The sequence below is a fragment of the Lolium rigidum genome, chromosome 1 (assembly GCF_022539505.1).
Source record: "Lolium rigidum isolate FL_2022 chromosome 1, APGP_CSIRO_Lrig_0.1, whole genome shotgun sequence".
NCBI lineage: Eukaryota > Viridiplantae > Streptophyta > Magnoliopsida > Poales > Poaceae > Lolium > Lolium rigidum.
In genome coordinates, this window is record NC_061508.1 from 20,306,825 (window position 1) to 20,376,277 (window position 69,453).

A 69,453-nucleotide genomic window follows, 5' to 3' on the forward strand; every position below is an offset into this window, starting at 1 on the left:
GGTATAACACTTACTTTTTCAAGGTATCCATGTCACTTGTAAATAATCGAAGAGACCATCTGGGTTTCATGAGTTTCCTCTTTGCATTTAACAAAATAAAAAGTAAAATGTCAATTAATAAACTAACGGAGAAAATTAAGCAATGTTGCAAGTATGACAGAGAAGGATTGGGTTCATGGACCCGCTTGATCTCTCTTCAATAAACATGATGTAAAACATAAATGCAAGTCATAATCTATCAAAAATGCAAACATCATGACTACATTGACATGATCTAGTCGGCATCAAAGCCTAATCTCCCATACTAAGAATCCACGGTAGCATGAGCTATAACTCTCTTTGACACTTGCAATCCACATTGCATTAGAAAACTAGATAATATCCCGCGCGTTGCTGCAGGAATTTATATCATATAAATTAGCAACATTTTTATTATAAAAAAGATTATGTATATTTAGAGTTTTGGACTACTCTAATATGGAACGTAAGTACATTTTGTTTTTGTCTGATAAGCAGGATTCACTTGGGGAAAGGTACATGAGTGATAAAATGTATCGCCGCAAAATTTCCCTTAAAGTCTGCAATTAGAAGAGTATTACTTGCATAAACCAAATAAGCAACAATAAAATTAATCATGCTACCTTGAGCAATTTAGCAGACAACAGAAAGAAGAGATAAGGTAACCGACTTAATTATATTTCTTTCTCGCATAACTGGAATGCAAAGCTTATTGTTTACAAAGAAATAAGGAAGCATTTTGAACTGAATATTGTGCCCAGTGTAGTGTTTACATAGATGTCCAAACATGTGGCAAATGTCTAACTATGTCCGAGTATCAAGCACTAACTACGTCTGTACCCGAGTATTGTGTTTTGAGAGAACCGTGATGATAGCAGTAGCCTACAGAAAAGGAAAATGCCTCAGCTTGTATAAAAGAATGATGGACAGACTGATATGCCTCTGAGCTCACTGGTAGTCCTGTTCAGCTTTTTTATAAGGTGAAACTGATGATGTACTCGCATACACCCTATGAAAAAGATATTAAATTTCAAATATGAACCATCCGAACAACAATAATGATATTTTAAATGAAGAAACAGCCAGCACAAAGGTACATTAAGATAAATAAAAAGGAGTAGAGATTCTTACCTTCTGAAATCTCTGTCATGCTTTAAGATGGTTGGCACATTTCAGCAATCAAGTGGCTTTCCATCTTGAATCAGAAAAAAAAATGTACATCATAGTTGCTAAATTCGATGAAAATTTGTGTTGTCCTTTCTCCTAATTCCCTAAGAGGAGAAGCACATCCATCTGTATGTACCATGATCAAAAGCAAATTGTCAGTTCCTTTCTCCTAATTCCACTAATTAGTTGAGAATAAATTGAAAATGTGAATTGGCCCATGTGTTGTTGACACCACGTGCTGGTGTTTTTCTTTCTTACCAAGTGGAGCACGACCAATTGAACCGATTGGACATTTAGTTATGCCAAACACACTGAAAAATAATGCACTTTATGTAGATCTATACCAAGGAAATAAAACCACCATTACTACTGGATTCAGCTAATTCAGCAAATAGCGCTGTTGACAGCTAAAAGGTGGAAAATGCTTACCAAAGGTTGACACTGTGCCATGAAAAATAATGCAAGCATAATCAACATCCCAATTGCATGATAATCTTACAGCAAGGAATAGAGGAAGATTGGGGGTGGTGGAATAAGAACCTGGGTCGAGGGTGACGGCGAGGGCTCCAGATTCACTCCGTCCAACACATGCAGCACCAGCAGGCTGTATCTCGTCAACGCGAGCGCTTAAAATTCGCCTCTCAGGCATGTTGACTTTCCGACAGAGAACCTGGCAAAACTGAAACAGAGACGTGCACATCCGGTACTGAAGACGAAGAGGAAGTGAGAATCGATGGAGATGGGGCAATGGAGACCATGATTAGCACTTTGTATAATCAGTTCTGCCTTCTGAGGACAAACACCACAAATCGGAGAGAGGATGACGGACTGGTGCTTAGCGTACACAATGAGTCGATTCATATCATGGATTAAGAAAGTGGCGATCAATAAATTGAACATAAAGGAGAGGGAAAGTGGAGCGAGGGAGATCACGAGATATGTTCTTGGTACATTCTCTGAGCGACGGATGGGAAGAATTTAAATGGGGGGATCTGCGTGAAATCATCGTATTCCATCAGTTTCCTCCGCATTTAATTTCTCGTGGAGATCATGGGGATATAAAGATAGTGCGCCACCGCAGGATTGGTAGTGAAGAGGAAGCGTGAAGCGTCGTTTTTCTTTTTGACATGAATCGTCGTCGAGTGCAGTCAATGGCGAGATTTGCTCCATTGGAGATGTTTCGCGGAGAAGATGAAGTGATGCCATGGTTCCATCCCATGAATATCAAGGAATAAGGGAATAAGGGTGTATGGGCTATGGGCTACATGTGGGCCGAAACAATGGGATGGGCTGCACTGGTGGTTCCATGGGCCCCCGTGGTTCCATCCCTTGAGTAAGGTGTGTGATTCGTTCAGGACCAGGAAAGACCAAACAAAAAAGTTAAGTGCTGCTGACGTGAAAAAACGGAAGGTGACGTGGATGGACACCTAATCAGAAACTGAAGGAAGTGACGTGGCAGGGTTGCATGTTGAGAGAAATCACTTAGTGGGTTGCTCCTATTTAGATATTATAGATTATAGATTACGCTACTTGGTACGGGGCTATGCCTAAAGTATAATAATAACATGAAGTTGGACACCGGTTCCTAGTGGCATGGTTCGAGAAAGTCCAACAGGCACAAGTGGTTTTATTCTTTATGTCATTTGCACAACATTGTGCCATTTGTTCCATCTACAAAACAAAGGCTCGTATAGAAGATTTACATAAAAATTAGTATTTATTTGATGAAGCCATAATAATTGAGGTTCAGCCGCGTACATGTGGTGCACATGTTTTTTGAGATGTACTCCCTCCGTTCTAAAATAATCTACATTCTAGTCCCAAAATTTATCATGCTGCATTCTAGCTTTTAGTCAAAGTGGTTTTGCTCTTTTTATTAGATGTTGTTATATTCAATGTAGCTTGGATTGGTTAATCACATATCTAAGTAGTCACGGTGGGCATTCGGGTAACCCGAATTTTTGGGGTCGGGTTTATAGAGTATTATGAAATTTGAGGTTTTCAATATCAACACCCGAAAATTTCCCGGAAAAATAGAAACCCGATAAATCGGGTTCAGGCTTTGGGTTTTCCCGAATTCCCCAAATTACAGAGTTGAACAGGATGGAGGGGTCCCATCGAGGTTGAATCTAGGAGCGCTTGCCGTCGAGGTTCTGTCTTCAAAGTCGCCACAAGGGCTTGGAAGGTGAGCTCGCCGTCCACCTGGGAGTGGCCTCGGCATGCTATTGAAGATGTTCTCCGCCGACAAAGAGAGTTGCAAGGGATTTGAGAGAGAAGGCGACGGGAGATAGCAGGGGGGTGCTCACTGCTGACATTGGAGGCATGGAGGCGGGAGACAACAGGGCGGCGGCGACGCTCGCTATCGATTTTGTAGCTCTGCAGGATCTGAGGGAGAATGCAATGACGACACTAGAGGCTAACATGAGTGCAATCGTGCGGGAGTTAGGGTTGAGATGTGGTGTTGTTTGACCGGGTATTTGGTCTGAGATGGGTGTTAGGTGGAGTGGGCTGGCGAGCTGGGGCGCGGTAGTGGGGGAGTGGGAGGTTAGTTGGGCTAGGATTAGGCCCAAGTTTGGGTTAAACGGGTTGTTTGAGTTCTTGAGGCCTACACCCGAAATTCTCGAATTTAATTCAGGTTTCTAATGTTGCCACCCGATTTAACAACCGTTTTATTGGGTTTCGAGTAATCCGGGTCCAGGTAACTCGGGTTTCGGGTTTTATGCCCACCATAACTAAATAGTACCAATAAATGCAATACTATTTTATCTTATTTTTTCTAGAATGTAGATTAAATCAAAGCGAAAAGTGTATAATTTTAACAAGAAGTGAACCATATATTATTGGTTAAATTAGCGATCAAGATTAAAACACTCAAAACGAGGGCGCCACATGCATTGGGAGGGAGAACATGCGATCGTGTCAATCTCATATTTGCCAACCTTTGGATCAGTATATTTTCACAACTTTTCCAATTGTAGATAATATTTAAAAAAATTCTGAAATACAGGAATTAATTTTTCTTGGAAAAAGTTGCACACACGGCCCATTCAGTTCTGGAATTCCATTACCATTATTGTTTGCGTTTCATGGGCAGCCCGTACTACCCATCGCCGTAGCGAGCTTCTAGCGTTTCTTCCTCGCCCACTCCACCACTTCTTCTTACCGGAGCCGAGGGAGGTCAGCGCTCTTCGCGGCGGCCGCCGAGACCACCTGAGCGGAGGCGGCCGACTACCAGTCACTCCCTCACTCCCGTCGCGTTCCTCGTCCAAGTGAGTAGTCTCCTCCTGCTACTTCCCACGCTTTCTGCTGTGCCCACGATCTCAGATCCACCGAGTCCGATTCCCCGGCACGATCGAGCCAAATCGGGAGCCGCGAATCCCTCTGTCAGCGCCACCGCCGAACCACCAGGCCGCCAACCACCTCCCTACTGGCCGAGCTCCCCTGCTGCGATCCCACGGCACCCGAGGCGCACCCGGCCCTTGCCGGATCCAAGAAGCGCCGATGATGAGCGGGAGGAAGAATGCCGGCAAGGCCTCTTCTTTCTTGCTCGTCCTGATCTCGGTCGGGTGCTTCTTCGCGACCTACAACTTCCTGACAATGGTGGGCCACGGCCGGGGCCGGGACGGGCCACGCAAGATGCTCGACCACGACGGCGCTCTGTCCTTCGCCTCCGGCTCCGACCCGTCCAAGAGGTTCCACGTCGCGCTCACGGCGACGGACGCGCTGTACAGCCAGTGGCAGTCGCGGATCATGCACTACTGGTACAAGGAGATGAGGGGCCGGCCTGGCTCCGACATGGGCGGCTTCACCCGGATCCTCCACTCCGGGAAGCCGGACGGGTTGATGGACGAGATACCCACCCTGGTGGTCGACCCGCTCCCCGAAGGCGCCGATAAGGTGAGGCTTTCAAAATCTTCAATTTTCTTACCAGTCGTGGTGGAGCGAGATCACCGTTTGCTGACCCGCTGCTCTGCTCAGGGCTACATCGTCCTCAACAGGCCTTGGGCGTTCGTCCAGTGGTTGCAAAAGGCGGACATCGAGGAGGAGTAAGCAGATTTTCTGGTGTTCTTTGTTTGGTCTCCTCCATTGTCTAGTAGGATTCCTAATGAAATGATTCGCAGGTATATACTTATGGCCGAGCCAGATCACATCTTTGTCAAGCCATTGCCGAACTTAGCTCGTGGTGACCAACCTGCCGCGTTTCCCTTCTTTTATATCAAACCTACTGACAATGAGAAGGTACTGAGGAAGTTCTTTCCGAAAGAAAAAGGCCCTGTCTCGAATATTGATCCCATTGGTAACTCGCCAGTGATTATCCAGAAGGTATGTATCTCTTTGCCTGTCAGAAGATTAATAGAATACTTCGATGGTTGAGCTATATAGTTTTTTTTACACGGATATGTGTATATGCCATGATGGAGATATGTGCCCAATACTTCATTCTCATAACTGTATACAACAAATATTTATGAATTTTGTGTTAATGATATAGTTCGGTACCATTTCAATACATTCACCTGCCACAGCCATCTAACCCATCATGGATGTCTTCAAAACTTTTTTAGGCCCAGCTTGAGAAAATTGCTCCAACCTGGATGAATATTTCGTTAAAAATGAAAGAGGATGCAGAGACAGACAAAGCTTTTGGATGGGTCTTGGAAATGTCAGTACAATTATATTTTTAAAAATTGTTACTTTATTGACTTCACATGTGTGGAACTAACACATTTCTGCTTTCCTGTGCATATTTACAGGTATGCATATGCTGTCGCAAGTGCATTGCATGGTGTGCGTCACAACCTCCGTAAAGATTTTATGATTCAGGTGCTTCATAATTCTCTCACTTGAGAAGTCATTTCATAGTTTTTTTTATGATAGTTTCCTCAAATATATGTGTTTAATGCTCATTGCAGCCTCCCTGGGATGCGAAAACTGATAACACGTTCATCATCCATTATACCTACGGATGTGATTACTCATTAAAGGTGGGTGTTGTTTAGCCTTAAACATCTGATCTTGATGATGCCTGTTCTGTAAAATCTATTTTTCTGTCAGCACAAAGAATTAGATTTTTATTTTTCCTGTGATAGCTTGTTTATGATTGTCTTATGCAAATATAGGGTGAGCTGACATATGGAAAAATTGGTGAATGGCGGTTTGACAAAAGATCATATCTTCGTTCACCGCCACCAAGAAATCTCTCATTACCCCCTCCAGGAGTTCCTGAAAGTGTGGTATGTGCACAGCATTCAGCATTATTTTAGCATGACTTATGTCATTTCTTCTAAAAGGGTTTTGACTAATTCACATTTATGGAATTTCTGAACTGCCTTTCTGAAAGCGCAAAATCTTATGTCACTCAATTCGCAATAGTTTGTTCACTTTCAGCCTACTTTTTTTTAACCGCCAAATTTCATTGTGTTGGCCAAGTTGGTTGTATGTTAAATGTCACAAAAGGAACTGAATACGAGGGATTCCTAGCTACCATCTTTGGTGTAAAGATTGATATTTTGTAATGGACACGGGGCCAGTGGGAGTGCTAGCCACAGGGAGGCAGTTACTGTAGCACGCCTTGAGTCTTAGTCAGTAGATTATCTCTTGAGCTGGTTGGCTGTATGCACATCTCACAGTTCAGCAGTGAAACTTTTTGTTAGGACTTGATTCAGTTGAAGCTTATAATTTGGGTTGGTCTATGCAAAAGTTGATCAGATTTGCATATTAACTTTTGCATCTACATTGATGGCTCACTCGCTGCTTTCTTGAGTTCGAAACTCCCATGAACTCAACTTTGTAAGTGGAAGTTGTCAGTCTGCTGCTTAGCCATTCTGGGGTCAGTACTATATTCGTAGAAGTGGATAATTTGGCAATGCAGAGCCAAATCGGCATGCCTAGGAAATGACAGCCCACGTTGAAGTAACTGCCGTATGATACTTTTGATTAAATGGTCTGCAGAAAGTACCTTGCTGATTAAAACTCCCTAGACAATTTAATCAAAGTACCATATTGCATGCCTAGGAACTGACATTGATGCCGTCCCGAGTCGATACCATACATGTCCCTTAGTTGAATGCGCAGCTATAATCTTTCAGTTCATAGGAGACATGGCGCAGCTGTGCATCCAGTAATTTAGCTAGGAGAGGTTAGTTTGTTTAGGAGAGATAAGATCCCCTTAAGGCACTTGTAATGCTTTTTGGTTTTATCAATGTCTTCCATGTCACCTATCTATAGATGGGCCCAACAATTAACAACCAACTTTCTCTTCTCTTTGCTCTCCCTTCACCCCACAAATTGTTCAAGGTTTTGTCCAAAGCTATATCTTGCATGAGATAGAACACAACTTTCTTCTGCCTCCTCTGTAACACATGTCGACCTTAGCTATAGTTGTATGTAGCACCTACAGATAAAGCTGATGTCACACCTAGTGCCCTTAATTTAGACTTTAGAGATGTATGGTTAGCTGTTTGTGCTTTTTTACAACTATTTGGTCAGCTGTTTAGTTGATCTTAGAAGGATGTGGGCTCAAACAAGGAAGATACAAAAAGTTCCCAATCTTCCCTTTCTTCATTCCTGCCGTGCTTCGGAGCCTTGTTTAGGTGCCTTTACCGGTCAATCTAGGATGAGTGACCTACCTTTGGACTCATACCCAGCCAGGCCCATAACTTCATCTCATTCGCATAGACATAACATCTTCTCCAGATATTTTGTGGGATAGTGGGAGTACCACCCAATATTTCAGTCATGCGGTCATATGCGTATTTATTTGGCAATGGAACATGATCAACATTGCCTAGGACACATGCACTACATGCAACTAGTTGAAAGATACATGGTTCTTTTTTCCAGTTTGACACGCTCTAGAGCTTAGCTCAATTGAATAAGTGAAATTTGAAAATTAGTAATAGTATGCTTCTTAATTCCTATCGTTGCATGCTGACCACAGTTTTTTTTTCTAGGTCACCCTTGTAAAGATGGTGAATGAGGCTACTACAGGCATTATAGGGTGGGATGAAGAAAGATGATTGCTGATTTTTTGCTGGAGACGAGCTTAACTCAGCTGATCCTGGAGTAGAATCAGAGAATCTGAGTAGTCAATAATACGATAGTATTCAATTGATATTCTCTCGAGCGGAGGATGGATGGTGGCTAATTTCTACATATTGACATAGATTTAGTGGTTGGCAGAGAGGATACGTACTCGTTTCATCAGACAGAGGTGTCAACATTTTTTGCATTGTAAAGCAGAAACATAAGTTCTCTTTCTCACACTCTTGCATTCTCCTGGTTCATTCAGTTGTAAAGCCGAAATGAAGGGTCTTGAATATATGCTCCTATACTTATCGTGATTCGTGAGTAGTATGATTACAACTTGAAATACATTCTGGGCCAGATCAGTGGCCGAGCCACCTTCCTGCCTGGGCTCGATCGGCGAGACTCCATTGAAAAGCAAGATGAGCAGAGCTTGGTAATTTGATGTTTTACTGTGCATTTCCCTTCGATCTGTCAGCGAGAAAAGATTTGCACCTTGGCTGGCAGCCTGTGCAATGTCCTGGCCAATTAGTTTTAGCCTAGCTTGGACTCGTCTACATGCCCAGTTTAAGGGCATGTTTGGTTACTAACCACAATTTGCCTAGCCAAAATGCGGCAGCCATAGTTTAACTGGGCATGTTTGGTTACTAACCACAATTTGCCTAGCCAAAATTCGGCAGCCATAGTTTATTTGGTATGTGTTTGGGTTTTGCCATACTTTATCTTGCCACACTTTATTGTTTGTATAGTTCATTTATCATATACTCAACTTTTTTACCAGGTTTTGCCAAAATTTGGCTTCAATATTTTAAGCCATATTTTTGTGGCTAACACAAACAGACCCTAAATGTTGGGGTGTTAGTATGTGATTTCCTCATACTTAATCGATACAATATGAACGTACCTTTTTCTTCCAAGATGAACGTACCTTTTTCTTCCAGGACTGTAATAGGTTTAGAGCAGAGCTTGCAGAAGTAGAAATCAACACACCGTCAAATCTGGAATGGTGATGCATACTAATCAAGATCACTGCAGTTATTCTCCCAGCTAGCCGCTGGTTGCAGTTCATGTTTTCTTAACCAACCTGTTGCAGTAGGTGGTACTGGAGATTGAGGAGATGCATTAGAGGGGAGTTCTCTGACACTAATATCGCTCAGATATCTCTCAATTTTACCAAGCACAATTGACTTCAAATTTACATTCTGGAAATGAAGGACCTATGTCCCATAATATAAGGTAAACACTCAGTATCGCAGGCCGATGGCAAACAAATGGTCGGACCAATGCGTTGCCGTCCATCTGGTTTCCATCACACGGCCGGTGATTCATTTTGCTTTCCACTGGGGAAAAAGGCTCATTAAATCTGTACCTTCCCCACATAAATAGCAAAAATGGCGCATCGTGTGGCTGCCCAAATCGATCCCCAGCTCGACACCATCTCCTATCGCCGCCGCCACGGTGATTCTTCTCTTCCCACCCTGCCTCAACTCCCTCGGCAGCGCCGCACCATCCTATCCGACGCCGCGCTGTTACCCGCGCCTCCACTTGCATCGATCTGTGGGCTGTGGCGCCGACTCCATGATGTTCCGCCAGGGGGAATTGTCTTGGGGATCCCTGATCGCCGGTGGCGGCTTTGCCAGTTCCAAGGAGTGCATGAATCATGACAGGGTCAGAGGCGTTTTAGCCTTGGGCGCTGGTCGTGAACGACATCGTCGCTGGATCTCCGATATTATGGCAAGCTATGAGCGCTGAGGTGATCACGTAATTGACATGCATCTTGCTTTCTCGTGTATGCTATCCATTATTTTTGCCACTTGTTTCTCTCCAGAAAATCATTGGAAGAGAAGAGGATCTGATGCACATGCAGATTATGATGGTGGTGCATGTGTTGCAGAGATCTGTCTCGTAGCACCTCTCCTAGCCTGGCAACCTCCGATGGCCATGACATCAGGCTCGTCTGCCTCGAGGCGCAAAAGTTCTCGATTTGTGAAATCATTTCAGTGCATCGACAATTAGCTAGGAGCTACCTAATGGTTGTGTTGTCTAGGACTCCAGGCTGCATGGAAGCAAGAAGGAAGTGATCGTCGGAAGCAATTGCGGCAAAACGTGATTAGTAAAGGAAGCATATCAGCATCCGAGGAAGCAAATAGTTTGTTAGACGAGAGCAAATTTTCTTTTAGTTGGAAGCTCTATATTCTCCATTTCCTTGGAAGCATTAAAATGTAATTAATTTTAAGGAAGCAGTTATTTTGTTGGAAGCACTAAAATGTAAATATTCTTGATGGAAGGAATATATTATTTGTTGGCTGCATTTGTCTAACCAATGTAGGCCTTGAAGCCATTCTCTTGGTGATGGAAACAAATCCGTATATAGTTGGAAGCATTTCTCTAGTATGTGGAAACAATATTGTGTAACAATTGAACCCAATTATACAAGTATTTTTCTTTTTTATACATGGTAGCAAATTTCATTCACGGTGGAAGCAAATTCTTTGGTGAACGAGAACACATTTTTCTACAAAAAACGTAATTTCACATTACAAATATATTTCTTATCCAGGGAGGCAATTATTATCCCCCGAATCAAATTTGTACAGCAATGGAAACAAAATTTGTTTTAAGGGAAGCAAACTATTATAAAATTAGTATCCACAAAATACGGAATAATTGCGTTCGTGAAAATTAGGAATGAATAATTCGGAACGCAAACAATTTGGAAACTACCTAAAGGATGCATGTCCCACAAGCCATTCAACGGACTCCGGAAATCGTGGGATTACGCGTGATGCTTCCAGTGATTAAGGAGGTAAACTAAGGAAACTATTAACTAATACCAGGCTGTTCCCGTTAAATCGATCGGACGCTGCACATAGTCTCCATCGTATGGCAGAATAGGAGTCCGATGGAACACTAAAGATCGGGATCCGATCCCTAGCGGTGCCCTATAATATAATGTACTATTACAACTAAAATATGAGTACATTGGTTGTAATAACATCTAGTACTTATTATGGTACGGATGGAATATTAGAGAAGTGAAAAGGATCCTATACATTAACCTCGTGAACGCACCAGAGTTATACTTAGCGCAGCTCCAGTCGTCGAGTTTGTTAAGGTGGTTAGTTTGATCAGCCGAATCTGGAGAAGTCATAAAGTAAATGAGATCTAGAATCTAGTGAGACATATCCTTGTTTGAAGTTGGATCACGACAAATTCTTGATGTATATGCCTGCGAGTAACCTCGATCGATTTACTTACCTGTAGTCCTGTACATCTCATGCCTCGTCAATTTCTCCTCACTCTAACCAATTCGGTCTAACTAGAAACGAATACTAAAATCATTGAAAAGGAGAGAGGGATACAAAATTGTTCAGTAGTTTCTCATTTGATCTGTCTGAACTTGTTGCTAATCTATCAACGATTTCTCCAAGTTCATAATACAATTATTACTTTATTAGCAATTTCAGAATAATTCTTTTGTATCTGACTCAAAGATTTCTTCTCGCTCTAATCAAATCGATCGATCTGATTAGTAACGAATAAACAAGAAGAACTCCGTAAAACTATTCGAGCCACAAAATTGTCCGCTACCAGTCCTATCGTTTCACCTACCTGAGATATTGTTGCTTTTTTTTTTTTTGAGAACTGAGATATTGTTGCTAAGCAGAGTAACCAGTAACCAATTTCTACTGACTAACCCAAAGAAAAAATAATGACAGACGATACACTAATAATCATAAAATTTTGCTAGCAAGATCTAGTTGGTGTCTGTTGGCAGGTAGTATCTGTTGGTGAACCAGGCCTTGTCAGCGACGACCTTGACGCCATCCTGGTTCCGGTGCCACTCGTAGTAGGCGTGCGTCCGGTTCTTGATCTCCAGCGTCGCATGCCCATAGCTTGCCTCCCTGAACGCCGAGTAGTCCGGCTGCGGCGACCGGAAGCTGTTGGCCAGCCCCTCGGTGTTCCCGCCATCGCCGATGTTCACGTACACGGGCGCCGACGCGTTGAACTGCGGCGCGGCCTTCCCGTTGTCGATGTCGTAGACGACGTTCGACACCCGGTGGCTACGCTCGTACGAGTGGACGTGGCCGGCGAGGACGAGGTCGACCTTAGCGTCGACGAGCCACCGCTCGAACTGCACCCGCATCGTCTCCCCCTCCATGTAGTGGTAGTCGTTGGTGTTGTACCACGGCGAGTGCACGCAGACGATGAGCCACGGCGTGGTGGTGCGGTCGACGCGCTTCAGCTCGTCCTGCAGCCATGTCCACTGCGGCGTGTACTTGCCGTAGGAGGAGTAGGAGGAGAGCATGATGATGTGCGCCGAGGCCATCTTCACCGAGTACCAGAGGGGCTCCGTGCTGTTGGACGCCCTGAACGGCGTCGGGTACCGGTTCGTGAAGGGCTTGAAGGGGATCGTCTCCCCGATCTCCGGCGCGTAGTCGATCTCGTGGTTGCCGGCGGTCCAGATCCACGGCTGGTACGCCACGCTGCGCTCCACGAAGCGCGCCCACGAGTCCCACCGGTTGTTGTCGTGGCCTGGGTGGTCGTCGGCGTACGAGAGGTCGCCGATGAAGAGCACGGCGTCGCCGCCGTTAGACTCGTAGTGTGTCACCGTGTCGTTGGAGTGGAACGTCTGCCCCAGGTCACCTGCACGTACATACAAACATTAGTTTCATAAATACTTGCTTGCATTGCACCAATATATAGATCGATCCAGATTGATTAACAAGAAGAAAGTAGATAGGCAGGTACCGATGAGGCCGAACTTGAAGGGCACGTCGGGCCCGGGTTTCGGCGGCGTCTTGAAGGAGAAGGACCGGACGGTGTAGTCGTGGCCGACGGCGTAGTGGTAGACGGTGGAGTGCTCGAGGTCGGTGAGGGTGGCGTGGTGGATGTATGGCGACTGGTACGTCCCGCCCCAGGTGTAGCGCCGGACGGTGCCCTCGGCGGTGAGGTTGAGGTTGTCGGCGGCGAGGCCGTAGCGGACGACGTTGCTGCCGGCGTGCTTGGGCGTGAGCCAGGACACCGTCATGGCGCGGCCCGTCAGGTCGCCCTGCGTGATGTGCACCTGCTCCGGCGCGTTGTAGCCTGCCGGCGGCCGGAAGACGTCGGCGTCGAGCGGCATGTCGGGAAGCATCTGCAGGCTACGCCGGTACGGGCTCGTCACGCCCGCCGACGCGGAGGCGGCGGCGTGCGCCGCGAGGAGGAGGAGCACGGCGAGCATGCGCGCCATGTTTTGCCTACGTACGTTGCGATGGGATATCGATTCGCTGCTGTTAGCTTTATATATGGATCGGGCGGGCATGATCGACTCATGGAATATGCTTTCTAAGCTCACCAAAATATTCCACGCAATTAGCGATCGCAACAAACTCTGCTAACAAACTCAAGATCCTAACGGGATATATCTCGGCGTGGCGCTGTTTCAAATCGTATGTATAGTGATCCGCATCGGCGCCACAGTTTGCCGGCTCATATACGGGAGGCACTCCGTATTACGGTATGGGCATGGCCAACTCTAGCTACTCACACACATGTCTCCTAATATTTTACTCCTCCGATCCATAATTATTATCACTGAGGGCATCTTTGAAGGACACACATTTTTTTAGGGCATTTATATTGGATCGTTCAGACTTCAGAGTCACAACATCTCTAACCGATAAATTTGGAGAAAGAAACGGTCGACAAAAATAGATCATAAAATGAATTGGCACGCAACGAATATTAGTGTTTGCGTATACGGGATGTCCTGCATAAGGAACAAACCCACTCTCCATGTGTCTTTCACTAGTACAAAGAGGCTTTTGCACATGGTTGAAATGACCCGTTGCACACAATAAACTTTACCGTTAGCATGCATGGTGGTCAATGCTTCTTTACAACGCACACAGTTTATTTAATCTTATCGCACACTTTTTTTTTTGTCAAGAAACCATTTGCGATAGGGCAGAAAAAAGTGTGAGATCCGCAGAAATAATACCTGTAGGATTGATGCGCCACCTCCACCCCGCCTATGTTGCCACCTTCTACTTCTTGTGCCTCTAGCATATGTGGTAAGAATAAGATTATGTTTCGGGAAAATCTGTGTCACCAAAATATTATCCCTATTATAAGAAGATAACTCGACTTAAATACGTGAAACATACAAAAAAAAAAGTACTCCAGTATCTTATACATCTACCTAGATTACACAATAGGACATATAAATCAAACATAAAGATCTACCTAGCTCACACAATAAAACGAACATAAAAATCTACGTAGCTTACATAGTAGTAGAATATATAGATCGAATATAAGGATCTACCTAGCTTACACAATAGGACATATCGAATGGGTAGATCCGTGATATAAACATCTGTGCTCTGTGGTATAAGCTAAAGTTCATTATTACAGTCGAACAAAAGTAATTGTGCTTATAATTGATAGATAGATCCGTTTATTCTAGTAGATTTATGCTACAAATAGAAGGTAAACATGTAAAAGCTAAGAACGTAGACCATAGAGTACATGAGCCACCTTGACCATAGCTGTTGACGGCACGTCCGGCCGAGGTGAAGCGCGAGGAAGGGTACAGGGTGTGCACGAGCCGGCTTGAGTGGTTTTGTCACCGACAGGTTCGGCCTACAAGCGCGTGGATCGGTGTGACTCCACATCCAACATGCCGCCAGCAAGTCATTGGCACTCCAGCGAGGAATATCTCCAGCTAAAAGCTACCTCTTCCGCCGCACCGACTAGGTGAGTTTTCCGAGGACCGGTCGTGATCGTATAGGGGGCAGCTGTGAAGTGGAATGAGACCGGATAAGGTCACCACCGCTCCTTATTTATACAAGAAAGTTGGTATGATTTTGGTTTGTTGGGCCACGACCGGATGGCACACACGAGACACGATTCAAGTAGATAGAACTGTTTGCATTGTCTATACCGCACAAACGGTTTTGCTTCTTTTAGCCATGTGAGATACTGTTTTCACAATTTAATTCCAATTTTGTATCTATTATGTTATAATTATTTTAAGTTTTCACCAGCATGGCCAAGGCATGTTATAATTATTCCAATTTTGCTTCCTTCAGCATGGCCAAGGCAGACCAAATACATCGAGGCGCTTGGGTCTCCCCCTCCCGCCGACACGTACACATGTGGTTGGACGACCATTTTTCGTGTCAACGACCTGACCAAACAGATCAAAATGTAGACACATTTGGTGTTTAAAATGTGGTCCGGCTGCTGGAAACACCCTTACGAGAGAGAATTTTGTACTAGGAGTGCACGCTGCTTCTTTTCTTAAATACAAGAATATGTGTGTGGATATTAGGAGACATGCTAGCAAGATCTTGCCAAAAAAAAAATTGGTTTACAATTTTTTGGCTGAAAAAACAATAGTTGGGAGCACTTCCTCTTTGTGCATCAATATAAGATGTTATAGATACTCTCTCCGCTCCATACTACTTGATGCTAATATCGATATATATCCAGATACATTTTAGTAGTAGATACATCTATTTTAGCATCAATTAATATGAATCGGAGGAGCACTTTTTAATAAGTAAATTAGATACAAACCAAAGTGAGTGAACCTACACATAAAAATAGATTAGATACAAACTAAAGTAGATGAATCAATTAACATCTTACATTTTTAAACGGAGGGAGTAGAATATTGTTCCCAATTGAAAAAGTGGATTGCAATTAATTAACTTAATTAACATTCTACAGCTACTGGGTGGGAACGAGCAAACGCTATAAACAAAACCAACGAAATTGATCATGTATCTCTTAACATCTTGTACACTTGGCAAGATCTGGAAATTTGATTTCCCCTATAAGCCGTAAATCCGCAAGACTTTGTAAGCCATGCTTATTCCTCTGCGTCACCAGACTACTACATATCACCCATAAAAAATCACTTTGTATTTTTCTCTTCACCCAATTCCTTCATTATTCGCTGTGATTCATCTAGCAGATCCTGCATCCCAGGCGCATTCAAGATGTCTGGATCGAGCTGAATAATGTGCACGAGGCTGTTCAAGCATCTCTCGTACTGCTGCCTGAGGTATTTAGACACCACATTTCGTGTATAAGGCTGCAACAGTAAATATAGCGTTTATTTAAAATGGCTATGTTAGTTGCTGTTGAGCACACATCCAATTGAGCGGAACGGCTGATGCCTCGAGTGCTTTTGTACAAATACAGAAAGGATGGGGAAGATCTGACACATACCTCGTTGTAAAGTGAAATACACTTGCGCAGAGCTTGTTCAGCATGTTCATAATCAGACTGAAATGAAGAGATCAGTCAGCTAAGATACCAGAGGGAAATTAGATGTGAATAACACAATACAGGGGTAAGTTGATCAAGTATGTCAAAAGCAATACTATCCATGTCTATTTGACAGTTTAAAGTCCTGAATTTGTAACATCCAACCATGATGCAAATGTTTGTCATACATATGCAGTAGAGAAATAACCTCACTGTTGTTAAGTTTAATGTCAATCAGTAAAACCAAAAGTCGAAATTGATGGGAAAAAAAAGTGGGATTTCCACATATAGTGTAATACCACCTCTCACGTGTGAATCAATGAGGCCTACACGTGAATAGAATCTCACGTGTGAATCAATGAGGCCTACACATGGACAAAAACAAGGCAAGAGCAATTTCTGTTAATTTGCGAAAGCCGAGACTTGAACCCAAGACCTCGGCCAGAACCAAAAGTCCAAACCGGTGGAAAGGTGGTGCCAATCCACATACAGTGTAAGTGTGTAACACCCCATCTCACATGTGACTCCATGAGGCCTAGACGTGAACAGAATCTCACATATGGCTCGTAAGGCAATAAGGCCTATCCGTGGACACAAAGAGGACAAGCACAATTTTATTAAATTGCAAAATGCGAGACTTGAACCCAAGACCTCTGTTCTAATGCCATGTTAAGTTTCATACACCAATCAGTATAACCAAAAGTCCGAACTGGCAGAAAGAAGGTGGGCAATCCACATAGGCCATAACAACTGGATTCATTACAATTAGTGCCTAATTTAAAAAGAAAAGTTAATCAATATATAAGACTCAATAGCATTTCCCTACTGAAAAAAACAGAGCAATGAGTCTCATCCCACCCCTTGCAAATAAATTCTAGATAATCATTTGTTTTGATCCATCAAGGATGAGTAATAAATGAAGACATTCATAATATTTGAGTCAACATGCATTACTAAAATAAATGCTACATGAAGCAAGTGTACATAAGTGGTCAAGTTGATAAAATGTAATTCATGATTTAGTAAACTCAAATATGCATCAGTGTTGCATCGGACCTTTTCAAAATTATTTTTAAGATGGATGCGCAATGTGGTATTTCGAACACCTATGAGATGTTTATCTGGCCATATGAATAGCCGACATGTGTGCGATACGCGTACAGCATCAATTTTGAAGTATCCATGCTTCAAATGTTCCAGAGGAAGCCTTAGCAAGAGTACCAACTTCTAGAGCAGAATTGTTGCATTAGAAGCAAACAAATAAATTGTGTAAGATATTATCAGATCACTGCCAGATGCGTAAATGAAGTATTGGAAAAATACCCCTGGCTCTTGCTTTCTCTTTCTTGTAGCTTCAAGAAGTCCGACAACTTCAAGTGCTTGCAACTGCAATAACAGTATTATCGATTAAAAAAAAGCATGGTATTCATGCATCTACCTGGTTAAGAAGATGAGCCCACAAGGTAAAGGCAAGCTGATGATAAAATGGAAATTTTATGGTAGTAACTTTGATCAACTTGAAAATTTAAAGCACAAATGGGTTAATTAAAATGCAATCCATGCAACCCTGAGAGTTGTGAATAGAACTAATTCTAAGTCAATGAAGTGAAAACTAAATAAACACAAAAGCAGGAGTAAATAGTGTAAGAATGGCAATAGGAAGGGTTCACAACCATGAACAGGATAGCAAATAATAAGGGGGCGAGTAATAAGTAGAAACATACAAGTACAGCTGTTGCCCCAATCTTCTCTCTTTCAATCCCAATTGTGCTTTTCAGTTTTTCCTGATTCTCCTTCAAAGGATTCAATATTCCTTCTGTTATCCTATCATGATGAAATAAGACTTCAGTAAGATTCAAGCATTCGATATGTTAAGTAGTATTACAGCATCATAGAAGGGGTAACTCAAGTATATAACAGCAATGAAGGCGAGCCCAAACAAACACGCGAAATTAGATACCACTGTTTTCCTATTTAAAAAATTTAGTTGAAATTTCACCAATGTAACTGTTCATATAATCACATTTTATGGGTAACTTATAAAATGTGACAACAGCAAGTTTAGTGGTGAAATCATAGATAACGATATAAGAAGAATACATTTCAAAGGATCATCTTCAAATATGAGAAAATCCTTCGAGAATTCACTACATTATGAGTCTATGACATAATGAAAAAAAATCACCTTTTGGCATGCTGACTGGGTTTATGGATAAAAAAAGTGTAAGAAAATGGAGCTAGAAGACAATACCTTATTGAATCACTGACAAGTTGTTTTGCCTTGACAAGGTGAGATCTAGACAGGTCATCGCTCACCTTGATGTCACTAATAATTTTAAGCAAAGTTAGCCTTGCCAAGTGTACCAATATACCTGCTACCTGTAGCAACGAGACCAACATACAATAGGTAAACAAACACTGACAAAATGCGACTGTTTCGAAAAAAAAAAGATCTTCAAAACACTATATGGGGGTATCAGTTCCAGGGTTCTAGCCCACGGTAGGGTTCTAGCCCACACGAGCCAAGTCATCATAGAAAGGCTATATTGGTCAAAGCAGGCATCCTATATACATATATATCTCACTCAATAAAGGGATCTTAAGATGCATATGATTTTAAGAGTTTCCTTGTAAGAAAGCTTGTGATATACTACCAAGGGTGATCACTTAAGATAACTGGTCACGATGCTTTTATTTGGTAGCACAATATGTCTTATTATAATTGAAAATCATCAAAAGCCAAATATAAGGTGATGGCAAACCTCAAAATGATTTTCAGAGAGAATCTTTCTTCTGACTGCGAGGCATCTAAACATCATAACCATTGAAACCTGTGAGTAAGAAAACTTTAAAAATGACCAAGGAACCTATTGAATAAGCTTTTTACCTTTCCAATAGTTCTTCCGATTCCTTCAACTCTCCGATGGTTTGAAGAGTAACACTTAAGGTTTCAGCTGCCATTATAGTATCCAACGAATCCCATCCCTATCAAACAGTTCCACAGATATATTTCAGTAGATTTCGTAGGGGTGGGCTTTGGTCACGAGTGTGTGTTACTGTCAGCTTTTCCTTTTCTTGCTCATTAATAAGCTTTTATTTTGTTTCATATATGTTCTATCAGAAATATTATGGGCTGCTAGTTGGACAAGAAACTCACGGAATGTGATGGCGACAATATTTCATAGAATTTGTACTATCTGAAATGTTAGTGAGTTGGTTCGTTATCATTTCTATGGTATATTGTGGTAGAATTTCTACTAGTCGAAATGTCAATGATCACCAAAATTTGCACATTAAGAATTCTATTCAACTAAATTTCCCTCTAGCTGACCGGTTGAACTTTTCTTCTAGCTTATGTTAATACCATCGAGTATACGAGCTGAAATGAGGCATCGCTGCACCCGTGCATTCAACATGTAATATGGTGACATGTGCTTCACTATAGTCATTTATTGAAGTAGTTTACTTGCTTGCTAAGTTCTATACAGTGGAACTTATGGAATGAGTGACACATTGTCCCTACAACTTGTACTCCACACAACCTTGAATTAACAAACGAGTAAACAAGAGTTGTGCTTAGGACAAAGATAATACAGAACTCAGCCCCGGTTTGATCAATTTCATATGACGGACACTGAAGAAAGAGCATAGGAATAAAGCTATAGGTCATACCTTCGAAAGCTCCAGATTATGTAATATCTTCCTTTGCAAATTTTCAGCTTCAACCAGTCGCTTTGACCTCACCAAGTCCTAGAGAAAAAAGGCATATTAAACATGACCAAAAAAAATGCATGCAAGGATAAAAGTAAAATCGCAAACTAGGATCACAGAATAGAACTGGACACTAAACTCATGTTTGGACATAAACCCAACAAAGCTGACCCCCTCCTTCCTGCGCCTCCTCTCCAAGGTGAAGACTACAGTGTGGTTTTGCTCGCCATGTTACATTGTTGTCGCATTGTATTTTTTATTTTTAATATGGAACTTTGTGCAACATGTCATGTGTTGGAATACCAAACGGCGACATATTTCTTTTATAAACATCCGCACAGTAGAAACTCATATGCATGAGTTTGGAAAGCCTACTGGTTTATTGAGAGCTGGGATATCTCTGACAGTAGGTGCTTACCAAAGAGAGAAACCTCATCCTGTGTATGCATTTGGGTGATTCGCCAAGTCCAGCTTCCTAAGTTAATACTCATTAAACCTTTTCATACACACAAAAAACACAGATTAAAATCTACTCTGAAATGGTAACATACCTCCAGTATCCTAATTGATTCTCGGATAAGAGCTTCTGCATCATTTCCTTTTCTTTGTTGACGTAATACCTACGAATAGGAAAAGAAAGGTTTAGCCTTTTCTGACTGATCACAATTTACAGAGCTGGAAAAAAACATTTCTGTATAACTAGTTGCAATTTGCAAATGATTCCATCTATTTAGGAAAAGGCGAACCAGCAAAATGAATGAAATCATCAAGAAAACACAATTTGGAGTGAGCTCAAGAAGGGTATTATATGAAAGAGGTTCATGCAAAGATGTAATACAGTTACATGCAGCAGAACATGCACAATAGTATGAGCTTCGTGGCGATATAAAATTTTGCTTCACAGAGATAGCCTTTGCTGTCAGAGAGCTTGAAAAGACATTTCACGGATAAATAATTGCAATTGATTCCACTTATTTAGGAGAAGGGAACCGCCAAAATGAGGGAAATGCTCAAGAAAACACAGTTTAGAATGAGCTCAAGGAGAGTATAAGTGCTCAATGCAAGGATGAAATGAAGCTCTATGCAACAAGCCTTGCATGAAATCTATAAATCATGAACTATGGTACATGCAGCATACAGGTAAAGCCATTGAGTTGATTCCATAGTTGATCAACATCATCAAAGCCAGGTTTTCTCCAGTACTAAGAAGGCATTATATTCTCATGTTTCTCAAGACAAGTTTTTATTTCACAAGTTCAACTAGCAAAATAATATTTGGAGAAGGAAAGACCTGGATGGGGGGAGTGCACACCAACAAAGGGAGAAAATGGTGAAATAACTGTTCCTGCTATTCTCTCATAGAGTAGAATGCTCTGAGTTAGGCTACACTGCTACTCCGTCCGTACCAAGGCATAAGGCGTAAAAATATTGGCTCGTTGATTAAGGGCGATCGGGAGAGGCAAAAGCTTCCAATTTTGCCCCTGCATGCACACACTTAATCCCTCCTTAACTCTCTCTCGTACATTGTGCAGTCTCCTCGTATCGCGCTCCCACGAGTCTCTCTTACCGATGGTGCTCTCTCTGCATGCATGTGCCCTCCTCTTGTTCATGCATGTGCTCTCCATCTAGGAAAGGCAGGCCGGGCGTGTTCTCATCTTGTTCCTGCATGTGCTCTCTTCATCCATGCCGGGAAGGACAAGTAGGCCTCCGCGTTCGCCCAGCACTAGGAGGACGCCAAGCTCGCCAAGGACTGTGGTAAAAGCCGCCGCACTCGCCACTGATGCCGACGCCCGCCACACCCTCCACCATTCTCCGCGCGCACGACATGAGTAGCCATGAGCGCCGCCGCAAAAGCCATGAACGCAGCCGCTAACGCCAGGGCCGCCGCCGCAGTCCGAACGAACTCTCCCTCGCGTTCCATCCTCCTCTGTGCGCCCTTCTCTTTACCCTTCGGTGCGAGGACGTTGCATGCCACATCCTGATCCAGCGAAACAACATGGCTGACGATCAAACCTTGATTGGGTACCATGGCTTCATCAAGAGAAAGAAAAGGGCGGACGGGGGAGAAAATATTTGAGATCGATCGCTGCGGCAGTCCATGGTCTCGCACCGCATCGAGGATTTGAGATCAATCGCTGTGGCAGAATTAACTTCCTGCCTGGAAGACGAAGCAAAACGCCGTCCCAATGCCGCGCTATTTTCTAGGACGAACGAAACGAGAGGGAGGGGTATTATTGGGAAGTTAGCGATACTTAGCCATCTGCGCCTTATGCTTTGGTGAAAAGTTGAAAAAAAATTACGCCTTAAGCCTCGGGACGGAGGGAGTAATTTCCATTGCATGGAGCGGAGTAGAATTTTCATTGTCTCTTGCCGCATGAAACATAATAATTGAGGTGCAGAAGCATTGGGACACAGTGGTGCCAAATGGAGACATCTGATAAAACTTTTCTGGGGCCGGACAGTTGTCGGTAATGGTGGAGGCAGCTGCAAGCTGTAGCAACTGGGACTATGTGGAACGAATAACTGTATGAGGTAATAGAGTTTCTGATTGGCTTATACCTGAAGTTCGATGGCTTGTAAGGCGTGTTTGGACTTTGAAATCTAATCGAACTTCTGTATATGGCTCATTAAAGTAATTCCAAACTGTATTGCACAACTTCTTGGTAGCGATGCAGGTGGACAGTCCAGTGGGCCTGACGGACAGTCCGCCAGGTTAGGTGTAAGGAACAACTTGATTAATTACGTGAAAGGTGATTAATAACAAACTGACGAGGCGGACAGTTTTTTTGATGCTGGCGGGCGTCCGCCTGCATCCCTACTTCTTGGTAATGGCCTATCGGCTGACATATCGGGCGACTCTCTTGTGACACATTTACTCAAATCAAACACTGTACTGCAAGATCACTGAAGACTATAATGAGTCGTGACTGCCTTTTGGATGTTGATTAATATCCTGGAGTTTACATAATACTAGTTTGAAACAGTGTCAGGATGTCAAAATATGCTTAGAGAACACACATTCCCCTCAAAGACAGCTCAGTGACTAGTTAAACTAGCTGTGTGTGTGCTGTATGTCTTGGAGCCTAGGAAATAAATACATAGGGTATTCGGTTGGTGTCCAAAACAAACCTTACCGAAAAATTTGGTCTTTGTTTAGATGGTTGTAAAACTTTTAGCAAGCCCATGTGAATTCTACTTCAGCTTTATTGCCAACGCTTGCCTCATGGTCAAGCAAATCCTTAGCCACACATTGGCGCCCAAATATTTGGTATGGTGAACTTGTACTCAAACTAGACATACGCATACCAGAGAACAGTCTCCATCACTTTATTGGCGTGTCGGCCTACTTTAGCTAGGTGTGTGCTCGTTGTATCTAGTTTTCACTTAAATAACAGTGAAATTTTATTCTTCTTAATGAAATACACTGCTCCTGTCCTTCGAGAGAGATGTCCGTGAAAAAATGAGATAATATAGAATAGTAACTTATACAGCAATAGTATAGTTGTACCTTGGCAAGAAGGTACATTGTATCTGCATAATCTGGGTGACCAAGCCCCATAACACGTCCTTCTATCTGCATGGCAAGTTAAAATTGATGGCTAGAACCACAAAACATAGATTACCTTACCCCGAAAAATCAGTCAAGTAGATCATTTCTGAACAAAAGCTAGAACATATAATTTCTAATTAGATCAGTAACTTATATGTATCACTAACAAAAATGTCTGATGATTAAAGAAAATAAATAAAGCTAAAGTAAGAAGAGTAGTACACAAGAGGGAAAAGGATACAACAATAGCCCTTGGATGAAATATTAACAGTATTCACATGGAACAATAGCTAAAGTTTTTATTCATACACAGGATCAACAGATGATTGGTCATCCTACAGTGAAGTAGAAAAAAAATCTTGTACATATCATCAATATAAATGCACATATTTCCCTATTTTCCAATGCTTTGTCGAAACAATATGTTTCTCTGGTGGCTTGTTGTTTGGTCTGCTTATGTGCCATGTGTCAAACACCAAACAATTATGTATGCATGGCCAGATAAAATAGGTGACACGTATGATTATACGGTTTACTCAAATGTTGTACTCCCTCCGATCCGAAAAAAGTGTCCGAAGGCACAGTATAATAACATTTTACAGTACACCCCTTCCAAATTAATCAAAACAAGATTAGCGACCAGCACTTTCACGAACAGAACAACGGCCGGGAACAGCCTCCTCGCCCGGTCCAGTCACATCCCGTCTTCCCCTCTCCGCAGGGCCAGAGTGCGGCGTCGAGGAGCAGACCCCCCTCGCGGACGCGGGCCACCGGAACCGAGAGCGGAGCGGGCAGCCGTAGGCGGCGGCCGGTGACCGGCGCGGGGATGCGGGCCGCGTGCGGCCGGGGTGGCGGCGGCCGGTGACAAGCGGGGAGCTGCGCCGGCCGGGGTGGCGGCGGCCGGCGGCCGGCGACCGGCGCGGGGAGCTGCGGCTGCGTGCGGGCCGGGGCGGCGACGGTGGCTTTGATGAGGAGGGAGGCGTCGGTGGGGATGGGCGGACGCGGCTTTGAGGAGGACGCGGCTTCGGGCGTGCGTTGCGTGCGCGAGATGGGAGATGGCGTGCGTTGCTTTGGTTCTGTTTAGGAGTGCGGGATAAGGAAAAATAAAACTCTTGGGCTTGTTTGCAAAATCGCCTTTCAGATACTTTTTTCGGATCGGAGGGAGTAATATTGATTATAATGGGTGACATAGGTGACACAAGACACATATGAGATTCAGATAACGAATGTCAAACATGCAAAGAAAAAGGAGGCCAGAGAATTAACATTCATTACCTTTAAAGCACGCTGCAAAAAGGAACAACAGACAAAAGAAAATAATATAAGCAAGTTTAAACTAAAAGAACATGCATAAACAATAGAAAAATTATGCAATAACTATATTGAGAATTATAATAGGCCTAAACATGTTTTTTTATTTCACGGTTCAATTGGAAGATATTATTTCACAAGCACTTTCTTAAGTCTTGATGTTGCACATGGCTAGAAGGAGCACAACTCAAACAAGTAGAGAAACTTAAATTACTGAACAGTAAGAGCAAGATAGAAGATGGCAGTATGGCACCATGCTAATGCTTTCATCCGACACAAATGAGTATCCACATGAAAGCTTTTGCAGTGTCAAGGATGCTATGTCTCTTTAAAAAACTCCTTTATCATTTATAACGATATTATGTTTCTTTGAGAAATATTTTGATTTCCTACTTCAATTTTCCTGGCTCTAGGAAAGTTAGGATGAGATGCTGCACGTCATTCAGCTTTGGAAAGATTACTGAAAATTGGCTCCATCATTGCTCCCAGCAGGATGCAAGAACTACATATAAAGGTAAGCCACAAAACATGGCACAGCTCTGATACATTCATTCCTCACAAATTACTAACTGCGAGTTGTTGCATTGTCTTCCTAGAACAAAATTACAACTTCCCTTAGTCACCAAATTACAACTTTGAGTATGATTTGTACTTATAATATGTCCATAAAATTAGTAATAGCAGTATTCTAAAGAGCATGGAAAATACTAGGAGGGGCAGAGGACGACCAAAGTTGACATGGGCGGAGGCGGTAAAAAGAGACTTGAGGGATTGGAATGTACCTACAGATTTAGCTCCTGATAGGACTGCATTGAAATCAGCGATCCATGTGCCGGAATCTTAGTTTACTCGTAGCTTTTTTCCTTTTTTTTTCTATCTCCTTGTTTTGGTTTCCTTATGTTTCTGTTGGGTTTCATATCTAACCTACCTCAACTTGCTTGGGAAAACGGCTTTTATGTTGTTGTATTAGTGGTCAAAGTTGTGCATTAAAGACAGTGCAAAACAAAGTGTGCTTTTACATTTTGGGCCGGGGGGGAGTATAACATGACATTTCATTTAAAAGCTTGTCAAACTTTATGGCATAACACTTGCAATAAGCATAATAGCTGAACTTCAAAAGATCCATGAGTTAACAGCAGGTACCTCATAACATGACTGAGCTTGATCAAACCTGCGCTGAATATGATAATACTGCCCAAGATTACGCAAAGCTGTTCCGACCCTACAAGAGGCATGTAAAGTATCTTATTTGCAATAGAAAAAATTAAGGCAGTTCTCCAACACAGGGAATTTAGACATCATATGCATCAACTAGTGCTATCAATCAGGCACGCACAGAGGGAAGTGCACGCCGTTCTTCCGCTCAACAACAATAGTACATAACGACCAGGCAGGGATGCATAACAGGTATCAGTCCGTTCCAAATTATGTTCTAGCCTTTTCTGAATCGTATGTGTCTAGACGCATTTCATTGTGTTTGTTCACTCATCTCAATCTGTATGTAGTCCACATTGACATATCCAAAATATCTTACAATTCGGAATGGAGGGAGTAGCTTTTTGCTGTTGAGATAGAACACACTATAGTTTAAAACACAAAGTACCGTATATCATCAGGTCCAAATGATTGCTCCAGGATTTCAACTGCTTCCATATATAATGGCTCCGCTTTCTCATACTCTTTTCTTAACCTATAAAACTCCGCCTGCAAAACTAAGGATAATATTAGGAACAGGGAACAAAAAGGAATGTTGTTTCGCGCAAGACTAGTACCCCTTCCATTCCATAATTCTTGTCATGGTTTTAGTTCAAATTACCACGACAAGAATTATGGAACGGAGGAAGTATTAACTATTAAGGGGCGGTTTACAGAAGCCTACCACTAACAGGACCTGGTCTGCCTATTTAAATTTGTAGAAAAAAAAACCATTTGAGTGCCAGTGTGTCAAATGCAACCCGTACAACTTAACGTACTGGGATAATACAGTGGTATATGAGGATTTGGTACGCGATACAAACAACTAGGGTCTTTTTAAGTTGTTTGGTTGAGGACTTAAGTGGTTACGGGTTTAATGGGCATCACGTGATAGCAGGCCAGATTAGACTTTACGCGCAGATTTTTAACGTATGGAATCTAAAATACAGTGCACAGAATCTACTTTTGATACTCCCAAGCATTTTAAAATGTAAAGCATAAAAACTAAAAAAACAAGAGTTCTTACTTGACTTATCAGAACATTTGATTTAATTGGTAGCATTAAGTTGTCAGCACCACATGCAGTTTAACTGTTACAAAATAGACATAGATATGCATATAATGGACTTAATGGTATGATACTAAATGCAGGTAAGTTTACCAGGTAAGTGAACAAGGATATGTAGGGGTCTGTTTAGTTCAATGTATAACCTTGTGAAACTTCACAACTTATTGGCAAACTTGCATAGGTTAGACCAACAAAATCTGCAATCACTTTAGCATTGGTTTAAGAGAATCTGCCACACTTTTTGAGTCTGCGACGTGCATGACCGGAAAAGGGAACAATGCCTAATATGCGACTACAAACGGAACCCATACCTAACACGGTCAAACAGAATGTTTACTCCAATCTTCAGTTCTTAGTCAATAGTAACACTTACCAAGTTGTTCAGAGCTGATGCAACATGTGGATCTCTCAGTCCAAATCCTTCTTTAGCTTCTTGCAGAGCTGTCTTGAACAACTTCTCAGCTTCAGCTAATTTTCCCTAGGAAATGAATTTAATTGGATATAATAGGATAATGACAACTGCAATTCAAAGGACGAACAAAGAGTAGAGGACTGTAGGAGTAACTAAGAGACACCCTCCTTTCCTCCTCTAATACAGTCATGCTCCAAGCAGCATTAAGGTGTTCCTAAAAAAATTAATGCACATGGCATATTTCAGAAGCTGATCCTAAGTAATCGTTGTTGTTCATTGGATTGTTCCGGAATGACTTCGTTAGGATTGAAGAATGGCTAGTTCTTCCGGAATAGACTCGATTCTCCCGTCGAGAGTTTTGCAAACACTCATACTTAATGCAAATGTTCAATAGTTGCATGATATCCAAACTGAAGCAAGTCTTGGATCATGTACTTATGGGAAGTTCATAAACAGCTTTCGAGCAATAGCAATCCGAAACATCATGACAAATTACCAGCTAGTTTCAGTATATCAACATCAAAACAACACATATCTTATGATAGGTTAAATTCCAGTTCCACATGGTCTAATGAGGAAACTGAAGGACTGACCCTCATAGTAAGAGTTGTAACAGGTAACCCAAAACCTGTGGACCAAACAGGTTATATGAAAATTGTCAGCATCAGGGGACTAAGAACTATAGTTGTTCTCTCTAGGCTATCGATGTATCCAGATGATTGTGGTCTAGTTTTGCATCATTTTTGGGAAAACATGTAGAAAAGAGAATTATGTTCGAACGAAGAGGGAAACTATAATGAAGTACTAACTTTTTCTCAGAAAGATAGTGCGAAAACGTGGTTCAGATGAAGCTAAGGATAATGAGGTACTTGCTTTCAGGAAATAATCTCGGGCATTATCGGTGCACATTCTCCATTTGATCGTGTGTTCATTTGAGATCACTGAACCATCTTCAATACGGCGTAGACCAGTAGCATTTGCATCAGCTTGCTCACTTGAATCTGCTGGAGCGACCGAATCATCCTGAGCCAATAGAGCGTTGCTGCTCAGGCCAAGAAAAACAGCTGAAACAAAGAATAAAGTTAGGGTTGTCATGGTATCAAATATGAAATTTATTTCCTTAAATTAACAGAAAGTAAAAAGAACAAGAGCCTGGTTGGGATTAGACAATTAGTAGAAGTGAATTTCAACCACAGAAAGACTAAGAATCCTTTACACGCTAGTGTGGTATCAATTAGATTGTTCCTCAATCTAGTAACTAGCTAATCTGTGTTAGCAATAAGCCATGGTGTCCGTGGCGTGCATGGTGGACCGGCGTGAGCGCGCCAAGGTCGAGTCCATGCACGGCATGGTGTGCATGGCAGTGTGACTGTAGCGCGTGCGTGCGTTTAGTTTGTTTCTGTTAGGAGTTAGCGAGTGCAGCGGAGCGGAGGACTTGGTCTAGCAGCGGGCCGGCCGTGGCGATCGCGTCGGAGCGCGTCGTGCGCGAGCTGGGGGTGCTGATCATGGGTGCGTGTGTGCGCGGCCGCAGCGACGTGGGTGCGAACTGGGGCTATAAAACTCCCTCTGTAATCTCCATTGCAAAAGACCACGAGGTGGAGCTCGGGTTGAGTCACAGAAAAGGTGTTTGTGCGCTATTCTTTTCGTCTACCTCCGTCCGTTACCTGTGAGAGAGCGAGCTAGCCAGTGCTAGCGGCCAACAATCTGCTCTCAACTTTTGTTTTCCACCTCACCCAAATGCTGAGTTGGCATATGGCATACCCTTAGTAGCAAGTGACATGTACTCCCTCCGTTCGGATATAATCGACACGGAGTCAAGCCTAACTAGCTAGTATAGCATGTACGTATATCTGGCGTCAATTAAACAAAAACAGAGGTAGTACTATTTTAGATGCTCTTAGCCCTACATCTACCTTGTAGTACCAAAATATTCTACAATATTAAGCAACAGCCAAGCTGCATGCAATGCATGAAAAGGGGAGTGGCACATATGCAGAGATGGTACCTGCTTGCCCAATCAGTATAGCGCCGTACTTTGAACCCTTATTACTGAAGCTGCCATCAGTAGAACCTGAGGGAGAAAATCAAGCATTTCGTTAAGATAATCAGGACCAGCAGTAGCGACACTCTTAGTTGCAAACTTACAATAGAAACAATAGCAGCAGGACAGATTTGGAATTAGAACTCAATTCATGATAATAGATTTGCCATCAAATAGCATGGATGAATTACTGCTGCATATTCCGTTACTGCAGTGCGAGACCCAATCTACACGCGGGTTGTAATGTAGCACCGCACATTCGACCCCCACCCCCTAATCTACTGTTAGGTCGCGGTGATCCTCGCCTCTCATCGAAACAATGGAAGGCAACATCATCGCAATCTCTCGCTACATCCACTTAATAATAATAATTAAACACAGAGCGCTTCGCGCAATCCAGCAGGCGAAGCCCGCGCCTCGCTGCTGAACCGAACTCTCGAAGCCACCGCAGGCGTGGGGAATTGGGGATCATGCGAGGGGGGCGGGAAATACAGGCATGGGGAAGCGCTCACCTGAGTCTGACGTGGAGGCGGCCGCGGCTGGGAGCAGGCTGAAGCTCCTGGAAGACGGCGCGGCGGCGGGGCGACCTGCCGGGGCGAGGCGGGCGCTGCGCAGGAGCGAGAGCAGCCGCCGCCGCGAGGACATGGACATGTTCCGTTCCTGGCTTGGACTAAAAGTCAGTCTGGGGGTTAAGTTCGTAGTTTCAGGTTTTATCTTGCGAAGAATAAAATTCCTCACACTACTGCTGTGTTGAGTTTTTCCCCTTTGCTTGCTCCACTTGAGAATTCCATTTCAAAGCAGTGTTGGCAATCATTCGGTTCAGAATTGTGCAACTAGAGTTTGTAGAGAGATTCACCCATTTCTTACGACCGCTCAAGAACCATGAATATTTATATTCTGTTTTTTTTCGTTCTGTTGCTACTATAATGAAAGTCATGTTTTAGGAAAATACTATAGTAACATCATACAAGAATGCCACTAAATCTCTTCTTTGTGCCGAAATCAAATCTTTGAACATATATGTATATCCGCTTGCATCTTACAAAATGTGTGTAAACTGTGCCGTGTAGCAGAAATCCAATGAATACATAACAAAACTGTTGCTCCCCTGAGCTTCTTCAGAGCAAGCCATACGGGGCTACTCGAGCAAATCATTCATTTCCCGTGATCATCTCACCATATATTTTGGGAAACACTGCATGTCTATAAGCAAACAGAATACAACGCAATACACACTCACAGGATCCTAACAGAACATACTTGGGAAGCGCACAACACAAACTTCGCCTGTCGCTCGCCTCCGCCATAGCCGAAGCACCCACCAGAGAAAGAACCCATCTCATCATATGTTTGAAGAAGAAACATTCACAGGGCCTCGCTTCCTTGCGGGCACATTGCAGAACCTCAAAAACTGATCCGCGCGTAGTACTAATGTATGTATCAGATCAGGCATACATGTTCTTGGAACTGCGACAGCGGCGCTCACATATCGGCGACAGACCAGAGATAGGCCTCTTGCTCCATTGCTTGTTTGTCGTTCTTCAGCTTATACATATCCTTCTCGTATCCTGGAAACACGTGGGAATGAATTAAGTGACAGATTGAATGACACAATGCAGGATAAACTCTGAAACCTGGACCAACTAGTGATTGCCAGAAAATTGCACAAGTTCAAATGTTCAATATACACACCACATGATGAATTATGTGAATTCATACGGAGTACCAGACAAGTTATTATAGTGAAAATGGGGATTATGATCAACAAAGAAAAAGTACGCAAACATGTCTGACTTTCCATCCCTTTCCCTACCTTCTTTGACACACAACATATACAAAAAAATCGGTTTAATAACTTATCTTCCATGGGAAAACAATGACATGTTCTGTTCAGGTCAACAAAATCCAGCTTACGCAAGTCAGGTGCATGGCTATGACAAACACAATATGAAAACAACTAAATGAACGAACTGCAACAAATGTCTCCACAACATTTTTTTTAAGACTTTGCCAAACCCCTAATGTGTGTTTTTTCTATTGTCTCAACATGACAGTGTGACTAAACAGTTTACAGTTGTTGAGGGGTTAAGTCATGTATTTTTCCTTGTCATCTACCAGTAACAATGCAGCAAAACAAGCACTCTTCTTACAAGAAACATAAATCCTCAAGCACAAAATGTGAAGTGAAACCCAAACAATCCTTCTAGTAAACTTAAAGGTACCAGCCTCTGCCCATACTAGAAGCCCCACAGGAAGGTGTTTAATGCTCATACGAAAAGTTTAAACCAAGCTGGTATTTTTCCACGGGCCACGGCCAAGAGGCATGTGGTTCAATTACACAAGGAAAAAAAACTGAATGAATTTGGAAGGCACATACCATTGCTGCGATCCACTCCATCCCAATGACGACCAGGTTTTATTCCATAACGGTTCAGAGGAGGATCTACGCCACGTTTCAGCCAGCTGTGAGTAGGTACATTTTGAGGAACTATAAAGCCAGATTCTTTCATCTTTTCATCATCTCCCAAGTCATCAAGAAGAAAGTCCTCTTTGCGCTGCAATGCATTAACACACATATCATTCCTTAACCAAAAGAAATAGCTTCAATAGTTTCAAGTAAACACTCCAAATAAAAAGCTGCAGTTACCTTAACAAGATGAGCCATAGGATCACCCCACCGGAGTCTGTTTTTTAGCATACTGTCAAGCTCAGGATCATCCCTACAAGCAAACAGGCTCAACTTTGAATTACTTGAAAGACAAGTGAAAACTTCACGTTTAATTGGACAAAATTAGCAGTCAATAAGAACACCAAAGATGAAGATTGCACTGATCAAAGCAAGCACAGCATTGGCTATTACACAAATTCTCCAATCCAGTCAACAAAGATTATGTGCCAAGTACCCATTTCGTGCAAGTTCAATAAGAAAACGTACCTTGTTCGCGCAAATGGTTTGCTCTTCTCATCTTCAAGATCCTGAACTCTAGCCTCTGCTGCTCGCTTCTGCACCAACCCTTTACCCCATTCTATATGCTTTTCCTGCCAACAGGAAGAACATCAGCTACTAAATAACAGCTATAAATAGCGACATCAAAGATTGAGATCCTATGTTGAACTGAGTCCAGGTAAGTGAGGAAAAGGGGGAAATGTATTTTGGATAATTATTTCATCAGTTGCTGCACTTTGTTCCATACTACGTGAAATCACAAATAACTGAGTCAGTTTCACCAGCACTAATCTGATTTCTCTCATCTCCAGCAAATGTCGTATTTGGATTTCTATGGAACAATTGCTCACACCGTGAATAGAAAGATCACAGGGAACATGGGAACTTGATCTACAAAGAAACCAGCTCTTGGTTATGCATATGAGAGGATGAGTCGAAATTAATAAGCTTTGTGCCTTTTACTATAATATTTCTTGTTAGTACTGGGGTATCTGTTCAAATCCTATAGCTTTTATGTTTGCTGGTCAAGTGTTATCCTATGATATTTAGCGCCTTGTTTGTTTATATACAAAGGATGGGTGTTCCAGGCACTCTGTACATTGTGTGTCCTCTATTCTGACAGTCCCAGGGTCACTTTTAAGTTAGTAAATGTTCATCCTTACTAGAAATTATACATCAGACACTACTAAAATTAGGAGAAACAGAAGTTCTTTGCATATACTTTTTCTACTCCGTCCATAAAAGGGTGTCGAAGGTTTGTCCAAAATTTAGATGTATCTATACACTAAAAAGTAAAATTTAAACGAACTTTCGACATCTTTTTATAGACAGAGGTAGTGCAATTTTGCCATACTAATCTCCCAAAGTGACAGTCAGGATTTTGGGCTGCTAGAAATAACATTCGAATTATCATGCGCTGAAGTAAAATTAAACCAGATAAAATGGATGATGATTGCCAAAAAACCAGAAAAATTATCATATATATACCTTTGGCTTCTCATCTCCCTTTGCCTTCTGTATGTCTTCTTGATTTATCCGTTTTCCTGTGAAACATCACAAAAGCAATGTTAGCACAGAAACTTGGAATGTCTACATAGGTAACTGCCACCAAAAAAACAAAACATGATATGCATAGAAATAGAAATAGTGATACCTTCCTTATCTCGGAATACTGCCTTTGCGCCTTTACCAGTGAAGGAAGGATCCTGAGCTGCGAACCTGAAAAACAAGTAACATTACACTCTTAGCAAAAGGAGAAAGCATATACATATTCCAAGACGTGAAGCATGAAGTATCACTCACTTAAGCTTCTCATCCTCCTTAATCTTTCTGATGTCCTCTTTAACTTCCTCTGCTGACATCAACCCAGCTCTCCTTGCCTCTTTTGGAGCTCCTTCCTTTCTACCCTTCCTTGGAGGAGAAAGGTCTCTCCCCTTACGAGGTGGAGACAGATCATCTGATGCAAATTTCTGACCCTTCCTTGGTGGCGAAATGTCCCCATCCACCAGGTCCTGTCCCATTTTTCGTCTTCTCGGGGGTGACAGATCGCCCGGCTGCGTCGAATCCTGGCGCTTCCGTCTCCGTGGTGGAGAGATGTCCTCGGGCTCCTTCGTATCCTGCCGTATCTGGCGGCGGGGTGGAGAGAGGACTTTGCGGTCCTCTGAATCATGCCGTGTCCGTCGTCGAGGTGGAGACAAGTCTTTGGGCTCCTCAGAGTCATGCCTTGTCCTTCGCCGAGGCGGGGAGAGGTCTTGAGGCTCCTCCGAATCATGCCTCGTGCGCCTCCGTGGCGGTGAGAGATCCTGGGGTGGTTCCTCAGAGTCATGGCGAGCACGTCTCCTTGGAGGAGACTGATCCCCTTGCCGCCTGACCTTCCGTGGGGGCGACAAATCGCCTCCCTCTGCCTCTGGCGAGGGCGTGTCACGCCGCCTCTGCCTCTGCCTTGGCGGCGAAATGTCAGCCCCCGCAGCACTTCCATGCTTCGGCGAGGGTGTGTCGCGCCGCTGCCTTCGGCGTGGGGGCGAGAGGTCCTTCCTCCCGGCGCCAGCGCCGGCGCCCCTCTCTGGTGAGGGAGTGTCGTTCCTGCGGCGGCGGGGCGAGTCAGCATCCACAGTGACCCAGCCACTGCCATCGTTGGCGATGGAATTGTAGGGCCGCTTGGCGCGGATTTCCTCCATGCGGCGCATCCGCTTGACCTCAATGTCTTCATCCACCTGAGGCTTCTCGTCGCCTGCAACACACACGCGCCCAATCCCAATCAAAACTCGCCGCAAATCCGATGGAAACCTGGCATTTCAGGCTATGTAAGTAGGGCTAGGGTTTGGGGGATTCATACCTGACGACGCGGGCTCGTCCTCGATCTGCACGGGCTTCTGCCAGACGGGGTCCTCGTCGACGATGAGCACCCCGGCCCCGGCGGGGGCGCTGGGCTTGGGCTTCTTCTTCTTCTTGGCCTTCTTCTGGTCGGCGGCGGCGGGGCCCGACTGGTACCGCTTGAGGTAGTCCTTCATGGACACCGCGGCCCCGGATGTAGAGGCGGACGGCGGCGGCTGCTTCGTCGCCATGGATGGACCGGGGGCGGCTCGACGGAAGGAGCGGGCGAGGCTCCCGGCGGCACGGGGGCGGCGCCGGCGGTTTCCGGCAAAGGTTTGTTGTCTGCGGGCGCGGTGGGGTCGGTCGCGGCAGGCCGAAACTCGGAGGACCGATCTAGAGTAGGGTTGAAAACGGAACGGAAACGGATGGAAATATGTCTTATCGTTTTTGTTTCCGCCTATCTTGACGGAATTGAAAACGAAATCGGAAACCCCGAAAACGAATATGGAAACGAAAATCACCGGAGATGAATATGGAGCGGATACGGGACGGATACGTTACGAAAATGAATATTTGTCACAATAAAATGGCGGCATATTACCTTGGTCTGTATACCGAAAAGACACGTATAACGAAGTAGACAATAATACAAGGAATCTCACTCAACTTCAACAAGCCGCAATTCAACATAAAGTACTAACTCCATCACTAAAAGGGTGTCTCATATTTGTCCAAATTTGGATGTATCTAGACCCAATTTAGTATCTAGATACATCCAAAATTTGACAAAGTTAAGACATCCTTTTAGTGACGGAGGGAGTAACAGACACAGTTTAACACTTAGACAAGCACAAGTTCACATAAATATTTTTGCGTCGACACTAAGACTGTTTGTGGGCAGTCGCTTGGCCGCCTGATCGCTGGTCTTGTAGGAAGAAGCTGCGATCGCTTGGGAGTTGGGACTAGGTCTTGTGGAATCGTCCCAAACAGAGATGGGTCATCGGGACTGTAGGCGGCTGTCTATAATTAGTAGGTGGCCTGCAGGCCTAGTTTCATGTGTAAATGTAGGCCTACGAAGAACATAAGTCTCTCTAGGTTACATTTGCGGAAACTTTTCATATTTGTTTATCCGGAATTTCCTTTGCCATTTTCGTTTCCGTCGGAAACAACTCCCTCGTTTTCATTTCCGTTTCCTTTTATGATTCTTCTGTTTCCTTTCGTTTTCCGCAAAATACCATTTCCTTTTTCCTTTTTTGCTCTCCATTTCCTTTTTCTTCGAAAACGGACGGAAAGTTTCTCTTTCATTTTCAACCCTAATCTAGAGGCTGCGATCTGCCGCCGCCTGCGCGGGAGCTCCTATGCACCGCCTATAGCGGTGCCGCACACCTGCTTGCTAAGATGGGCTCGGCCCAAGTTCGCGTTTCTTCTCCTTTGCTCTACTGTTTCTGCGTTTTTCTCTCCCAGTCAAGTGTATCCAGTCATATTAGTACCATTGGATTATCCCACTTAATCTATCTATATCTATACCTATACCTACTATATATATATACTAATAAAGGAAGGAAGGTTTCTCCCCATAATTTTCGTCCGTTTTTGTATTGCCCCTCTTTTTGCTCGAAATTACATAGCATGCCACCGCCAAAGTGTACGAAACGGTCTGCTCGTGGTTCGTCCGCCGCTCTTCATGGGCCTGCTTCCTGGGCCTGGCTAAATTTATTGCTGACTGGGCGTGCTTCCTACTCAGTTTGTCTGGCCGATAGCTTATGGAACTGCCTCGACACCATCCGTGCGTGGGCGTCAGGGACCTCAACGCCCCAGCGGCGTCGTGCCAATGAGAGCGCTTCCAGTGCGAGCCCACCCTGACGGCGTGCTCGCTCTTCCATCTACCGCCCGTGTGGCGTGTGGAGGCGGTTCCTCCTGCCGGTGCGCACGCTCGCCGGCGCCATCCTGATTCCATCTTTTGGCAGCCGGCGGCGAGTGCTCCACTCCTTTGTCTCGCTCCCAGCGCCGGCCCGGGAGAATCTGAGATGGTTTGTATGATTTGGAGCAGCGCCGGCATGAGGTGAAGATCTGCGCCGCCCGGAAAATAAAAAAGGCTGCCGGCCGGGTTGATGTGCACTGAGCAACCCGTTCAGAGAAGGAGACCGAGAGCTTCGAGATCCACTCTCGCGGAGGAGTCCAGGTCGCCCAACATTGAGTCGGCGGAGACTGAGGGCTCGAGCTCTAAGGTCGCAGTCCATGGATATTCCCTCCTGTTCTTGACTGGGGAAGGAGAGAGGGGTGGAGTAGAGGGGAGAGTAAGGGGCGCACCTAGGAGAGGTCCAGGTCGCCGGACATGAACAGGGAGGAGATTGAGGAAAGAGGAGGCGCTGGAAAGAGATTGAGCGGCCGGGTGCTGCTTGCCGTAGTCGAATTAGTCGATGCAGTTGTTGCTCTGTTGAAAAAAAAATCTTGGCATATCTTGCTGATCCTATGTCTTTTAACTGAGCTGTCAGCTCGATGGACACTGAGATTAATTTATGGGTTCCATGTGCGGTCCTAAACTACACAAAATACTGGTGTCATTTTTTTCTGCAATTTTAGGCTTTTACTATTTCTTTGTTCGCTTCTGACCTTCTGTGTCTTTGGTCTGAAAGCTTATCCTTTATTCACGGATACCATGTGCGATTCTCAAGCAAGCTTGATTTTCTACCATGTGTCAGCTACATCTTTGCAACAATTGTGGAAACCAAAGCGTGGTTGAGCTCACGAACTAGGATCGAGTGATACCAACAACTGATCGCTTATGGTGTACCCAATGCATAGTTGAGATGCGAAGAGCAAGTTTAATAGTATAGCCAGCTGCTGGCTATAAGCCATGTGTCATGTCATTTGTAGCTAACATGTAAGCCAACATGTATAATAGTGAGCTATAATCATGTACTACTTTATCAATGGATGGCCCACATTTCACTCTCACAAAATGTCTAGGAGCACGTGCTAGAGCTGGCTTTTGCATGAGAGCCCACTCCTCTTCTCTCTCCTACTCTCTCTCCTCCAACTAAGCAAGAATATATTATTTTAACCCTTATAGCCAGCTGACTAGGATTTACTATACTTGCTCGAATAGATGCTTTTCTTTGCTATGTGCTTTGCTTCACTATGCGAAATAGTTAAAAAAGAGACACCAAGATATTTGGTTGATTTTATTACTTATTATTTAACAAATTAATATGGACTACATGGGTACTTTTGGTAGTTACGGAAAATTGTATAATTCAGTGAGTGAGAATTTCCACTTACATTGAAAAGTCAATGCAAACCGAAGAGATAATCTTTTTTAGAGAGCTCAAATAAATATACATAGAGTTAAATTTCATGTTTCCGTTAGACGTGTCTAAGGAGAGAACTCTTTCGTGCCGTTTTAAACCCGTCGCAACGCACGGGCATTTTTGCTAGTTATATCTAACGGGTGAATTGATCTAATTTGATGCTATGGGTGTACCGGCAGAGGAAAAATTCTGTGTCCCACCACCTTGCCAATCCACCCACGGAGTGGAAAAGGAAACAAAACTGCCTCTCTATGGATTGCATCTACGATCAGGGATCACTACCGCCGCTGAGAACTCCTCTGCTCCTCCCTCCACCTATGTGATTCCTCTCGGCCTCCCCCACCTATCCCTCCTTAGCCCCTCTTCCACACTGCCGGTGAAGAGCGCAGATTAGCATGCGATCTGAGGTGGTGACCACCGTTGAGTGATCGTGCCGACCAGTGGGCGACGACTAGCACCGAGCGGGCACCGAGCAGCGTGCAACATCATCAGATGAGGCCGCCCTCTTCCAAGGACCCAACCCCCCGGATCCTGATTCCCAACCTCCTCGATGCTGACGGCTGCCTAAGCCAGCGCCACCGCCTTCATCCTCCTCCGAGGCATCGCCCCGCGACGATCCTGCCACCATGAGGTGCACGAGGATGAATGTGCATGCACGTGTATATGGGTTTCTATCGTGTCCTAGGGTGTGTTCAGTTCAAGAACTAGAGGGGGATGGAATGGAAACATTCCATTCCAACATCATGGAACAGTTTGTGCATGTGTTCGGAACGGAATGGTTCCGTTTTCTATTTGGTCGGGACCAAAATGGTGGAATGGAATGGAATTTTTTTTGGTTTAGCTCACCTCTTTCATAGTCATGGTGAACATGCCTCCCACGAATCATATCTAAAATTTGATTTTAGCCAAATCGAATTGTACACAGGACACTGCAGGAACCGTTGCCGCATATCCCGCCTTCACTCTCGGTCGCTCTGCGTGCCGCCGTTGCGCCCGCATTCACCGCCCGCTCGTGCGCGAGAGGGAGAGGAGCGGCACGCGAGAGTGAGAGCAGCAGCGTGCGAGAGGGAGAGCGGTGGCGAAGATGAGAGGGAGAGCACCCACCGATGGCAGGGACGAGAGGAAGAGCACCCACCCGCGACGGAGACAAGAGGGAGAGGAGCCGCGACGGAGACAAGAACGAGATGGAGAGCGTCGGGGTAAGAAAAGAGATTTTATTTTTTCGTTCGTTGCGGTGATGCTTAGCGAGGTGTTTCAGCGGAATGAGTGCATTCCGCGTCTTAAAAGTATATTCCGCTTAAGAAAATTACTTTGTCCCGATCCTTCTATACAACCGAAAACATGAGTTTTGCTGTGTGGAACCTTCCCGTTCCTCCATTCCACGTAATTCTAAGAACCGAACACACTCCTAGTAGTAGCAAAGACCAAGCGCGGTAGACCATGTGCAGCAGGCACCGCCTCCCCCGGTTGAACGCGCGCAGCGCCGTCCCCGTCATGGCGCGCGTAATCCCTCCATTCGTGGCTTCGTATCGTGCGTACGTGCCGCCTCGCTCATGGCTCCACCTGCACCCCGTTCATTCGTCTCCATGCATCTCGCGATCAAAATCATATCGATTTCGTCCACGAGCCTGTATATATGTATGGTTGTCAGAATGTCAGTGCAGAAACATCGACAGGACGCGGCGCCGGCGTAGCAAACGTACTAGTGGACTAGAGGGTAGCTAGCATCTATCGAACGATCGTCTCCTTTCACCGTTCCCTGTCGACATGAGGAGCTCCGTGGTGCACGCGCCGGCCGGAACGGGCGCGGCGGCGTCGGTGGCCGCGCTGCTGGGCCACCCGCTGGCGGTGCTGTCGGAGAAGCCGGCGCCGCGGCTGACGCGGCTGCTGGTGAACGTGACGGTGGAGCGGAGCCTCTGGCCGGTGCACGTCGTGCTGGCCGCCGACGCCACCGTCGCCGACCTCGCGCGCGCCGCCGTCGCCGCCTACGTCGCCGAGGGACGCAGGCCGCCGCTCCCCGCCGATGCCAACGACGTCGACGCGGCCGCACGGTTCGAGCTGCATCTCTCCAAGTACTCCCTCGACGGTAAGAGAGAACCTCGTTCGATTTCTGAAACTGATCTCTGTCCACCGCATCAATCGCTCATCGCTGATGATGGATTCTTCGTTTCTTGTGCAGCGCTGAACCCTGACGAGAAGGTGCTGGATCTTGGGTCTCGCAACTTCTTCCTATGCGCCAGAAGATTCTGATGGATTCCCTGTAAAAGACCCATGTCCTCTGCCTCTTCGGCAGGAGTACGTCTCCGCTTGAAGAGACGCGGAGAAGATACGTGCCGCGCGCTTCAGCATAGTTTCTACGACATTGCAGGCCTGCAGCACCGCGTAGCAAGACGCTGCCAAGAGAATAAAAAAGCATGAACAAAGAAACATGACAACGATGTGCTTAGTCCTTTTTGACACCGAATCAGTTGAACTTGAACTGAACACGAATGCATGCTTTCGACAGGCAAGAAGAAAGAAGAGAGAACTTCCTTATAGCTCGGTCGGTCGTGTGTGCTTGTCTTTTTAAACAAGTGAATAATTCTCACTCGATCCAGAATTAACTTTTAGTTTAGACAAACTGAATCTCAGCTGTATCAGTTTGATCTATTTTTTTCTCAGTTGCAACACATGTTAAGCCTCCAATCGCCTAGGTCACTTTTCTTAACTGCAGTTTCTATGTAAATCTCAGTTACAGTTTCTATGTACATCTCAGTTAAAACTCATGTGTAACTGAAAAATCTTAATTTTAACTCACTTTGTAATTGAATGATCCGGATACAACCATTAGAGTGTGTGTGATGTGAATAGGGGCTTATACAAAGTTACCGCTTTAAAGGATCATGAATTGGAATTTTAAGCAAAGCAGAAAACATATCTAACAATGAAACAACGGCAACATACTTGATGAATTCCGCGAGTGTCCTACATGATCGTACAATTACTTCGGAAAGTTTCTAAAAATAAGGCTATAGCCCAGCATAAATTTAATAACACCAACATTGGCGGATGATACAAGATATTGAAACCAACTTACAAATGATTCTCGCACACACACCCTGAGATCAGGACTACACAATAAGCTAAAAAGTGTCGCAGGCATGTCTACTCAAAGAAAACCTAATGGGCACAGAGCCAAAAGCAAACTTGGACAAAGAAAGGACGACGAAGATGTGACACCATTCGTAGAAATTGAGTCATTGGCGAAGAAGGAAAGAACATCCATGCCGGCACAAGAACGCCACCACGACCACACACTACCATACAGAAGGGGACCACTATCCCCCCAGGACGAGAGGTGCCAACTCCGGCAGGCAAAGGCTCTCCCTAGAGCTCATATCTTGGCAACCAACTATAAAAAAAACCCTCACCGCCACCAACCTCCCCTACAAGGACCGCACCGCAACCTTAGCCACACAAACTGCAATGAGCCACACACCATGGACTCCAAGGCGGCACCTTCAGCAAGAACACGATGCCAAAGGCACCGCCACCACCCCGATCGGAAAGATCATGGAGCACCTAGGGCAATAGAGAGGTTGCATGATGTTAACGCCACTAGCCCAGACCGGGCAAAGGGTCTCCCCTCAGCATTAACTCTCTGCCTCCAAAACAGCGCAGATAAAGCCACCTAAACAACTACCGCACCGCCTTCACATCATGATGCTCTCCCGACAACACGTTGCCCTCACGACCATGGGCACCGGCCAACACCTCAACCACGTGGCTCGCGTACACACCGGCGTAGCTTCCACTATCTAGGGCCGCCGCCTTAGCATCCAAACCCCACACGCACCCGAGCTAGATGGAAGACATAGGAATACAACCGCCACAAGGACTATCGAACTCGGGCTAGAAATTCCGGCACCCCCTCCCTGCCTGCTTGATCTTCGACTAGCTGCCATGAAAGTTGTCGTTGAGGCCGATGGGCTCGAGAGGGCCTAGGGTCCTAACCTCGGCCCCCGGTCTAAAGTACTGCTTCCCGATCTAAATTAATTGGCCTAGGGTTAGGTAAAATGTTTTCCTAAAATTTAGGTAAATTTAGGAGAGGAGCATTAATTTGGATTTTGGATGAGTAATGAAAGGCAATACCGGGTGTCAGTCGATTTCACCACAGGTAGTAACTTTTCACCTGTTTTGGGTAAGTTTCAGCCTCACTTTCCAGCTCAAGTACGCAAACCGCGCATCGCACCTCACTGACCCAGTGACCCGCTCTCGCAATCGCAGGCCACGCGTTCTCTCTTCCAACTCCAACTCCCCACCTCACCGCCGCGGCTTCCCCATCTCGACCTCCCTCCACGCACGCTCCCCACCTCGCCGGCGGCCCCAGCCACGGCGTCAAGCTAGCCGCCCCCAACCTCCAGGCACAGCCGCGCCGGCCGGAGGGGCCAGGGCCGGGGAGGGAAGATGGTCTTCGTCTGGCTCGCCGCCTTCTTCCTCGTCGTCACGCTCATCGTGCTCGTCATCTTCCAGGTCAGGACCGCCTCCCCCTCGTCCCTGCTCGCCACCGTTCCTGCTCCGCCGCAGCGCCTGCCTCTCGATGCGATCTCGCGCTGGGCTACTACCCCCTTAGGCCTTGTTTGGTACTAGAGTTTTAGTGGGGATTAGCGGGGATAATCCGCTCGAAATTTTAAATCCCCACTTATCCCCAATGCATGTTTGGTGCTAGAGTATGAGAGAGTTTAATCCCCACTTATCCCCACTTTTTCCCCAAATTTTAGTGTAATTTTTTGAATCCCCAATACTCTACCCCTACCTAGTGGATTGGGGATGGGGTTTTGTGGGGATTGGGTGACAGCAGTAATTCACCCAATACTCTAGAGTATTATCCCCAGTAATCCCCACTGATACACTAGTACCAAACAAGGCCTTAGGAATTCTGGCGAAATTTTCGTCCGAAGATTTACATGTTGTTCGAGTCGGTTTTTGCAAATTGTTCCGGGGGTTTTGGACCTCCGAATTGTGAATTTGGAGCTTCTGCCTGGCTGGCTTGCGGAGGAGCGCCGAGGGGTTGACTGACGCGTGTTCTGGTGCTGCTACTGGTTCGTGTCCGGCATCTGTGTCGAGATCTCGGCGTGGTCTTCGTGCGTTAGGCTGTAGCTCCAAATTAGAACCGTTTCTGGCCTTGTAGTTGTGGAAATTATTGTCAACTCATACATACTTGTGACACCTTTTTCTCTCCTCATCATTAGTAAAATATTTTGGGCAGTGTATGTTCAGTAGAACAATCAACCAGTGTGACTGAGGTGATATCGAAGGTTCATTTATTCACCCAGTGCGCAATCAAACCCTTGTTCCCTTTTAGTTGAACCATGAGATGCAGTGCTGCGCGGAATCCTATTTATGTTCTACTTGTTAGCCTATCATGAAATCAGTAGAGACCAGCATAGTGCAAATTAGAAACTTGAAAATATCTTTGCAGCTTGTTTGATGTGAATATGCGATATTTGTTGTTAGCATCTTCGGCAATGGATGAAGTATCTACCTTTTGTATTAGCTTTCCCAGCTCCCTTTTCCGCTTTCTAGTTCTCGAAATCTTTTGGTACTAGCCACAGCTCTTTGAGTGCTTAGATGTGCCATTCATGAGCTATGAAAATTGTTTGTCAGCGAACTTGTTTTAACTTTCCTGCACGGCAAAGGGAAAATCATTCATTTGTGTCCATTAATTTTGCTTGTCGAGTTATTTTGGCAGCTAGAATTTCCTAATGTTCTTGCTTAATTGTTGAACCTGACTGTAAGTACTGGATCGTTCATCTCTGTTCCTTCAAATTAGAACCGTTTCTGGCCATGTAGCTGTGGAAATTAGTGCCAACTCATACATACTTGTCATACCTTTTTTCCCTCATTAGTAAAATATTTTGGGCATAGTATGTTCAGTACAAGAATCAACCAGTGTGACAGAGGTGATATTGAAGGTTCATTTATTCACCCAATGCGCAATCAAACCCTTGTTCCCTTTTAATTGAGCTATGAGATGCAGTGCTGTGCAAAATCCTATTTATGTTCTACTTGTTGTTAGTCTATCATGACATCAGTAGAGAGCAGCATAGTGGATATAAACTTAAAATATCTTTGCAGCTTGTTCGATGTCAATATGCAATATTTGTTGTTTGCATCTTCGGCAATGGATGAAGTATCTACCTTTTGTATTAGCTTTCCCAGCTTCCTTTTCTGCTTTCTAGTTCTCGAAATCTTTTGGTACTAGCCACAGCTTTTTGAGTGCTTAGATGTGCCATTCATGAGCTATGAAAAATGTCTGTCAGCGGACTAGTTTTAACTTTCCTGCACGACAAAGGGAAAATCATTCATTTGTGTCCATTAATTATGCTTGTCGAGTTATTTTGGCAGCTTGAATTTCCTAATGTTCTTGCTTAATTGTTGAACCTGACTGTAATTGTTGACTGTAATTGTTTTAGCGGAATTTCGCGCTGCGGATTTACATGTTGTTCGAGTCGATTTTTGCGAATTGTTCCGGGGGTTTTGGACCTCCCGAATTGTGAGTTTGGAGCTTCTGCCTGGCTGGCTAGCGGAGGAGCGCCGAGGGGTTGACTGACGCCTGCTCTGGTGCTGGTGCTGGTTCGTGTCCGGCATCTGTGTCGAGATCCCGGCGTGGTCTTCCTGGGTTAGCCTGTAACTCCAAATTAGAACCGTTTCTGGCCTTGTAGCTGTGGAAATTAGTGTCAACTCATACATACTTGTGATATACCTTTTTCTCCCTCCTCATTAGTAAAATATTTTGGGCAGTGTATGTTCAGTAGAATAATCAACCAGTGTGACGTTATATCGAAGGTTCATTTGTTCACCCAGTGTGCAATCAAACCCTTGTTCCCTTTTAGTTGAGCTATATGAGATGCAGTGCTGCGCGGAATCCTATTTACGTTCTACTTGTTAGTCTATCATGAAATCAGTAGAGAGCAGCATAGTGGAAGTTAGAAACTTTAAATATCTTTGCAGCTTGTTTGATGTGAATATGCGATATTTGTTGTTTGCATCTTCGGCAATGGATGAAGTCTCTAACTTTTGTATTAGCTATCCCAGCTCCCTTTTCCGCTTTCTAGTTCTCGGAATCTTTTGGTACTAGCCACAGCTTTTTGAGTGCTTAGATGTGCCATTCATGAGCTATGAAAACTGTTTGTCAGCGAACTAGTTTTAACTTTCCTGCAAGACATAGGGAAAATCATTCATTTGTGTCCATTAATTTTGCTTGTCGAGTTATTTTGGCAGCTAGAATTTCCTAATGTTCTTGCTTAATTGTTGAACCTGACTGTAATTGTTGACTGTAGTAGATCGTTCATCTCTGTTCCTTCTCTCTTTTTTTTTGTGCTTTAGGAGGAATATGCATGACTATTTAGTCTTTACTCATGTTTTAAATTTCAATGTTGGTAATTAAACTTAGCCAAAATTATTCTTATTCCTGATGACTTATTCCTAATGTTTCTTTTACAGTTAATGTGCTTGGCAGATCTGGAGTTCGATTATATCAACCCATTTGATTCATCGTCTCGGATAAATAAAGTGGTTATGCCAGAATTTATAGTGCAAGCACTTCTAAGTGTATTATTCCTCATAACTGGGCATTGGGCAATGTTTTTGCTTTCTGCCCCAATGGTGTACTATAATTATACATTGTAAGTGCCTCTTATCTTTCTTTTTTTTGCCTTATATTTCTGAAAACAGCTGATATGTTCCTGTAGGATGCAATATTTGGAAAATTATTTGTCAGTATATTTTTTATTAAACATTAGCTGCTAGGTAACCTACCATGCCTAGTTTAAACAGATTTATTGCAAGTTGGAGATGGTAGTGTATGTCATGTCTCCTCTTTCGAGAAAATTGAGAACCAAAAGAAAATGGGGAAATGGTTGCTCAAGACTGATACGCCTATTTTTTACTTTCTGTTAGGCTGGATAGAATAGTTAGTGATAAGCACTTGGGTCTTTTCTTGTTTCACTCTTTTGTACTTTATACAAAATGTTCTGAAGAAATTTTCATGCTCTAAGGTCTTGGCATTTATTGATTTATTTTGTGATATTTGTATGCACGTAAGTGCTACCATAACGACATGTTAATCAGATCGAGTATCTTGTGACTGAATGGAATATTTTATATGAGTGTCCAAATTCTAAATGGTAGTTCTAATTTAAAAGGCCTGTAAACATTGCATCATTGGATGGAACTATAAGCAACTAGGCATAGAAAATACTAACACCTCACCTAAAATTAGCAATACCTGTTCTGCAGCGAAGCTAACAACAGGATTTGCACCCTCAAAAACTTCTGCCTGTCACCATATAAAATATATATTGAATTTGGGAATGCAGGGTACTGGCCCGATTTTGAACTCACAATTAGCTCTACTTGTTTGGGAGGTGTTCACTGCAAGTTTTATGCACCATTTTTGTTTTATATGGTGCAATTAAGTAGAACCTTTTGTGATCGTTGCAGGTACGAGCGGCGGCAGCATCTAGTAGATGTGACAGAGATATTTAATCACCTAGCCCGGGAGAAAAAACGCCGTCTTTTTAAGATAGGGGCTCTTGTCATCCTCCTATTCTTGTCCTTGTTCTGGTAAAGATAACAGACACCGAATGTTATTTGTTATTTACTGCCAAGTCTGCAACCAGCAAAGAATGAAAATAACTTCCTCCTGTTTCTGTGTTTATCTTCAGGATGATTTGGAGTGTATTATTGGACGAGGACGACAGCCATTAGTTAGGTATTGCGATGTGGTCCTTATAGGCTGCTAAACACTAGTATGACCTGTGTCATTATTATTAATATCATTATGGGTAATTGCAGGTCTTATGGAGAAAAGAAGGCAGGCATGCCCTCGGGGAGCTGTTTGTTGCTCAAGTTTAGTGAAAGCTCCTATTGTTGTAGCGTGTGATGTAAGCTAGGAGCCACGCCCTATTTATTTGTTTGCGCATCTGGTCATATGGGGCAAAGAATGATTTTGTTCACGTCGAATTTCGGATGCAAATGTGTGATTATGTCGATGTGAGGATCAATTCTTGTAGCTGACCAGGAAGTACCGGCAATTCGGTTTAGTGCAACTCTTCTTTTAGGGAGGTTTAGTGCAACTCTGAGTGCAATCACAGTTGATTCTTTCTGTTGATTGATTTTGTTCCGAGTGCAATTAGGCTGGAATTCTGATAACTCTTCTGGGTGCAACAGCGTACAGATAATGTCGCCAACCCGCTGCTCAGAGTTAGTGCCCACTTAGAGTTGCAGCAGAGGGAACAAGTCTTGTTCAGTTATCCTCCTAGCAAATAAGAATTTTCTGAGCTCATCAGAGGAACATAAACTATTTTATTTCATTGCCACCGTATAACAAAATCACACCAGAACTATAGCAAAACCGTATGAGCAGTCACAGCTAGCTCTTGTATAAAGAGGAACTACTCTTATTGTGCCTGGCATTACCAGGCTCGGATCAAAACACAGCAGTAATATAAACTAGCAGTAACAAAAACCCATGGCTCGTCTCTTCCTCCAGTGTTTTCAGTAAGGCTCCACGGGCGCCCTGAAGTTTGCTCCGGCGTACACCGCTGCCTCTCCAAGCTCTTCTTCGATCCTCAGCAGCTGAGGCAACAACAGACAAACGCTTGTTCACAACACAGAATGTAACAGTACAAAGCCTACACATCAAAGGGGAACGGAAATCTGGAGATTGCATACCTGGTTGTATTTAGCTAGACGCTCAGACCGGCAGGGAGCTCCTGTTTTGATCTGGCCCTGCAACAAAAACATGGAGTCATGGAGGGTCACCACTGAAGCCAAGAGGAACTCAAATTTATATATGAGTTTAAAGGATCTGGTTTGGCTGGAGGCAATACCGTAGCTAGACCAACCGAGAGGTCGGCGATGAAGGTATCCTCCGTCTCACCACTGTAGAGAGCACAACAAAAAGTAGTGTGCAAACAGATCATAAGACAAACCATCCAAGAAGGAATCGAAAAGAGTTGCAATGCTTTTACCTCCTGTGGCTTGCCATGACTCCCCACCCAGCACGCTTGGACATGCTGACGGCTTCAATGCTCTCCGTCACTGAGCCTATCTGGTTCACCTGTCGCCATAAACAATTGGTATTAGCATTATGATGTCCTAGGACAAGAATTACTAGTTTCAGTAAGTGATGGTGCTACCTTCAGGAGAAGAGCATTGCAGGTCTTCTCACTGATTGCCTTGGCAACCCTCTGCAGAATTCAAACTTTCATGAGGAAAAGCTCGTAATAGTGTTTTTCTCTGGGTTTTGTAGCAGTAAATCCAGTGACATAGCTTACCGTGGGGTTAGTAACAAGAAGGTCATCTCCTACGATCTGCACTTGCTGCCCAATCTCAGCTGTCATTTTAGCGTAGGTGGCCCAGTCATCCTGATCGAACGGATCTTCGATTGACACGATAGGGTACTCAGAAACGAAGGACTTGTACAGATCTTTCAGACTGTCGCCCGAGATCTTGTGTGAACCGTCATTGTTCTGCTTAGTAAAGTCACGTGATGTTAAACAACATTCTAAGCTTATCTTTTTAATGACATAACTCGTAGGTATCTGCAATTACACCAAGGACAGTTCAGAACATCTTACATCCTCTTTGAAGTTGAGATCATAAGTCTTGTCCTTCTCACTGAAAAATTCAGAAGCAGCAACATCCATTCCAATAACCACCTGCCACACATATAAAGACTCAATGTTATACAACAATAAATAAATCCAATGGCCGAAATATGAGGTAGAAATACGAAGTACTTTTCCAGTGTAGCCAGCCTTAGCTATAGCGGCCTTCAACAGTTCAAGGCCCTCTTTGTTTTCCTGCATAATAATTGTAAATAACAAAATATCATATATGAGCATTTGGACTCACATATTCGACATACATCAATACAAAACAGTCAAGGCCTATTGTGAAGTGGAAGTCGTAGCTGTACTCAGAAAATCATCATCCATAAAATACTTCATGGTGTTAGAACAGATTGTCCTTTATTTCATGAGAAAACAACAGATTCTGCTTTGCACAGCCTCCCACAAGGGTGCCCTACCAACTTATTTATGCATATCAACAACTTTGTTCAATCCTATATATATTAGCACTTTGGAAAAAGATGCGTCTTACCTGAATGTTAGGTGCAAAGCCACCTTCATCACCAACATTTGTCGCATCTTGTCCATACTTCTTCTTGATTATACTCTGCATATAAAAACATCAGCGTTACAACTGCATAATTCAAAGTTGAGGTACATTATGAAGAGGGTGGGCTAATTGCTCACCTTCAGGTTGTGATACACCTCAACTCCCATCTTCATGGCCTCCTTGAACGAGGAGGCACCAGTTGGTAGGATCATGAACTCCTGTACGTATAAGAACTAGCTAGATGAGAATCTTGATCATATAATTAAAACCTTTTGTGAGAAATTCGCTCATGCTCAGCAAGTAATATTACCTGCATGGCAAGCTTGTTCCCAGCGTGAGAACCTCCATTGATCACATTGAAGGCAGGCACAGGCAACACAAGTGTCTTGTTTCCGGCGAGGTTTGCAATATGCTGGAAACAATTGAGATTTCAGTAAATCCTGTTGAAAACTTAACTGACCACTTTGTAGTCTAGCTCAAGTGTTATGATAGTACCTGGTAAAGTGGAATCTTCTTCACCATGGCTCCAGCTTTGCACACTGCAAGTGACACCGCGAGAATAGCATTTGCCCCAAGCTTTTTTGTCGGTTCAACACCACATCAAAGGGAACTGTCAGTATGGACACTGGGAATGGGGAATACTTTATGAAGGTTAGAAATAATCGTTCCACAATACCTTCTGTTTGCACCAGCCCCATTCGTTGGAGGTTCCATCAAGCTGTTGGACCATGAAGTTATCAATGTCAACCTGCTCAGTTGGATCCTGCAACATATCACTCATCATTAGTTAACAGTTTTTAGCATCATGTGAAAGAGAATGGGTTACTTGAGAATTGAGATAAATACCTTTCCAATCAGCGCCGGTCCAATTATAGTGTTTACATTGCTCACGGCCTAACAGAGACAGATACACGGGCCAATTAGTGTCGAACCAATATGCGGTTTTATCTGAATTCGGTTGCATTCTTAAACTTGTATATCATGTTATCAAAGAAATGTTTTGAAAAATACTTTTTGATGGTTGAAAAATCACAGTACTAAGGAATTATTTTAATACGAATCCAGCGCTGCCAAATTTGCTTGAATTTGAACGGTAAAAAACATCTGTTACATCTGGACGGAGGCAAATACTGAATTAAAATGAATATAAAACGAGCAAGTTATTTGGGATTAAATGCATGCCTAGTAGTGGAACTAACCTTGAGAACACCTTTGCCCAGGTAATCAGATCCTCCATCTCTCAGCTCCAAGGCCTCGTATATTCCTGATTAAAGTCAGCGTCCCAACCATTAGAAAACTGAACATTCAACATCTACAAGTAGCTCCCGGCAAAAAAAAAAAAAGTAGCTCCCCGCAAAAAAAAAAATCTGGAAGTAGCTAGGCTAACGCAAAGAGTGCAGGCGTGATTGCGACGACTGAGTGATGTATGATTGTGCCGATGTGTTTTCTCTAGCAGATTCCAACACCCAAGTCCTGACGGCGACTACTTGGCGACAGATACAGCAGTTTGATGCGGACTGCGGACGGACACGTACCAGTGGAAGCGCCGCTGGGCACCGCGCCCCTGGCGAAGCTCCCGTCGCTGAGGCCGATGTCCACCTGCAAGATCAGAATTAAGCACCAATCGAAACAGTAACTAACTAATTCGGAAACAGGGCTACAACACCTCACGATGGAATCCAGAACAGAGTGATTAGTTGGAAGGAAGAACAGAAGAAACACTCCGTACTACAGTAGTAAGTAAAAATTCCCCACTCCTGGATCAGGTTAATTTTCATTCGCACCGTACCTCGACGGTGGGGTTGCCGCGGCTGTCGAAGATCTGCCGCGCCTTCACCGACTGGATCGTCACCGCTGCCATGGATGGATCAATCAACTGCGATCGAACTCCTCTCGTGCTAGCTATCTATCTCCTCACAAGCAAAACCTCCTCTTTTTGTTCGTGGCTTGGTGGCTAGAACAGAGGCGCCTGGTTTGGCTACTTGTAGGCGTGGAGGTCCGCCGGGCGGGGCCACCTGGCGCGCACGCAGTTTTACTTGCCCCCACCTGTCAGCTTTCTCGATCTGTGGTGAAACTTTGGCGAGTGTTTGCTTGGAAGAGGGGAAATGGTCATGGAAAGTTCGGCAATCGGCATGCATGTCTGGTCTGGTTTCGACCACCGTTTGCCTGATTTGGAATCGATGCCATTGTTAGTTCTTTCCATAGTTTTAAATAGCGGGCTATAGGATATAGCCGCGACCTCCGAAAAAGGCTATAGCCAGGCTATAGCGGGCTATAGCCACCTTTTAGCACGTGAATGCTTTTAGCCGCACCTTGCTCGAAAGGTTATAGCGGGGCTATAGCGGGGCTATAGCCGGCTATTTAAAACTATGACTTCTTTCGTGTAAAGCAAGTTCGTTTACTAAGAAATTTCAAAACAAGAGATATATCTGGGTCTATTGGCTTGGAAAAAGATTCGTGTGTCAACTTAATCATCTAGTGATACTTGGTGAAAAAGGAAAAGATCCTACGTGCTATAGCTGCTAATTACTCACTCCGTTTCAATTAAGTGGCACAGCTTTTTTTTTTCTTAAATACAATTTTGCGCAGCAAATAGTCTCTACACTAAGAGCATCTCCAACAGAAACGCGCAAGTTCGGCCCGCTATAGAAGGTTATCGAAGCCGGCTAAGAACTCCGCTTCCTCCACTGATTCACAATCCTTGAAGTTGAACTACTAGCGCGGGCGCCCGAGGCGCCATGTCGTCGCATCGTAGGCGCGCGCCGCCTGCTCCACAATGGTGAACGTGCCGAGGGCGAGGCGAGCGCCGACGGCGTGGATATCCGCGTAGAAGGTGCCATTGGGCCGGGCGCGGATGCCGACGTAGCCGGAGGAGTTGCGCCGGGGAGCCACGGTGACAACACGGTCATGGCGGCGGCGGTGCGTGTGGAAGAGAAGGCGGCGTGTGGCAAAGGAGATGGCGGCATGTGGCCCGATGAACTTTTCAGCGGCGGTTGGGGACGCTTCGCGCGCGCCATTTTATACCGCGTGCGGAAGCGTACACTCAAAATCTCGCTGTGAGGAGCAAACTTTTTGGCGCACGCTATTTTACCACGTCTACTGAAACGCGCTCTTTTGCTGCAGACGCGCTAAATTGGCGATTTTTATCGTGCGGACGCTATTTAACACGTGTTTATTGGAGACGCTCTAAAATGTGACTAGTTTGAAGGGACACATCAGCATGCTGATGAAATTCACATGCCGATGGTCGATTTATTCTAGCGAGATGGGGCCGGCGCTGGCTGGGGTTGGAACTTTCGATCGAAAATGAAAAAGGAGACGAAGTGGAACTTGGACTCGTCGCTTCCATCGATCACCATCGATCAAGCTTATCTTACACACCAGTCACCACGAGAGCGTTTGCAAATTGTACTCAACCAATCGGCAAGAGAAGAAAGAAGTCTAAATCACCCCCTAGGTATTGGGTTTGGGACAGAGACCCTCCTAACTTTATAATGGAACACTTCACCCCCCTAACTATGCAATACCAGGTAATTGACCCCCTCCACACAATGCAAGCGGTTTCGCTGGGCGGTATACGTGACGTGGAGCGGTTGTTGCAGCGTCTTCCTCTCCATCGACGGTAGAACTCGCCGACACCGAGGAGGATGTCCTCCGGCTCCAGCTCCAGATCCATGTGAGAAGACCGCTTTTTTCTTTGGAGAATTTTTTGGCAGCGCCAATGGTCAGCAATTTTCCTCATGGGAGATCGACCCGCCGGATGTGATGAGCAGGCAGAGATCGGGGTCCAGTTCGCAGGCGTTGGTTCCAGCGGGACGAGATTGAGGCGGCGGAGCTCTCCCCCTCCGCGGCGGCCTCGTGCTTCCCTTTTGGCGGCGCGGCGGCGCCAAGGGGCAACCGGCGTCCGGCGCTTGTGAACCTGGGCTCTTTCGTCATCTGCACCACGGGCAGCAGCAACGGAGGCGAGAGGGGAACTCTTCCCTCGTGGCGATTCCGCCGGATACGGCGCCACCGGCGGAGCACACAACCTTTGTTCCTCGGCTTCGAAGACGACTGCGCCGGCGGTGACTCGGCGAGTTCGTCGTGCCGTCCATGTCGGTGGCCGCTCGCCGCTCGAGATGGGAGCGCCGCGACCTGGAGAGGGAGCGAGGGCGAGAGGAGGGACTGCGCCGGCGGTGGCTCGGCGGATGATTCAACGGCACCGTTCACCATGCCGTCCATGTCGGTGAGCCGTTGCTCGGAGATCGCCGCGACCCGGAGAGGGAGCGAGGGCGGAGGAGGCGTACCGGTCGGCGTAGGTTGAGGAGAGAAGAGATTAAAGAAAATAAAATTCATTTAATATGTGGGCCATGGATGTCAGTCTAAGGTATGAGGATTCAGCAGTGCCTCGGTGGCTAAAACCATTGTCCACGTGAGGGATACCGCTAGTGAAACCGGTTGCTTCGTGTGAAGGGGGTCAATTGCATGGTATTGCATAGTTAGGGGGGTGAAGTGTCCCGTTTTAAAGTTAGGGGGTTCTTTGCGATAAGTCTTACGCCAGGGCCTTATGGCGCCCGGACTCAATCCCGCCCGTCCGGGATCGCTGGAAATTCGCTAGTGGCTGTTTTGCAAAACGATCCCTCCACTTTATGCTAATTAGGAAATACTCCATGAAAGGGGCGATATAAATTGGAAAACTCGGGCCAGAAACCCTACAATTTTCCCCACCCACTAATCTCCAGCCGCCGACTGCCTCGAGGGTATCCTCCGCGCAAGGGATCTCCGGCCGGCCGCGCCGCCTCCTCGTCCACGGTCGGTCCAGCGGGATCTCCGGCCGCGCCGCCTCCTCGTCCACGGCCGGTCCAGCGGGATCTCCGGCCGGCCGCGCCGCCTCCTCGTCCTCGTGCGGGCCGCCGCTCTCTCCAGCCGGCCGCGCCGCCTCCTCTCCGCCGGCTCTCCTCCCTCTCCGGCGCGGGATCCACGGCCGGGCCGTGTCGTCCAAGGAGCTGCGCCGTGCGGCGGCTGGTCCCCGACGGGTGCCGTGCCGGCGCACCATCCCCACGACCGCGACGCATTCCACCAGATCTCCTGTCTTTTTTTTTCTGTTCTTTATTAGGATCTTATTGAGGTTCCTATGGATCCTGTTCTAGCAAAAAATGGATCCAACACATGTTTCTTATGGGTGTACTGTTAGATATCTTTGTATAGATCTCCAATTAGATCTTTTTTCGTGGATAGCTTCTTGATTTCTGTTAGATATTCATGCCAAATTAGTTTTTGTATGAAGATCCGTGAAGAAGTTTACATGTATATAAATGATACCTATAATGGCAACAGTGGATACACAATGCATTTTTTGTGAAGAACCTTTTATACTGTTAGATCTTCATCTTGAAATTGAGAAGAACTTAAGGATGACACTATGGATCCACATTGGATTATGTGAAAGACTTTATAAACAACAAGGACTAGTTGATATGAATCCGGTAAAACCTAGGATCTTTTTTGCAAAAGAATCTCACCAATCTTGATGCAATGGACGGTGTGAGATAGAGTCCTGGCGCCATAACGCCCTGGCCAAATGCACGTCGGGTTCTTTGTCCCAAACCCAATACATAGGGGGGTTATTTAGACTTCTTTCGCAAGAGAACTCTTTCTAGAGCATTGCAGCAAGGAAATGCTACATACTCCCATCTATCCATAATGTCACAACGAGGTTCCTTTTAGTGATGAGGTTGCCAAGTCTGTTGGCAACACTGCAAGGCGTCTTGCGATTATCTTGTCATCTTAGTTGTTGCCTATCCTAGATTTGTAGTTGATTGGTTGGTACCCTCAATGTTATGGCATGTCTGTATCGACATGGTGTTGAAGTATCGTGTTTGGAGTTTTTTTATGTAGTCGCCTTGTGGTCCCTTGTGTTGACTAGAGTGGGTGTGGTCCTGTTGTTTGGTTGTAGGGTTGGATAAGTTGTTATAGATTTTTGCTCGTTATTTTTTCTAAAAACTAAACACTCTCTTCTTAATTTATAGTTGAGGCAAATCTTTTGCGTCCGTTTGAAAAAATATATATTATGATGCTTCCCTAAAGCACTTCAAACCCCGGCAGCAAAAAGGGCAAATCATTTCAAAGCATTCCGTATGATGATACACACCGAAAATCCTGAAAGAGTATAAAAGGCCGTTTCCCGGACCAAGGAACTAGAAGAAAGAAAGAAAGAAAGAACTCAAAACTTTATTGATCAAAAAGTTTGTCAAAACTCAAAACTGCTGGCCAGTTTATTTACTGTATACAATCTTCATGTTGCATTGACCAACAGTAAATAGGTAGATGTCCTGTCCATCTCAGCGCTGCGTTTTCCATCTTTTGAACTGTTCCTTTTGCGGCATGTTATGTTACGTCAAGCTGCCATCATCATCTTGGAGTCTAAACTTAGTTGTTTTTTGGCAATAATTGATTCGATTCCCTAGCAGATATATGTGGGCGATTTGCACAAAAATAACCCAAAAGTGAAAGAAAAGCACAGACTGATCCTCCGGCGAAACTATTTCACTCATCTAACCCTTTTGTGTGGCGCCCCTCTCATGGGCGCCACACATGCACATGTGGCGCCCCTGCTGCCGGCGCCACAAACCCATCCGACGTGGCCCATCGACGCTGATCTGGTGAGCCGATCCGACGTGGCAAGTGTGGCGCCCCTGGCAAGGGCGCCACACGTCCACTTAAGTTTGGCCGCGCGCGCCCAGCCAGCCCGATCCTTCTTCTTTCTTTCTCCCTCTGTTCGTCCTCTCCACAGGGTGTGGCCCCCGACTCTCTCTCTCCCCCCTCTCCCCCCACCAAATCCACCACCAAATCACCAGATCTGTCCGTGGAGATCGTTCCCAACTCGTTCCTTGAGATAATCTCCTCCGTTCCCTTTCTTTTTATCCATTGATTTTGTGTATTTGGTTGAATCTAAATGTCAAACCCTAGATGTGGATTTGGTTGATTTGAGGGTGGAGATGGATTTGGTTGGATGTTAGGGTTGTTGAAGTGGATGTTAGGCGAGGGGGGAGGGAGCCTTTGCCACGCAGTGATGTCCCTTTGGCTATGTCCTTGTTGTCGAACCTTTTATGTTGTCGAACCATGATGTTGTGTGAACCTTGATCTTCTCGAACATTCATGTCGTTGAACCTTATTGTAATTGGAACCTTGATGTCGTCGAACCTTATTTGTCGTTTGAACCATTATGCTGTGTCGTACATATGTGCAATGTTGTACTCAAACCTGTTTGAATATGGTAGGATTTTTCATGGTTTTAACACAAGTCAATGTTTGGCGCCCTACGCACTGGCGCCACACTGCACTGTGTGGCGCCCGCGGTATCGGCGCCACACATGTCAACATATATCAACTTTTGGGTCGAAAACATCCAGGGGCTCCGGACGATTAGTCCTTAGCCGTTTTGGCGAGCCTCTTTGTGTGGCACCTGTGGCATCGGCGCCACACATGCTAGTGTGGCGCCCGTGGCATCGGCGCCACACATGCCAACATAAATCAACTTTTCGGTCGAAAACATCCAGGGGCTCCGGACGATTAGTCCTTAGCCGTTTTGGCGAGCCTCTTTGTGTGGCGCCCGTGACATCGGCGCCGCACATGCTATTGTGGCGCCCGTGGCATCGGCGCCACACATAGAGCCTCGCCAAAACGGCTAAGTCCCAGACGATTTGTCTTACAGTATGTTTTGGGTAATTACAAATGGATGTGTCGGGATGTGTGGCACCGATGGGAGGGGCGCCACACAGTGCAGTGTGGCGCCGGTGGGAAGGGCGCCACACATTGACTTGTGTAAAACCATGAAAAATCCTACCATATTCCAGCAAAACTGCCATCATGTCAACAGCTATTTCGTACACACATCATATCAACAGCAATTTCGTACACACATCATAGACATAACATCATCATAGCTAACATCGTAGCACATAGTTTCATACAATTTAAGATAGAATTCAAACAACACGTAGCAATGAAGATAGAGTTCACAACACTCTAAGTTCTAACTATCGGTGTCCGAGCCGGATTCGCCGGTGTGGTAGTGCACGCGGCAGGCTGTGTCGTCGAACACCTTGACAATCATCTCGCCGTCCCCCTCGTAGAGGAAGGTGAGCTGGCAGCAGGGCTCGAGCGCGAGGTCACGGGCGAACTTGTCCCACCCCGTGTGCAGGTACACCTTGCCCTGCCCGTCGAACATGACCTCCACGGGCCAGCGGCAGAAGTTGCAGCTAGCCTCCCGTAGCTGCAACTGCGCCGGCTCGACGCCATCGACGAACTCGGCGAACTTGTTCGGTAGCCGCTTGATGCCGAGTGGGTCGTCGTCGATGCGGAGGAGGAACTCGAAGCAGCGTTCCTCATGCGAAGACGAGGAGGGTGCAGGTGACGGTGAGCGTGGAGCCGTTGCTGCTCCACCGCGGCGGCCCCTTCCCCGGCCCCGGGGGCGCCCAGGGCCGCGGCCTCGACCGCCTCGCCGGCCACCGGGACCGGCCATCCTACATGTTTACATGTTTGAACCATATTATGACCCATTCCACTAACAAATATGAGTTACTCCATCAAAAATACTAGGCATATGTAACACATTTGAATGCATTTCCTAGGTAAATATTACACATTTCAACACATACATACATAGGGTTCATACACATACATGTGAAATTTCATATCTAGGTTTCAACAAATCTATGGTTCAAACACATGCATACATGAGGCTACCATCTCCAACACAAACACTACAATATAGAGTGCACAAAAAAAATTCCATGTCTAGGGTTCATGTCCAAATCTAGCAAGATCTATGAAATTAGTGGATGAATGGAGAAGATTCGAAGGGGATTACCTTGAGAAATGGATGGGGAACGATCTCCACGGACAGATCTGGTGATTTGGTGGTGGATTTGGTGGGGGGGAGAGGGGGAGAGAGAGAGCCGACCGCCTCCGACCGCCTCTGTGAGGAGAGAAGACGAACAGAGGGAGAAAGAAAGAAGAAGGGTCGAGCTGGCTGGGCGCGCGCGGCAAGTGTGGCGCCGGCGGGAGCGGCGCCACACGTCCTGCCACGTCGGATCGGCTCACCAGCTCAGCGTCGACGGGCCACGTCGGATGGGTTTGTGGCGCCGGCAGCAGGGGCGCCACATGTGCATGTGTGGCGCCCATGAGAGGGGCGCCACACAAAAGGGTTAGATGAGTGAAATAGTTTCGCCGGAGGATCAGTCTGTACTTTTCTTTCACTTTTGGGTTATTTTTGTGCAAATCGCCGATATATGTGTGGCCGGCCATAACGATGAAGTCGTACAAAGACTAGCTAGGTACTATATTCTCTCTGTTTTCATTTAGTATATGGTCTAGATCATAAATTTCTTCCATATTAATTTATATTTTAGTTTTTAGTTAATAAAAATACAGAAACCAAAGTGGTTTTGCCCTCTCTATTGGATGACACTACTTTTAATGTAGGTTGGATTGGTTGAAGTAGTACAAATAAATATAATATTAATTAGTTTAATTTTTTCTAGAATGCAGACTAAATCAGAAAGGAGGAAGTATGTGCTAATAAGTCATACTTACTCCATGAGACCATGACGGCCGGCCATTAACATATAACAAAAGTAATTCTTGTCTCATTGAGAATACCCTCTTAGACTAGTCATAGTGGGGAGTAGCATAGAGTAATAACATGCATATGTTACTACTCTATGTTACTACTTCTATAGTGGGTAGTAACATATGTGTGGTATCATGCAAGGTTATATTTATTAGGTTGTAGTCTTGTAGACTCATCTTGTCTTGGGAAGTGTGATGTTACGGTAATATAGCTAGTTACCACATCAGTTTTTTTCTTCATTTATTGTCATGTCATATCACCAAAATATCTTAAAATGTGTGATGTTACTACTTATGTTACTTTCACTATAAGTAGTCTTATAGAGAGGTAGATTCTGCAGTGGAGTTTAACTCAGCTAAATTAGCAACTTATCAATGTGTTGTAGCTTTTCAAATCCACTCCTAACATTTTTTTCCTCGAATGATCCTTACTTTTTATGAGAAACCGGAATTTCTTTTTGGGAACTAGAATAATACTTACTAACACGTCTGAACACACAAAGAAAAATAGGAGCTAGTATGTTTTGTGTTCCATATCGCGGCATGGAGATGATTGTGGGCCAAGTGTTCGCTCCAAAGCATGTATCTGCACATGGTCGATTCCCCCTCCGTTGTCGCTAGCCTCACAGCATGCTACAGCCACCTGCAACAGAGGGTGCTCCCATCCTACCCTGCTGGAGCCGCCACCTACGCCAGTCTCCCTCTCACCTCTCCTGCCTTCGGCACCAATGAACCTTCCCGCACGCCTAACCTTAAGACTTCGTCACTGGCGACCCCGAGCTCCCCGCACCCAACCCCCACCCCCGCTAAGTTCAATCCTCGCCTTCGTCGGCGACATCATGACCAGCCACGTCGTTGTGTCATCAGCAAGGTCATCCCGGTTGTGGGCGTGTCACCTTCATTGCCTCTGGCAAAATCTAGCAGTGCATCATCTTAATGCTAGGCCACCCAATCCCACCTGGGTACACATCGCCCCACTAACACCGACCTAGAGCCACTGGGGGTGGAAGCGAGGAATTATACAACCCAAAACTCATTTTGGCCCATATAATAGCCCGAAAGATTTACGCACTGGGCTTTATCACCTACTTGCAGTTTCACCACTACTAATGCAGGCCCACGATACGGGTTTCAAGTAAACAAGACCCAATGTCTAGATCAAAGCACTGCTGGCCGTGTTACATACATGATGTAATGTAATAGTACACCTTTTGTTTCAATAAATAAGTTTTTTTTAACTTAAAGTTGTTATTCTCTGACATATTGTTGTTGATACTCTTGCCGATGCTGATTGAGTACTTTAATAATTACGCGCGTGCACGCAGCCTTGGCATTGCGGCTTAAGTTAAAATTATGAGAGAACCTTCGTTGGCATTTACATGTCTATGGTTTGTTATCTATCTTTGGCTGCTTTCAGGAAAGTACAAAATTGTGTTTTAAAAAGAAAGAGTTTGAAAACTTCGAAGATTTGCTAGTATCTTTTAGAATTTATTTTGTCATCGATGGAGACAAGTCATGTATCTCTACCATATACTATTTGTTACTATAATATACGTGGTATTGATTGTCAAAAAAAAGTAAGTAAATTTTGATCAAGTTATTTTAAAGTAAATTATTAACATTTACAATACAAAATCAATATTGTTAGATACATCATAAAATGTAGTTTCATATGATATATAACATTATAGTGGTTAATAGAATTTCTAAAAATTTGATCAAGGTTACGTAACTTAACTTAAAAAAACATATTTATTGGAACCGACTTGATTACTTGGACGTCTGTTACTGTAGTTTATTTTCCACAAGGCACAAGTACGTGGACGCCGAGTCCACTTCGAACTCGAAAACCGTCAGCGGGTGGACTTCGTACTCGAACCCCGACTCGGACTGGCACAGTCGACCGCCACACGCGTGAATGCTGCATACAAATAGAACACCACCACACGATGCACCCAGCCACGCACGGTGATCTCCACGTACTGCAAGCAGCCTGCCCTAATTCAGACAAGAGCGCAAGATCAAGTCGGCGATTGATCGATCGGAACATATGGCGAAAAGCATGGAGATGGAGCAGCTCGTCGCCGCCTTCGCCGCCATGTCCGGCAACACAAACCCGCCAGCTGCCGCGCACCCGGTCCAGATGGAGGAGCTCGTCGCCGCCTTCGCCGCATCCCTCACCATGTCCGGCAACGACAACCAAGCCGCCCCGCCTCCTGCCGCCGCCGTTCCCGACCACCAGTGCAGCGATAACCCAGAGACGACGTCCACTGAAGGCTCTAAAGAAGAAGAAGACGACGACGACCGCGAGCCGGCCAAGGGCGAGGAGGCGTGCGTCCTGCGGGTGCGCTTCCCGGACGGCCGCGTCATCTGCAAGAGCTTCGGCGCCGGAAGTCCGACGGCGGTGCTGTTCCGGTACTGCCGCTCGGTGCTGCTCGCAGGCGGCGCCGCCGCGCGGGGGCGCGCGTTCCGCCTCGTGAGGCTCGCCGGCGGGGCGTCCGGCGAGGTACGCGCCAGCTCGTCCACGTCGTTCCGGGATCTCGGGATGCACCGCTGCACCGTACACGTTGTTCCCGTTTAATTGCTTCGCTGAAGGGATCGAATCAACGATGCGTGTGGTGGGTTCCTTATCTGATTCAGCATGAAATTCGTCATCGACCATATAAGTCCGTGTTCATGTATGGTGCATTGCTATATGATGGTGCTTATGCATGTCAAGTTATTTTACCGTGTACTCCGTATATTGGTGTGTAATGCCGCGCAATACTCAACAGATCTCCTTTTGCTTGCTGCTCCCACGTTGCATAAATTCTTATCAATTCTGGACTTGCATAAATTGTCTCATGGATCAAATTTTGCTAGAAGTAGGGCACGGTGATAAAATAGATGAAAATGTGAACCAAATTAATAAGATGTTAATTAGCTTATCGTTCAAGAGGAGATTCTTGTAATTATTAATTGTACTCCCTCCCGCCTCATAAAACTTGTATCTAGCTAGATATATTCTAAATGTATCTATACACCAAATAGTATCTATATACATCCAAAGTTTAAACCTCTGACATATTTCATGAGATGGAAGGAGTACTATTATTTATAATCCCCTAGGCTCCTCCTCCATTCGGCAGAGCTGAGACAGTGTTCGAGCATAGTGCCTCCTCTTGCACATGCTCCTGCAGCTACCTCCATCTGCTGGTAGCGCCGAACAACCTAGAGGTTTATGCGGTGTCTGCCTGTGGACGGTTGTTGTGGCCATAGGTGGTCCGTTCTTGCATCTCCATCTTTGCCTTTGTTCTGCGTGTTATTTTCTGAAATTGATTAGCTTCTGTTCAGGTTGGCTGAGAGTGCGGTTAGGGTGCTCGGATCTTATGGTCGCTCCTTTGTAGAGACATGCTTCATGTATCCATGGGGATGAGCTCTTTGTTGGTATTCAGGTTTGGGTTTAGTCTTGTATTCCAACTATGCTGACGTGATCCGTGTCGTTAAAAGAGTGTGTCATCTAAAAGAACCTTTTTTTTTGAAATGGGGAAGTGAAGCCTCTCTACATCAAAGCGATGCATACAACCTTTATTAATTTATTTATTCGAAAAAGTCTCAAGTCACCTTATTACAACCTTATTACAATTCACAGATAGCTTAAAGTCGATACGTGTATCAACCATCTAAAAAGTGATAAACAAAATGACCGCCCTAAAAGAACCTAATGCATGGCTCACAAATGCAAGATTCGAGCTACCTTACTTTTACAGAAAATGATTTGAACATTTGATGTTGTTGTCCTTTTCTGATTCTCGAAACACTGAATAATTTGGTTTACAAGTGCTTTTATGTTATGGTGAAGGATTAGTGCCAAAGAAATTATGGTGTTCTTCTTAAAAGGCTCCATATTCTTTAACTAAGATAGTAAGGTAATTTTTATCATTACTACATTCGGCAGCTCTAAGATTAGTGTATAGGAGATCCCTCCGACCTGAGCGTCTGGTAGCTAGGCTATTTCCGGAACAAAACTGAATTACATTTTTTTTTTTTGCGAAACACAGTACAATCAAAGACGCTCATACATACGCGCACACACTCACCCCTATGAACGCACACATGCACACCCTACCCCTATGAGCACCTCCAAGAGACTGCGTTGAAGAACTGATCCGGCGGGCTTGAGATTGACGAAGTCACCACAGACGCCTCGCTGTCGACGGGAACGTCGCCTCCCACTGAAGAATATTCCGCCTTTATGAGACACCAAAGTGTCAAATCTGGGATTTGAACTCTGGTGGGCTGCGGGTGTCACTGCCCTCCTAACCATCCAACCACAGGTTGGTTCTCAAAACTGAATTACATTTGAACTGAATCCACAAGACAAAGCCCGTGTTAATCACGCGCGTGTGCCCAGCCCGCCGCCGACTCCATCTGGAACTCGACACCGACACCGGGTGGAACTCGGACTCGATCGGATCATACGATCGATCGCCACAGGGCGTGCAATGTGCATGCCCTACTCTACAAATAGGAGACCAATCACGTACCCGACTACCCGTCCACCACTTTGATCTGTGACTAATTAATCAGTAAAACCAAAGGTCGCGCAGGGCCAAGTCGCTGATCTCTCGATCCATACACACGACGACAAGCATGGTGATGGAGCAGCTCGTCGCCGCCTTCTCCGCCTCCCTCACCATGTCCGGCAAGGAGAACCACGCCGCCCATCCCGGCTGCGCCGCTGATCAGGAGCCGTGCGTCCTGCGGGTGCGGTTACCGGACGGCCGGGTCCTCTGCGAGAGCTTCGGCGCCGGACGTCCGACCACGGAGCTGTATCAGTACTGCCGCTCGGTGCTGCTCGCAGGCGGCGCCACCGCTCGGGCGGCGGCGTTCCGGCTCGTGAGACTCGCCGGCGGGGCGTCCGAGGAAGTACGCGTTAGCTCGTCGACGTCGTTCCGGGATCTCGGCCTGCACCACTGCACCGTCCACGTGGTTCTGGATTAATTGCAAATTTGCAATACGTTTATAAGCGGATAATCTACGATGTGCATGTGTTGTGGTGAGTTCCTTATCAGATGCAGGACATTGACCATACTAAGAGCGGTCGGTCGGCTTTGCCTTGGTAAAGGTAGTTGTATATGCTGCGCTGATGCAGTTGGCAGTCCGATCGTCCGCCCGGTCGTCTTTTTTTTTTTGTTGTTGATGTAATTACAAGTGTTCATGTATGGATTATATATCGTGCATTGTCAAGTTGCCATACCGTGCATCTAAAAAAAAAAGAGTTGCCATACCGTGTATATTGATGTGTAATGCAACGCTGTAACCATATATAGTACGTACTCCCTCCACATGACACCTCTAAATTTAGACAAATCCGTGGCATTATTCTTTTTAGGATGGCGAGAGCATGTTATCTTCAACAAATCTCCTTTTGCTTGCTTGTCCCACGCCTTCCGCAGGATTCCTATCAATTGTGGACCTGGATCAATTGTTTCGTGGATCAAATTTGTTCAAAAAACCGAGAAATTGCTAGTTCCTCCTTATTGCACTCTTGTCCCATCTTTCTCTATGTGGATTCGCCGCTATATATTTCCCACAGTTAGTATTATTTGTTACATCAAGGAAGCATATATCAATGTAACATCACAATATGGTCAGCCCGGTGCATTTTTTTTTTGATAAAAGATGCTTTATTACTTATGAGAAAGCAATTACATCCAGCCTCTGCATAACCAGGATGCACACAGCCGTTTCTTTGAGGTCTCGAGTTCAAAAAAGATGCCAAACTAAAAAATCTAGGCGAAATACATATCGGAACGATGAATCATATAACGCCTAAGGTGTGGGTGGGGCTTCAATCCGTAGACTATGCTGCCACCCATGTAGGGAAAAAGTATCCCTCGCCGTAGCCTCCAATCGTGTACGGACCTCCGTAAATAGGTCTTGGTTCCCCATGCGCTGAAGAGGTAACCATGAACGAAGAATCCCTGTACATCTGTAGATGACCTGCAACAAGGAGAAATTTTTGTCATTAAAAATCTTGTCATTTCTACTCAGCCAAAGCGCCCAGATAACTGCTAGCGTCCCCACCCTAAAAAGCAACTTGAACCTTGCATCTATTCCATGAAGCCAATTACCAAAGACATTGGCTACACTAGTGGGAGGATACAAGGTAGACGCTACTTGGATGACAGACCAAATAGATCTCGCAAACTGGCATCGGAAGAAGAGGTGTTTAATAGTTTCATCATGATGACAAAAAACACATCTAGTATTTCCGTGCCAATTCCGCTTAACAAGATTGTCTTTGGTGAGGATGACTCCTCGACGAAGATACCATCCAAATATTTTTATTTTTAATGGTATCTTCATCTTCCAAATTTTCTTATTGTTATCAACCGGTAAATCGGAATGAAGTATGGCGCTATATAAAGATTTTACCGAGAAAGAGCCATCTACATGTAAATTCCACCTAAATTCATCCGGTTCGAGCGACAGGTTAACATCCCCCAACCTCTGAATTAAAGTATTCCATGCCATTAGCCTTTGTCCTAGCAAAACTCGTCGGAACGTCACATTCGGTGGAGAGGTAGCCATTACTGTGGCAATGGTATCTCCTTGGCGACGAACGATACTATACAACGCAGGATACTGTTCACTTAGAGGTGCATTGTCTAACCAAGCATCTTCCCAGAACCGTATCTGTGCTCCATTCTTAATTGAGAAAGTACCATGACGAAAAAATACATTTTTTGTCGCCATTAGACCAGCCCTGAAGTGTGAATCTCCAGGTTTCCAAACCACCTGAGATAACGTCTTGGAGCCGATATACTTTCTCCGAAGAATAGTTTGCCAAATCCCATCCTCGGTAAGGAGCTTAAAAAGCCATTTACCCAGCAGGGCTGAGTTCTTGACTTCCAGGTCATGAACTCCAAGCCCGCCTTGATCTTTGGGACTACAAACTACACTCCATTTAACCAGTCGATACTTCTTTTTCTCGCTATCACCTTGCCAAAAGAATCTGGATCGATAATAATCGAGTTTATGCAGAATTCCTTTTGGCAAAAGGAAGAATGATAACATATACAGTACCATATTTGTCAGTACCGAATTAATGAGTACCAATCTTCCTCCCAGGGATAGCAATTTGCCTTTCCAACTACTAAGGCGTTTCGTAGTCTTTCTTCTACAATTTTCCATTCAGCAATCGTGAGTCTCCGGTAATGAATTGGAATACCCAGATAGCGAATAGGGAATTGGCCTTGCCCACAACCGAACAACTCTGTATATAGAGCTGTATCATCTTGGGCGTCACCGAAACAGAAAAATTCACTTTTATGGAAATTAATTTTCAATCCCGACAACTGCTCAAAAGCCACCAAGATTAATTTGAGGTTTTGAGCTTTTGCGAGATCATGATCCATAAATAGAATTGTATCATCGGCATATTGAAGAATAGATAAACCACCATCAACCAGATGTGGAATCACCCCTTCAATTTGATCATCAGACTTGGCCCGCTCTATGAGTATAGCCAAGCATATCCGCCACAATGTTAAATAACATAGGTGATAACGGATCCCCTTGGCGTAACCCTTTTCGTGTTTGGAAATAATGGCCGGTGTCATCATTAACCCGAATTGCCACACTACCTCCATACACAAAATCATTTATTAAAGCACGCCATTCAGGAGAAAAACCTTTCATCCTGAGTGTCTGTTGTAGGAAAGACCACTTGACCTTGTCATAAGCCTTTTCAAAATCTAATTTCAAAATAACCCCATTTAATTTCTTAGTATGCATCTCATGTACCGTCTCATGCAAAACCGCCACTCCATCAAGGATATTTCTTCCTTGCATGAAAGCGGTTTGTGATGGCTGAATGACATGATCCGCAACCGTATTAAGTCTAATGGTGGCCACTTTCGTGAAAATCTTGAAACTTACGTTTAAGAGGCAAATAGGTCTATATTGTTGAATCCTTTCTGCCTCATTAACTTTCGGTAGCAAGATTACTTCACCAAAATTTAGACGAAATAATTCTAGTTGTCCCATATGCAAAGCACGGAACAAATCTAGAAGATCCACTTTAATAGTGTCCCAGAAAATTTGATAAAACTCTGCTGGAAATCCATCAGGACCCGGTGCTTTGTTGCATTCCATTTGGAAAATAGCCTTCTGCACTTCTTCCTCGGAATAAGGTGCAGTGAGTAAGCCATTTTCTTCCATAGAAACTTGGGGTATATCAGCTGTTAAGTCCTCGTTTAGAGAAAGTGAACTTTCATCCGGAGGACCAAACAAGCCTTTATAATAATTTGTAATATAAGATTTGAGTTGCTCATGGCCTTCAATCAACCCTTCATCTTGAATAAGAGAGTGAATACGTTTTTTCCGATGTCTCCCATTGGCTATGCCATGGAAATATCGCGTATTTGAGTCTCCTTCCAATATGAACTTGGCTTTGGAACGTTGATACCATTTGAGTTCCTCTTCGCGAAGGAGACTCGCTATCTGCGCATTGGACTGATTCTTAAGTTCAATCTCATGCGGAGACAACGGTCTCACCTCAGCCAGCTCCTCTAGCTCATCAATCAAAGTTGATAAGCGAGTCTTCTCTTTCTTAAGGATACCAGCCATATGGGCCGCCCAACCAGAGAGATGTCTGCGCATTGCGCGCATTTTATTATTCCATCTCAATATAGGAGTGCTACCACCAACCGGCCTTTCCCAAACCCTCTTAACCATCTCATGGAACCCTTCTCTATGTAACCAGCCAAGTTCAAATTTGAACGGCCTCTTACAAACAGATCGGGGGTTACCAGTAGTTAGGAGGATAGGAGCATGGTCTCACAATTTTTCAATACGTTCTAGTGCGCGGACAGACACCATAGGGTATTTATCTTCCCATTCGGTATCCATCAACACGCGATCTAGCTTTTCGTATGTGGGTTCAGGCAAGCTGTTGGCCCAAGTAAACTGTCGACCGGACATAAACACCTCTCTCAAGTCAAGGCTATCAATGACAGCATTAAACAAGAAAGGCCAATGTCCATCAAAATGACCTTTACTTTTTTCATGAGGAAATCTTAGTAAATTAAAATCACCTCCGATCAAAATCGGATAGGGATTATCTTTAGTAAGATTTACCAACTCACGTAAAAAGTCAGCCTTAAAAGCGTCTTGGGCAGCACCATACACGGCAACCAGACTCCACATGAAACCATCAGCTTTATTCTGAATGTCGAGCTTAATGTGATACTCGCCATCAGAACTAGCTAGAACAGTCATGGTGTCTATGCGGACGCCAAGTAAAATGCCACCAGACCTACCACGAGGGGGGCGAGAAAACCACTGAAAGTTAATCCCGCCTGATAAACGGTCGAGTAAACTCTGTGAGAAATTCCGCCTACCTGTCTCGGATATTGCAATAAAATCTAAATCATAATCTCTACAACCGTCGGCGATGTGAGAATGCTTAGCCAAGTCTCCAAGACCTCTGCTATTCCGAAACATGCCATTCATTGAGAAACTATTTTAGATTTAGAACCCTTGCAAAATCTACGAGACTTCTTCCCACCGAAGACCGAGACCCACGTGTCGAAGCTTTTAGGTCATAGACTCGAACTAAGCTCCGAGTGTTCTAAGTCAACTTCGAGATATTACCAATGATAGCCGAGAGAAGCTGACCATCTAGGATGTCATCATCTTCATCATCTACTATCACAGACATTTCAGGCCCCGTGGAGACGTTCGGAACAACCGTTAAACGGTCAAGTTCCGTCTGTCTCAACACATCAACCGAAACCGAGATCTCATCGGATGTATTACCCAAAGAGACCCCAAGGGTACTCAAATTAGAAGCAATACGCGAATTAGAAAAAAGAAGTAAAAGACTTGGACATATGCTTAGTACCTGCCGTGTCGAGATTAATCTCCGCCTTTCGTCGCATGGCCCTCTGCATGACATCCTCATCCGTGACCCCGGTCCCATCCTCTGCAAGCGCATACCTCCCACTCCTCCGCACCGTCGGCTGAGCAACAGGTGGGATACTAGTGGGACGAGGCTGCTGCAAGGCGGGGACCGGCGATGGAGAACTCGAGGGCGGAGAAGACGCTGAGGAGGCGGGCGTCGAGTCAATCGATGCAGGGGTAGAAGGCGGTGTAGCCCCCGCAACGAACCAGACCGCGGTGGAGAAGTCTCTGTAGGCGTGGGCGTAGCCGACGCCATGCAAGGAGACCCCTCCTCCGTCGTCGTCTCCAGGCGTGTCGAAGAAGACTGCTGCGGTGGTGTGGATGTCGGAGCCGGCCGGTGCTGCTCCTCACGTGGCGAGGCCGGCTGGAACGCATGCGATGGCGGCGCG

At 45.0% G+C, this 69,453-nt stretch overlaps 7 protein-coding genes across 7 annotated transcripts; 3 read left to right on the forward strand and 4 right to left on the reverse strand.

Moving 5' to 3' along the window:
• The first annotated feature begins 4,301 nt into the window (after window positions 1-4,301).
• Window positions 4,302-8,528, forward strand: LOC124685024 (hydroxyproline O-arabinosyltransferase NOD3-like). Its single transcript, XM_047219297.1, has 8 exons — window positions 4,302-5,082; window positions 5,164-5,231; window positions 5,307-5,508; window positions 5,751-5,848; window positions 5,940-6,009; window positions 6,099-6,170; window positions 6,306-6,419; window positions 8,139-8,528. The coding sequence occupies exons 1-8, from the start codon at window positions 4,687-4,689 to the stop codon at window positions 8,202-8,204; spliced, it is 1,086 nt and encodes a 361-aa protein (XP_047075253.1). The 5' UTR covers window positions 4,302-4,686; the 3' UTR covers window positions 8,205-8,528.
• Window positions 8,529-11,968: 3,440 nt separating this feature from the next.
• LOC124685026 (purple acid phosphatase 2-like) lies at window positions 11,969-13,435 on the reverse strand. The gene is made up of 2 exons (XM_047219300.1): window positions 12,964-13,435; window positions 11,969-12,858 (listed from the first exon to the last, which is right to left on the reverse strand). The coding sequence occupies exons 1-2, from the start codon at window positions 13,433-13,435 to the stop codon at window positions 11,969-11,971; spliced, it is 1,362 nt and encodes a 453-aa protein (XP_047075256.1).
• A 2,335-nt stretch (window positions 13,436-15,770) lies between these two features.
• On the reverse strand, window positions 15,771-30,412 carry LOC124705027. Its single transcript, XM_047237034.1, has 18 exons — window positions 30,274-30,412; window positions 29,726-29,791; window positions 28,594-28,784; window positions 27,682-27,786; window positions 26,649-26,749; window positions 26,189-26,267; window positions 23,693-23,758; window positions 20,736-20,804; window positions 20,603-20,659; window positions 20,146-20,223; window positions 19,361-19,458; window positions 19,236-19,281; window positions 18,725-18,852; window positions 18,198-18,297; window positions 17,797-17,859; window positions 17,530-17,700; window positions 16,435-16,491; window positions 15,771-16,297 (listed from the first exon to the last, which is right to left on the reverse strand). The coding sequence occupies exons 1-18, from the start codon at window positions 30,410-30,412 to the stop codon at window positions 16,118-16,120; spliced, it is 1,794 nt and encodes a 597-aa protein (XP_047092990.1). The 3' UTR covers window positions 15,771-16,117.
• A 349-nt stretch (window positions 30,413-30,761) lies between these two features.
• Window positions 30,762-35,281, reverse strand: LOC124685028 (BUD13 homolog). The gene is made up of 8 exons (XM_047219302.1): window positions 35,044-35,281; window positions 34,011-34,938; window positions 33,862-33,926; window positions 33,696-33,751; window positions 32,697-32,800; window positions 32,409-32,481; window positions 32,139-32,316; window positions 30,762-31,329 (listed from the first exon to the last, which is right to left on the reverse strand). Exons 1-8 carry the CDS (start codon window positions 35,270-35,272, stop codon window positions 31,244-31,246), a joined length of 1,719 nt encoding a protein of 572 aa, XP_047075258.1. The 5' UTR covers window positions 35,273-35,281; the 3' UTR covers window positions 30,762-31,243.
• Window positions 35,282-40,099: 4,818 nt separating this feature from the next.
• LOC124705043 (uncharacterized protein At4g22758-like) lies at window positions 40,100-40,620 on the forward strand. The gene is made up of 2 exons (XM_047237035.1): window positions 40,100-40,418; window positions 40,512-40,620. Exons 1-2 carry the CDS (start codon window positions 40,100-40,102, stop codon window positions 40,580-40,582), a joined length of 390 nt encoding a protein of 129 aa, XP_047092991.1. The 3' UTR covers window positions 40,583-40,620.
• A 2,052-nt stretch (window positions 40,621-42,672) lies between these two features.
• Window positions 42,673-47,387, forward strand: LOC124685027 (protein cornichon homolog 4-like). The gene is made up of 5 exons (XM_047219301.1): window positions 42,673-42,844; window positions 45,818-45,999; window positions 46,817-46,939; window positions 47,041-47,087; window positions 47,171-47,387. Exons 1-4 carry the CDS (start codon window positions 42,779-42,781, stop codon window positions 47,081-47,083), a joined length of 414 nt encoding a protein of 137 aa, XP_047075257.1. The 5' UTR covers window positions 42,673-42,778; the 3' UTR covers window positions 47,084-47,087; window positions 47,171-47,387.
• A 273-nt stretch (window positions 47,388-47,660) lies between these two features.
• Window positions 47,661-51,439, reverse strand: LOC124685025 (enolase 1). Its single transcript, XM_047219298.1, has 17 exons — window positions 51,291-51,439; window positions 51,037-51,100; window positions 50,701-50,765; window positions 50,348-50,395; window positions 50,178-50,264; window positions 49,997-50,077; window positions 49,812-49,913; window positions 49,639-49,719; window positions 49,484-49,558; window positions 49,120-49,182; window positions 48,958-49,038; window positions 48,655-48,849; window positions 48,517-48,567; window positions 48,349-48,437; window positions 48,208-48,259; window positions 48,050-48,106; window positions 47,661-47,953 (listed from the first exon to the last, which is right to left on the reverse strand). The coding sequence occupies exons 1-17, from the start codon at window positions 51,360-51,362 to the stop codon at window positions 47,873-47,875; spliced, it is 1,344 nt and encodes a 447-aa protein (XP_047075254.1). The 5' UTR covers window positions 51,363-51,439; the 3' UTR covers window positions 47,661-47,872.
• Window positions 51,440-69,453: the final 18,014 nt, after the last annotated feature.

Excerpts from the sequence above, each read along its gene's own strand:
- LOC124705043 (XM_047237035.1), top strand. The coding sequence starts at position 40,100 with ATGAGGAGCTCCGTGGTGCACGCGCCGGCCGGAACGGGCGCGGCGGCG. Across the intron at positions 40,419-40,511 it reads CTCCAAGTACTCCCTCGACG|CGCTGAACCCTGACGAGAAG; the intron begins GTAAGAGAGAAC and ends TTTCTTGTGCAG.
- LOC124685028 (XM_047219302.1), bottom strand. The coding sequence starts at position 35,272 with ATGGCGACGAAGCAGCCGCCGCCGTCCGCCTCTACATCCGGGGCCGCG. Across the intron at positions 33,752-33,861 it reads AGTATTCCGAGATAAGGAAG|GAAAACGGATAAATCAAGAA; the intron begins GTATCACTATTT and ends GATGTTTCACAG. Across the intron at positions 31,330-32,138 it reads TGGAGTGGATCGCAGCAATG|GATACGAGAAGGATATGTAT; the intron begins GTATGTGCCTTC and ends ACGTGTTTCCAG.
- LOC124685024 (XM_047219297.1), top strand. The coding sequence starts at position 4,687 with ATGATGAGCGGGAGGAAGAATGCCGGCAAGGCCTCTTCTTTCTTGCTC. Across the intron at positions 5,083-5,163 it reads TCCCCGAAGGCGCCGATAAG|GGCTACATCGTCCTCAACAG; the intron begins GTGAGGCTTTCA and ends TGCTCTGCTCAG. Across the intron at positions 6,171-6,305 it reads GATGTGATTACTCATTAAAG|GGTGAGCTGACATATGGAAA; the intron begins GTGGGTGTTGTT and ends ATGCAAATATAG.
- LOC124705027 (XM_047237034.1), bottom strand. The coding sequence starts at position 30,412 with ATGTCCATGTCCTCGCGGCGGCGGCTGCTCTCGCTCCTGCGCAGCGCC. Across the intron at positions 20,805-23,692 it reads CAATGTACCTTCTTGCCAAG|GTATTACGTCAACAAAGAAA; the intron begins GTACAACTATAC and ends TCCTATTCGTAG. Across the intron at positions 17,860-18,197 it reads TTGGGGCAACAGCTGTACTT|TTGCAAGCACTTGAAGTTGT; the intron begins GTATGTTTCTAC and ends CTGTTATTGCAG.
- LOC124685025 (XM_047219298.1), bottom strand. The coding sequence starts at position 51,362 with ATGGCAGCGGTGACGATCCAGTCGGTGAAGGCGCGGCAGATCTTCGAC. Across the intron at positions 50,078-50,177 it reads GGGGCTGGTGCAAACAGAAG|CTTGGGGCAAATGCTATTCT; the intron begins GTATTGTGGAAC and ends CCGACAAAAAAG. Across the intron at positions 48,438-48,516 it reads GCAATGCTCTTCTCCTGAAG|GTGAACCAGATAGGCTCAGT; the intron begins GTAGCACCATCA and ends TTATGGCGACAG.
- LOC124685027 (XM_047219301.1), top strand. The coding sequence starts at position 42,779 with ATGGTCTTCGTCTGGCTCGCCGCCTTCTTCCTCGTCGTCACGCTCATC. Across the intron at positions 42,845-45,817 it reads TCGTGCTCGTCATCTTCCAG|TTAATGTGCTTGGCAGATCT; the intron begins GTCAGGACCGCC and ends TTTCTTTTACAG. Across the intron at positions 46,940-47,040 it reads CTATTCTTGTCCTTGTTCTG|GATGATTTGGAGTGTATTAT; the intron begins GTAAAGATAACA and ends GTTTATCTTCAG.
- LOC124685026 (XM_047219300.1), bottom strand. The coding sequence starts at position 13,435 with ATGCTCGCCGTGCTCCTCCTCCTCGCGGCGCACGCCGCCGCCTCCGCG. Across the intron at positions 12,859-12,963 it reads CTTCAAGTTCGGCCTCATCG|GTGACCTGGGGCAGACGTTC; the intron begins GTACCTGCCTAT and ends ATGTACGTGCAG.